The sequence below is a fragment of the Simochromis diagramma genome, unplaced genomic scaffold, assembly GCF_900408965.1.
Source record: "Simochromis diagramma unplaced genomic scaffold, fSimDia1.1 OVJJ01000321.1, whole genome shotgun sequence".
Classification (NCBI taxonomy): domain Eukaryota; kingdom Metazoa; phylum Chordata; class Actinopteri; order Cichliformes; family Cichlidae; genus Simochromis; species Simochromis diagramma.
In genome coordinates this window covers 97,945-170,033 of record NW_024386772.1, presented here as the reverse complement: position 1 = coordinate 170,033, position 72,089 = coordinate 97,945, and the positions used below count along the sequence as shown (strand labels likewise).

The following is a 72,089-nucleotide window of genomic DNA, read 5'->3' as shown; positions in this document are numbered from 1 at the left end:
TGACCTTTAAGATGAGTTGGTTCCCTGACCCACTGCGTAAGGTTAAAAGAGTCAATTAGGGCAAGAAAATCCTTGGCTAGGGGGTCATCAGCACAACAAATATGTATGTTAAAATCTCCAGTGATAAGAGCTTGGTCATAACTTAATAAAAATGAACCTAAGAAGTCAGCAAATTCACAAATAAAAGACCTATTATATTTAGGTGGTCGATAAATCACAGCACATAGAATCGTTGGGGGTCCGGCAAGCTCCAATAGTTGAACCTCAAAACTAGAATAGGTAGTAGAGGGCAGTTGCCGAACTTTAAGTTTGTTTATAAAAACAGAGGCCACGCCTCCACCTCTTCCCGAGGGCCTCGGTGAACTGAAGAATACACAGTCCGGAGGTAGTAGCTCTGAAAAGGAAGAGGACGAATCCAAGTTTCAGTCAATAACAGAGCATCAAACTGAGAGGTGAGGAAGAGGTCATTTAAGATGAAGGTTTTATTCACCAGCGATCTTGCGTTTAATAAAGCCATCTGAGAGATCAGCATCTTATCTCTGCTGGAAGCACGTCTTAACTGGCTTAAATGCCTGTGCCGTACACCATCACTGGGGGACCCAATCCAAACACGAACAGGCAGAGAGACTACCGGAGAAACCGGACAGGCTTGTTTACCGACTGGACAGATCCAGCGATGGTTGAGCAGCCTGAAGGATGATGGATCCCGAGCGGATGGAAGTCGTATAATCCCCACGGTGGTGAGGGAATTAGCTGCAGCTGATGCTTTAAGGTAAGCCTTTAAGCGAACCTGAAACCCACCCCGTTTGCCCCGCTTCCTATAGCGCTTCTTAGGCGGGGAGCAGAGAGGGGAACCGTATGAACCAGTAGAAGAGATGATACGTGGAAAGGTAGCGTCTCCCAAATTCCAGCCTTGATCCAACCTAGCATAGGGGGGGAAACGAAGATTTAATAGAGTATCCCGGTCATAGGTGATTAATGCATAACCATCTGGGTGGCATAGTGCCAGAAAGATAACAAATAATAAACAAATATCAAGGAAAAGAGATCGACAACAGACACGAGGACGGCCTGCCGTACACACTGGTGCTATCTTCATGGAGAGAGGACACGCACTGCTATCATGACAAATTTGGTAAAACAGGCAAGTGCAAAGGTACACCAGCAGTTTCGTTTTAGCATGTACATGTGGCTGTAGCTCAGGAGGTGCAGCACATCATCTGTGGAAAGTTAGCGGTTCAGTCCTTGGCTACTCCAGCTTGCATGCCCTGGGCAAGATATTGAACCCCAGGTTGCTCTCTGATACACCCATAGGAATGAGAATATTAGATAAAACAGTGCTCAGGTGAATGCAACAGGTTTATACACTGCTTTATATTGAGTAAATGAGAAAAGTGCTATGATAACCAGTCGATTTACCAGGTGTGAGAAACCACTTGACCAGTAGGTTTACCAATATTGTTGATCATAGTTTTTTTTTTTTTATATATAGTGCTAAGTCAAGAGTCATCCTTCATGTCTCTATGGTTTGGGAGGAATATAAAAAATATTTAAAGTAGTAAGAAAAAAAAGTAGGGTTACCCAAAACTGAAAAATAATGAATTATACAAAAAAGGCCTTTTTCAGGGAACAAAACCGGTTAACAATTTAAATCTGTTCTGCAGCAATGGAGGTTGATCAGGCCTTGAAAACTGCTGCTACTGATTCCTACAGCTGTTCCAACTTTTCCAACCCCCTCCGTCTGCATAAAAGCAGTGTTGGCACACACTGGTGTTACCAGACCCTCGTGTGCATCAGCTGAACAGTATTGTACTGCTGAAAGTAGTGTGTTGGTACAAAAATGTTGAGAACAAGGCAATTAACAGTGGAAGAGAGACAGATCATCATAACACTTAAAAATGTAGTTCTGTCCTACAGAGAGGCTGCAAAGAAAGTCAAGGTGTCAGTGAGTACAGTTTCCTTCACCATCCAAAGGCTCAGAAACAAACTGTGACAGGAAGAGGTCTGCAGACCCAAAGACACGACTGAACCAGAGGACACGTTTCTGAGAGTTAACAGCTTGTCTGATAGGTGGCTCACAGGACAACAGCTTCGACCTTAATAGTGGTCGTAGTAAGCAAGTCTCAGCTGTGAAGATTCAACTGTGAAGAGAAGACTTCGAGCTGTGGGTTTGACAGGACAAGTTGCAGCATGAAAGCCAGATGTCAGAATAAGACAGAGGTTTGCCTGGACCATGAAACACCGCCACTGGACTACAGAAGACTGGAAAAGGTATTATGGACTGATGAATCATCACACAGGATCTTTGTACGCCGTCGAGTAGGCAAAGGATGGTTCCACAGTGTGTGACATCAACTGCCAGGACTGGAGGAGGACATATGATGGTCTGGGGCTGTTTTGCTGGATTCAGGGTTGGTGAAAATACAGTTTATTAGGCAGAAACAGTTTTTATAAGTCTCACAAGCTTGCAAGGCAATATTTTGTATGACCACATTTATTCTCCAACACAGCTTGAACTCTCTTAGGCTGCCTTCTGTTCCATCCTCTGCCACCCTGCTTCAGTAATGTTGAGGGGAGGCCAAGCCATGACTGATACTGCTATCCTTTTACTGCATCAGCACGTGGGATCACTGTCATGTAGAAATGCTTCCTTATCAAAAGCATTTTGGCGTTCATGATTGGGAAACTGAGTTCCAAACCATCACAGACCTTTAACTTCAGTTTACAGATCATCCACACATTCACACACTGGTGATGGCAAGCTACAGTGTAGCCACAGCCGCCCTGGGGCGCACTGACAGAGGCGAGGCTGCCGGACACTGGCAAGAACAAGATCTGCTGCACAAACTCATTAAAAAGTATTAGTCATTAAGAAGAGAAGAGTGCACCAAAATCCAGCAAGGACATGTCAGTGCACACCTTTTAGCACGACTGTCAAGTTCTTCATTTGTAGTTTTATGGTTTGCAGAAAACGTATTACTGTGTATATCTGATGAATGAAAAATTGCCTCAAACATTTTTGTCAATAACCCTTACCTGTACTGGAAATTATGTCATCACCTGGTTTATGAAAATGTATCTGCAATGACCCTTTACTTCACATACGCTCACTGTTAAATAAAAGCTGTTTTGCTGCGTCTGCTTAATCTTCTGTATAAAGCCGTCCCAGTGGAAATAAACTGGAGAAATAAAATATGATATAAATAGTCCAGGATAACACTGCAGTGTGTAGCTATTGGTTGTTACATCTATATACACAGTGTATATATATAGATGTTTGAGATTATTATCAGCTGTAATCACTAGCATCCTGTTTTCCTTTGTGATTTTCAACAGAATCGTTTTTTAACTCTGTTTTTGTTCTTTGAGAAAAGAAACGAAGGCAGCAGTGTGTCTCCTACAGACTCGAGCTGCTGGAGGTTGTTAGTAGCTATAAAAGAACATTGATTCACCAGCCAGTGCATTACCATCTCAGTGGACATGCTGTCTAGATACAGGTCCACCACGACAAATCAACACTGTAATGTAGTTCTCTGCAGCGGTGTCCGGCTGCTATGAGTCTGGGTCAACAGACGTTTTTTCAGACCTTTGTCAGCTGCATGGTTGCTGATGTTCCCCAAGTGTTCCTGCATTTCCTTTTTATGATGGAGTGATGTCATTAACTTTTCAAAGATGGATTCATTTTACCTCTGTCTGCATCATGTGCTTCCACTTCACTTAGTCATTTCCCGCATTTTCCAAAATGCCTTCTGACAACCTCCAGAGAGGGGATTTAATGTGCTGTGTTCTGCAGTGGGGTGCAGTGGGTTTTGCAATTTAATGACAGAGAGACAAAAACAGGGTTGCAAGTGTCACAGCTTTGAGTGATCTTAAAGTTTCTGTGGCATACTTAACGGACATCAGTGTTTGGCTGCTGCCCTTCCTCCATGCACTGAACATGTGATCAGTGTTGGGCTCATAAACAGTAATTACTACATGTACATGAACACTTTACTCCCAGAAGAAAGTAATACGTTATACTACTCTTCGCATTACTTTTGCATTTCTCCATAAAATGATCTGAAACGCTTTGTCTCATAATTACCATTTAAGAACATAAACCTATGGGCCCCACACACCAACACACATCCCTGTCCCCATGAAGACATACAGCCAATCTTTTTCCGAGTATTTATTTATGAACACAAAGCCAAAAACACAAAACAAGGATGAAAACTAGCACAAAGAGCCACAGTGATTCTACTTTAGACACATAAACAGGTAGAAACGGAGGCTGACTGCTCATCAGTTTGTTACCTGTTAAAGTTCAGGCTCTGGCTGCTGGGGTGAGGTCCACATTCACTCAGATTTAACATCACTCTGGCTTCTTGGCTAGCTTAGAGCTAGCATGCTATCCTGCAGGTGCTTTCAAAGAATCAAAGTTATAGATTAGCGGTACAATACAGTTATTTCTTTCCTGAATGCAGTTTGCACTTTACCATCATGCTCTCATTCTTTTGTGCAATAAAATATAAATAAAATGTCCACACTTTAGATTGTGCCACTATTCTCCTCCAGCACACAAACTAAAATCAGCTGACCCCAAGTGCAAGTGGAACCAATAAGCATAATCAATATCCAAGCAGACTAACAATTCCGAGACCGTTCTCACTCCTGAGGCGTAACATCCCGTCGTTTTGTCACGTTCCGCAGCGTTCCTGAGGAACATGAAAGATGACCTTCTGTGTTGTTATGGTACGTGCCAGGTTATGGATGAAATCCAGTGGAATGACGCTCCCGCAGTAATAGACGTTCCAGCCATGTATTCCAGCCCTAACCCTAACCTTATTCCTAATCTTAACCAGCACTTTAATGACGTTAGCTAGTGTTTTCCCAAGCGATTTTAAGAAAGTGAACGAACATGTGTAGATTGAGTGCAAACGGTTCTCATATGTCCTCATTTTTCTGAGCTCGTCATTTAGGAACGTGATGGGGGCCCGAAAACGTAATATGTTGACTTTTTGTCACCTAGCGTAAGATGTTACGCTTTGGGAGTGAGAACGTGTTGCAGTTCCAAGGAAATGAACTACTGGGAACTGGTCCTCTATAAGAACCGGTTCTTGATTCCTACCTCTAGGCACGTGTCTTGTTTTTGTAGACAAATAATATAAATATGACTCTATGTTAGACATATGTCTGTAAATAACCATTACATCATCACATCATTTCATAAGGATTTTGCAGGTGGGGATTAAATACACTACAGTACATTGTTTGAGTCTTTCGGCTCTTCGGACATACTTCAGTCTGAAAATGTAACTATAATGAATGTGAAGGCAGAGGCGGAATAATATTCAGGACGAGATCTGAAACAGGAGAATAAAGCTTTATAAAAACATTTTAAAATCACATTTCCACCTGCAAAACCAGCAGAGACGACCAACAAATTATGAAACAAGGTTGCAATTTGTGAAACAGAAAGTGACTTTTTGAAACTTTGGAAGCTCAGCAGACATAATGTCTTTAAAGCTAATAGTTATTACTGCTGCTTAGATAACTAATAAAAAAAATGAGCAGTAAATGAGAGTAAAGTAAAAGAAAAGAAAATAATTTCCTCATAATGTTTTGACTAATTTGTTGCCATTAAGACAGAGCATTTAGATGACAGGAAGCAATAAATGAAGTCAATGTTTTGCTCTGTGTTTTTGTAAATGAGATGATTTTGACCCTGCTGTGAAAACATTAATCACAATGTTCTGCTAGAATTTCCTGGATATTATTAAAGTTCCCAGAGCTGTTGCCGGCAAGGTAAAAGCTTTCAAATTCACAAGTTTGCACTCTTGCCCAAACTTTCTTGACACCGCTGACCTTTAAAGGAGACAAAGAAAAGCAGAAACTCCAAAATGGGAAACGCTGTATCATATTACTCGTGTCACCAAATTTAATTTTAAACCGTGCTCTGCCAACTGTAACACAGTGCTGCTGGAGCCTTCCTGTTTTTGTGATAAAAGATTTTCATGAGGGTTTGACAAGCCTTCCTCTGAAGGATTTATGTGTTTTCATTCTCTCTGCCAGGCGGTTCCGCAGGCAACAGCTAATGTCTCTCAATCAACCAACAGTCAGGAGCTAATGGCAGCTATTTTTGTTCTCAAAGACTCATTTAAAAACCCTCAAAGAGCAGCAAATTGCAACAAATGACTAGTGTGGCAGAAACCGACTCTCATCAGCGTTTGTGCTGACTGATAGTTATTTCTCTCCGGAGAGACAAAGATTGCATTAAAAAACTATATCTAGTCAGTTTTTCTCCCCTCTATTATTGTAAGTTATATGTTTTTGATTAGCAGTACACGTGGACGTGACTTTGACTTGAATTTTGACCTATTACCTCCTGATGTGTAAGTTATAATCTGTGACGAGCCCAGTCCAAGTTTTGGAGAAAAGCAAACATGTAAATAGGTGTTTTGATGTAAATAAGTTATTTATTTTTCCCCCTTTGCTTCAATTGCCCAGGAAATTTGAGTAAAAGAAAATGCGTATTTTAAAGGCTTCAGGGTCGGGTATTGATTTAGAGTTCACAAAGTTAATCTCCAACTGATGAGCTGCATAGAGCTAGGTGTTACTAGTGATGGTAAATTCGATTCTTTTTACTGAATCGAGTTTTAATGAGTCACTCACCAAAGTGAATCGGGTTTTTTGAGTCCTTTGAGTCACTGAGTCAGTTGACCAGAGAGTGCAAAAAATTTACATTTTCACTCAAACTTTATTTGTTTCTCTTTTCATGTAAATCCTACTGCTAAGATGAGTGATTGAAAAGGAAAAACAACTATTTTTATAGAGCAAAAAAGAGCAAAGGGAACATTTATTTTATTTATTTTTATTTCATTTTATTAGTATTTTCCTCAAATGTGTCAAATATATATTTTCTCATCTAAATGTCCACTGAGCTGTGAGCCAGGGGGCGGTAATGCTCCTTAACATTGGTTGCCAACCAAGAAGAAGAAGAAACTGTGAGCCAGCGGGAGGGGGTGAGTAACTCAAATGTGCTGTTAGCATGTTAGCAGAGCGATGCTACTGTGAACCAAGGAGCTATTGTCTTGATGTGAGCTTCTACTCAGGGTTTTTTCGTCTAGTTCAGAGCAGAAATGTTTTTGTTAAGAAACTGGCTCTTGTTTTTTTCCACACAATTTTAATTATAAGCTAGATATATTTCTACTAATGAAATTAGTTTGCTAACAGCAACAGGGATGAGTCAGTGAGTCAGTTGGGCTTGTGAATCATGATTCACGAGTCAGTAAAGTGATTCTCGAGTATTGAATGATTCGTTCATGATTCGCACGTCACTAGGTGTTACATGTTCTGACTGTGTAGGATTGCGGTAAGGCTGGGTTCATTACTGATGATGTCTTAGATCTCATAGAGTTTCTGTTCATGAGGCTGTTGGAAAATCAGGAAAAAGTCAGGGATTATGCTTTAGGAATTATTGTTACTGCCAAGTCATGTAAAAGAAAAAAACATGCTTCGTGATGAAATTTAACAAAAGAGGGAAATTTGCAAAGAAAAACTTTTCCTGGCGCTGTTGGTAAATCAAAAACTAAACCCAAGAAATTCCTACGGAGCTCTGCGGTCATCTAATCTACCAGCTATGCTGCCTACACACACTGATACAACAGCAGCAACAATCTCCACACCCCAAAAAAACATTTGTGTGTAAGTGAGCAGCAGTGAAAACGAAGCCTGGCCCAGTTTCCAGGCAGCAGCACCAGTAGCTCATTACACAAAATCAACACCGCTTCAAGCTACGAGTATCAGTACGAGTACAGAGAACAGTATGTGGGAGGCAGACACAGAAAAACATAAAGCTGCTAGCAAGTGTTACAGACCGCACAAAAGCACAGTTTCTGACAGATTATACGCAACTGCAAATGTTGAGATCGCTGCAGCTTGACTGGACTTTGGGAAATGGAGCAGTCAGCAATGATGCCAGGCCGGGCGATGAATGATGCACTGCACTGAACATAAGAATGGGAACCAGCCCTGGTCAGCAGCCTGCACTTACCTGTCTTTGGTATATGAAACAAAAAAGGAAGATATGAGGGCAGTGTGGGCTGTAAGAATGGTGAATCGCAATTTCCCCAGTATCTGTAGATATCAGTACAAGGCTTAGAGTTAGAGTGTGATTTTTAAAGAAAAATCATTGCATACAACTAGTTTCATTACAACTACTGATTATTATTTAGGCTCTTTCTCTCTGTGATTAATATAATATACATGCAATCCATTATCATTATTTAATATTTCTGAGTTAACATCAATAATCTACTTTAAATCATAAACATGTGTATTAGACCCCATTCTTATAAGACTGCTTATAGAAGACCTTCCAGTAATTAACCCTCTGGGGTCCAGGCTATAATTGGCCGTTTCTGACTACTTTTGATTTTACCTGTATATTTCACCTTTAAAATATGTTTTTCTTGCCTTATTTGGTATCATTATTTTCAGCACAACCTCAAATATCTGAAATTTGAGTTATTTTTTCATTTTCAATCAATTTTCCTGTTGACTCCTGGGGGAGCATAGGTCCGCAACAACACCACGCCAACGGACTCTGTTCTGGGCTGCTCTCTTTAGCTGGGTCCACGTCATTCTGACGGCTTTCACTTCGCTCTCGACAGATCTTCTCCACGTCTGTTTGGGTCTCCCCACTTTCCTTTTCCCTTGTGGGTTCTAGTCCAGTGCTTGCCTTGCGACGTTGTCGAGTGGTTTTCGAAGTGTTTGGCCTATCCAGCCCCATTTTCTCTTCTTGATGTCTTGACCGACCGGGTTCTGACTGGTTCTCTTCCACAGGTCTGTGTTTGAGATCTTCTCAGGCCATCTGATGTTGAGGATGTGTCTCAAGCACTTGTTGATGAAAATCTGTATCTTGCTGGTAGTGGTCTTGGTCACCCGCCACGTCTCGGACCCATACAGAAGGACTGCTTTCACATTGCTGTTGAAGATGCAGATCTTGCTGTGCTGAGATAAGGCTTTGGAGTTCCAGATGGGTCGCAGGGTGTTGAACGCAAGCCTTGCTTTGTTGATCCGGCTCCTAACGTCTTCATCTGCGCTGCCGTCGCTGTTGACTATGCTTCCTAGGTAGACGAAGCGGTTGGTTTCCACCAAGTCTTCTCCCTGTAGCTGCAGTGGATGTTCTTGTCGGTTGTTCAACCACATCACCTTCGTTTTTCTGACATTGATCTTCAGGCCGATCTTTTCTGCCTCCTCAGCGAGCTGGGTAAGCTTGGACTGTGCATGTTGCTGCTTATGAGACAGAAGGCTGATGTCGTCTGCAAAATCCAGGTCCTCCAGCTGTTTGGTGAGGGTCCACTGGATACCGGTGTTGCTGCCCTCTGTGGTTCTTCTCATGATCCAGTCCATGACAATCAGGAAGATTGTCGCTGACATCATGCAGCCTTGCCTCACTCCGGTTTTCACTGCAAAGGGGTTGGTCAGTTTTCCATTGTGGATGATCTGGCAGGACGAGGATTCATAAAGCTGTTGGATGATGTTGATGAGCTTCTGCGGGATTCCGTAGTGCTGCATCAGTTTCCACATTGTCTCCCTGTCGACGCTGTCGAAGGCTTTTTCAAAGTCGACGAAGGTTGTGTACAAGGGAGACTGCCATTCGATAGACTGCTCGATGATAATGCGCAGAGTGGCGATGTGGTCTGTACATGATCTGTCTTGTCTAAATCCTGCCTGCTCTGATCTCAGTCTCTTGTCCAATGCTTGCTTAATACTTGCTTCTTTGTGTACAGTGGTGCTGCTGTATCAGCAGTGCCCAATCCATCACAATTATTACACTTATACAATTACAAAACGTGCCTTTAGCGTCGGTGGTTCTTGGTTTGTTCCTGAATATGCTTACCCAGTTTGGGTCTGCTTCCCGATCTCAGCACGGTGGTGACACATATGAAGAACTTGTATGATCTTGGAATCTGAAGTTAAAGCTCTAAGAAACCTTACAAACTTGTAAGGTGAACTTGCAGTTCTCCTTAGATCTTCACTGAGTTGCTTGGACTTTCCCATTGCTCTGATAATTAATCAGTACAGGTATATGCTGTTACACACTGGGAAAGACAAATTATATGAAAGTTTTCACTAGAAACATATTCTGAAAGATCAAAAACTCATTTGAAATGGTTAAGAAACGCACTGAGAGCAGTATTGAAACAGTTCGTTATTCTCCTCGATTTAATAAGTAAATAGATTCACAAACATTACGGTATACACTTAAGTGAGTCCTGGAGAAACAGAGCTACATTGTAGTCAAAGGAGCTTGCAAAGAAAAGTGTCTGGACTTCTTTAAGTTGCTTGAAGACGTTTCACCTCTCATCCGAGAAGCTTCTTCAGTTCTAAGGTCAAATGGTGGGGAGTCCCAGATTTAAACCTAGTGGGAGTATCCCCCCACAGAGGGACAAAAGGACCCCCTGATGATCCTCTAATCGCCTGACTTAAAGAAGTCCAGACGCTTTTCTTTGCAAGCTCCTTTGACTACGATGACCTGGATGACTGAGAACCTTCACAGACATAGAGCTACATTGTGTTGTCCAAGGATGGAAATAATGATGCAACATGAGAGAAAGTGCGGGTTCACCAAAAGGCTGCATTTTTACATTTTAAAGTACAAAGTCCTCAGGGGAGTTCATTGACTAAGTAATTAAGGAGTTTAAATACCGTATAACGTTGGAGAAATAACATTAACTGCCTGGTACCAGTTTGTCTCACACTTTTCATCCTCCTCTTTGCTGCTGTCTTGTTTGGAAGTGAACACTCCATCTCTCAGCGTCTCTTGTTCACACATCTTTTCACACATACTCTTCCTCAGTTCACCCACACATGTGGAGAAGGTGCTCTGACATTTCTATAGCGGTGAGGGTAACACTGCGTTGCTATTGTGTGAAAAGAGGCCAACAGAGTGAAAATATGGCCGAGCACAGCTCCCACACACAGAGTTTCAGTGGGATATCGCGGCCATGACCTTTCTGCTCTTGCACCATGGACAAAACCAGTGGTGGTAAAAGTGCTGCGATGACGAAAGGATGATGAGACACTGAGGGGAAAAAAATCACAAGGTCCCTGACATTGTGTGAATAAAAAATTGTTCTTTCTCACAAAGTACACAATGATCACATATCACTTCAACATTAACGTACTTCTACAATTCACTAACTTTATATAAAGATGATCCCGATTATTATGCAAGGACAGAATTTTTAGCTGTTCTGCTTAAGAGTGTCATCGGCTTTAGTTTAGCATAGCACAATATTATTAAGTAGATGAAATAAATTGCAAATTGTTAACTGGAACAGTAAAATCATAGTGTGCATGTTAATTAGCGGCTAAGTTCAAGGAAAAAAAAATCCAAGTGCAGCTGAAACTTGTATTGAACAGAAAGACGTTGGTCATATGAGAAATAGAGCCATTAGCTGTCATTTGAAAAGCTTAACTGCTAATCTGTTGTGGCTATTTAAAGAAACATCATGGCAAAACAATATACTGGGCCTGAGGATCAGAAGGCATGAGCCATCTCTAATTCCAGGGTGACTTTTATATTTTTACTTAACTTTTCACATTCTTAATGTATTTGTGTAAAAGGAAGAGCTGAAATCTCCAAAAGTTGATTCTGTTCATCTGGACGTAGCGTTTTGTGGGAGAAACGTTTTGTCACTCATCCAAGTGACTTCTTCAGTCATTCCTTCAGAGCTGAAATGTTTACAGCATCATGCAGGTACTTCATGACCAAAGTCATCAACTATGGAGCATTTCTTACCATATCACATGACTACCTGCCTGCCCATCCATCTACGGGATATATACGGGACTTTCCCTTGCATTTCATGGTCCTAAATCATGTTTTAGGAATATGACCTCTAACTCTGTGTTGCATTGAGGGCTTTATGATCAAGAGGGATGCATGTTGGGATGAGTGTAATATTGTCATGGTCCTGGGTCTCTGACCCAGTGTTTTCTAGTGGTGTGCGATACTGCATATTTTGGTATCGATTCGATACCCATAAATACGGGCCAGTATCGCCGATACCAATACCGATACGATACTTTTCAATAAATAAGGTGGATGCCTCATTGAATTGCTAAATCGCAATTAATTTTCATGACCTTAAGTGTTTTTTGTGATGTTTCCTTTGGTATTATTAATTAGTTAAAACCCAGGACATAATTAGGAGAAATAATTTATTTATAATTAAATTATAAAAAATGTATTATTGTGGCAGGTCGCGGTCTGCGATGCCGCTGCAGGTGAGATGGACTCACCTTCACTGCATCTACAATGATGCCTCGCTGGCTTAAAACCTGTGCGCTGCTTGTGCTGTTGTTGTTTTTGGTGTTGATGTGTACAGCTGGCAGCAGGAGGGCTGCAGCTGTTGAATGTAGGCTACTGTTACAGCAACCGTGTGATCACTGTAAGGGTGGACAGCGCGCGGCTCGGGGTGAGCCGGAGGCTGGCGCGCCAGCGGGACCTGCCAAGCTGGAGACGGAGGTCGAGGTGCGCAGGGGTCCTGCCACGCCTGAGGGCGGCATGCTGTCCGCTTCGGCACGCAGGCCGTCTGCCCAGCTGCCTGTGAGCCCCAGCTCACTTCCCTGCCTGCTGCGCCACCACTGCTTGCCATATGGGTGGCCATCAGGCCAGCTCCGGGGCTTCCGCTGGAGGCGTGGGCAACCGCCAGAGTGGACCTTCCCCGTCGCTGGGCTGGGGCATGGGGCGCCGATGGTCCGGGCCGATTCCCTCGCCTGCTCGCGGGGTGGGGTGAAGCGGGCGATGGGGGTATGTGGCAGGGCGTGTTCTGCGATGTCGCTGCAGGTTTGGTGGTGGTGATGTGTACGGCTGCCAGCGGGAGAGCTGCAGCCGTTGAATGTACTGTTACAGCAACCGTGTGATTATTGTAAGAATAAATGATGCTGCGAAGCATGAAAATGCCGTCGAGTCTGCCGTGGTGGCAATCTTTTTTTTTTTTTTTTTATCTTAAGTGCACGCAAACCAGTAAGCAAATTAAAACAAATACTGTTGATAAACTATAATACAAAAATTACAATTAAAATTCTCAACCACAAAAACAAAATATATAATTAATATGTAAGCAACTTAACAACCCCCAAAGTGTCTAAGTCACGTGACGTGTCAGCGCAACACCGAAACATAAGAATGGGGGAGGGGGAGCAAAGTGTGCCTGCTCTCCGCTGACACAGGAGCGGCGAGTCCAGCGATCTGGTTGTTTCGTTTTTGCCGAAAGCACAGCATAGCAAACAAGCAGAACTCAAAGTAAAGAATCGATCTCACCAGGCTAGTATTGATCCGATACCGATGCCGACTTGGGATCGATACTATCGGTATTTGGATCGATCCGCCCACCACTAGCGTTTTCGGTTGTGTACTTTTAGTTTTTTGTACTATGACTGTTGTTTTGGGTTCCCCAGGGTTTAGTTGTGTTCCCTCTGTTTGGTGTCATCCCTGCTTGTGTATCCCCTTTAGTGTAGTAAGGTCTCTGTGTTTAGTCCGCGTCTCTGAGTCTGTGTCATTACGTGTATGTGTTTCCTGTTTTACTTTGAAGGTCTCTGTCTGATGTCAGTGCGTTTTGTTTACGTTTCCCCTGCCTCGTCAGCTGTGATGTCTCCCAGGTGTGTTTCCCTCCTGTTTCCCATCCCCTGATTACTGGTGTGTGTATTTATAGTGTGTGTTCCCTCGTCCTCGTTGCTGGTTCGTCTGTGTTGTTCCCCACCATCTTCCTGTGCATTCTCCCCACGTTGGTCTCCCTGCATCTCTGTTTCATGTCTCACGGTTTCAAGGTTTCAGGTTTGTTTTTGCTTAGCTTTTCCCAGTTTAGGTTACTCTTAGGTTGTGGTTTTCATCCACCTCGTTCCTGTTTGTTTCTCCTTTATGTTAATAAAGCTCGCTCGCTTCCGTAGCAGTCTGCATCTTGGGTCCTTAATAACTCACACACGGCTTGCCCCGGCAATCCGTGACAAATATGTAAATAAACAGAGAATGCAATGATGTGCAAATCACATAACTCCATATTTTATCCACAATAGAACACAGAAAACTTCATTTGTTTAAATTGAGAAAATACACTATTTTAAAAACTATTTTAATATATTCATTTAAAAAAAATGATGAATTGAATTGATCTGAACCTCCAGCAAGTGAGGAATTGACATAGATTCTACAAATTGTAGACACAGTGTTGTGTAGATTGGTGAGCATCTGCCCATCTTTATTTCCTCCTTTCTAAGATGCTCGTGTTATACCCGGTCATGTTACTGAACCTCTATTGGTTAACTCTATGTATCTTTTGATGGCCCTGTCCCAACATTTTTCAAATTCAAAATAAGCTAATGTTTTTTAAATGAAATAAGATGTCTGTAAAAAAAAAAAAAGTCAAATGCTAAAAATAAAATGATACAGTCTAAACATTTGATGTGTTTCAAAGCTTTATTGTGAATAAAACACTGGTTTAAGACAAGTACAAATCGTTGCATTCTGTTTTCTGTTTGCTCTTTTTACATTTTACACAGTGCAAATGTAATCATACTGTAGTTCCCTTTATAATCAAATCTGGTAAATAGTTCTTGTTGAAATCCAATTCTTTAAGTTTTGAACTATTTGAAACACCCAGAAGTTTGTTGCTAAATGAGAACTAACCTATTTTTCTGAAGAGCTCATATTGAGTACTTGATGCAATGCATGAAGGGCCAAACTCAAAGTTTGAGGCAGTTTCACTCCTTTTCACACACACTTGCCTCAACTCCAACCGGTCGCAGCAGATGGCCCCGCCCCTCCCTGAGCCTGGTTGTTCCAGAGGTTTCTTCCTGTTAAAAGGGAGTTTTTCCTTCCCACTGACCTGCTGTGCTTGGTCACAGCAGGTCATATGACTGTTGGGTTTATTTCAATGCAGGATGAAGCACAAAATAATGAATCTGATTTCACCAAGACTTGCATCCTACTTTAGCCTGGAGTGCTTCTGTTTTTGAGTCTTTGAGTGGTTTATTATTAGGGTGTTTTGCACTAATGCAGTTTGTACTGTAAGTGTTTTCATTCCTACATTAAATATATTACCACACTGCTCATAAACATTGATCAGAAAGCAATTTATCTGAATATAAACGTAGCTTCTAGTATTTGGAGTTGAAACCAGAAGCTGAATATTTTTGCGAATGACTCCAGGGTTTCCACCTAACATAGATTATTCTGGACATGAAAGAGGCCAAGAGGGGAAGTTTTGAGCACTGGTCATCTTACACCAGACCACACCTGCCCCCAGGCAGCCATCAATCCTTCCATTGGTACAGAGGCCCAGTTTTCTGTTGCCTGAAGGAAGAGTTGGGGGAGGGATTATCAGCAGCCTGGCGGTTGTAATCTGCTGCTGTAAAGAGAACGTGTATGAAAACTTCACTGAGCCTCCAGCTTTGAAGTACTTGAAGAAATGCTGAATAGAGTGATGTGCTTGGTTTGAATTGTTTTTCTTCAGCTACTGACCCATTTCAACTATAATGGAATAAAAAAATTACAGCAGGATTCTAGTAGTTGACAGACATCCTTAAGTAATCAGCTTTGCTTTTGTTCTAAATGCTTTAAATATAAAACATAATACAGTACAGATAGCAAAATATCAAAATCACAATACAGTGTTTAAGCCTCCAACATCTGGAACTCTGTACAGGTGTCAACATAATGCTTATAGAGTTTTTAATTTTGAAAACCACTATGATATTTGTCTTTAAATGAGGACTAGGCTAAAAGATAAGAAAACAGAAATAAAGCAGAGCGTGCTTAGTGGCAGGCCTTGGCTTTGACTGTCACTCTCATAAGCAGTTTTAATAAGCTAAGATTGATAAGCTCTCATATTACAGCCCACAGGCCTGGGTTTGCCTCTCTCTTTACATTTGCTGTGTGTGTGTGTGTATTTTCAGATTAAGCAAAAACTTCTGCCCAAAGATACTATATGTCATGGTCCTGGGTCGGTGACCTGCGTTTTCTGTTTTGTATTGTTAATCTTTGATTTCTTGATGTCTTTGTTTGTTCCTAGGTTTTGGTTCTGTGTCAGTATCGGGTCTGAGTTTTGTCAGTGTATGTTTCTATGTGTCCCTTTTAGTTCAGTGTCTAGTCTGTGTCTTGTGAATTGTCTCTTGTTTCCTGTTTTACTTTGAAGGTCCCTGTCTTATGTCAGTGTGTTCAGTTTTGCTTCTTAGCTACTTCCGGTGCGGAAACTCCTGTGGGGAGCTTTGTTTCCGATGTCCTATCCGATTATTAAGTGATGACGTGACGAATCCTACTTCCGGGCCTAAAGTAGTCTGCATTTAATATGGCTTTTGTGTTGTTAACATGTTTAATGCTTTGTATTTTCTTCTATTTAATCTCAAAAAGCTCCTAAAAAAAGTCAGTGATCACCGTTGACCTCCCTCGGCTTTTGATACCGCTAATCATTTATTTAAGCTCAGTTTTTAAAACCTTAGGATGTAACTACAGCCCAAGCCCATGCAGCAGTATATGAATGACTAACCTCGTATTGTGGATGGATTATCTCAGTTGTTCTCCTGGCTGAAGTTTGGTCCTTTTACAGCATCCTGCCATGCGATTACATTTGTTCCTGACCACTGAGAACCCTCACGTTAACTTTTATCGAGTGGGAAAAAAGTTAGCTTGTTTATATTATGCTAACATAGCTGTGTCACTAGCGGTCTCGTAGCACATCATTATATACCAGCTAGCCAAACTTCAGTAACCCTACAAACGTCACTGCTGTTTAGTTTTCTGTCTTCATTTATGCTGGAAGTGATAACAGAGCTGTACGTTTTAATTTGTTTCCAAACCGCTGCAGTCAGGACATGCTATATTGTATTTAGATGGAAGCTAGCGAGCTAACTTCCTGCTAACTTCTAACTCCGTTAAATGCCATAAATTCCGTTTTCATGGATGCCTGGATGTTAAACTCAGTTGTTACACCTGGTAGAGCAGAACGCTGATCATTTTATTAAAGATGAAAGACTTAAAACAGTGTTTTAACTCTCAGTAATGCCACAGTGATCATTTGATATATGGACCTGCAGCAGAGTTTAGGCCCAGACACGGATAGTGACGTCAGACTGAACAATCGGATTCGCGCCTGGTTTATGGTCCAAAACAAGTTAAGCAAATGAATGAATCAAGCGGCGATTTACATTTCTATAGATGTCTTGGGCATTTACCCAATATGTAAATGATGTTCATCGACTTGTCGATATTTTTCCCCCGTGCCTCAGAGCAAAAGAGAAAAGGGATTCAAATGTTATATTTCTCAGCTGTCCCTCGTTTATCGCGGGTGTTATGTTCTAAAAATAACCAGCGATAGGTGAAATCAAATAGCCAATTTTATTTTTTGACGGTGCAAAACGTTTCGTGGACATCGTGGACATACAGCACTCCACTTCAGAGTCACACTGCTAACGATCGATGCAGCGATTCTGTACTGTACAGGAGAGACGTCACGGAGGAGATTGTCTGCAGCGATCAGGACGCAGGACACAATGTGATGTAAAAAAGAAAAGCATGCAAACTTGCACTAAAAAAATCTGCGAAACAGCGAGGTGAAAGGTGAACCGCGTTATAGCGAGGGACCACTGTAATTTTGAAGGTGAGTCACAACATACCCTTCATAAATACTAATGTATAGAAACCGTTACCAGCAATCATTCATTTTTTGTGTGGCTTTTTTTTCACGGTTTGTTAACATGCTGTGTAGGTGTGTACTTGACTAGCTGATATCGACATAACAGGGGAAACATCTGTTTTGACTATTGTTCACCTGTAGTTTGAATGCTGAACATTTGCCTGTTTAAATCATAAGACCAGTCATTATACAGAGATGTGCTTCTGAATGTGGACGATGTGTCTTCTGCAAGTGAACGATGTGTCTTCTGATTTTGTAATGCAGTTCTGCTTGTGTTGAGCGATGTAAACAACTGATCGATCTAAACTCTTTAAACGTCAAAATTGATCATTAGATTTTTTATGACACAACAGTGGTGAGTGTTCCCACCTTCTGCTCTTTGTAACTTAACGCAATCTTTCCGTTTTCGAGTTTTGGACATGATTTTGGAGTATATCTTCGCAGTAACGATTGACCGCAAAGTAAAGCTACCGGAAATGTACAACCCTACATCCGGTCTCAAACCAGGAAATTAGAATTTTCTTGTGCACAGGGTCTATTGTCGTATTTGTTGGACTAAGGTGCTCATAAATCTGGGAGTAATCTGTGTCCTAAACTCCCTTTCCTTCAGGTCCCAAAGTCAAACAACACTGCAGCATCACTGAGAGTTAAAAACTGTCTAAATTCTTTCATCTTTAATAAAACGATCAGCATTGCTGCTTTACCAGGTGTAACTATGAAGTTTAACATCCAGGCATCCATGAAAACAGAATTTATTACATTTAACGGAGTTAGAAGTTAGCAGGAAGTTAGCGGAAGTTAGCTCGCTAGTTACCTAAGCATGATATACCATGTTCTGACTGAGAGATTTCTGAAAAAATTCAAACGTACTGCTCTGCTATCACTTCCAACATAAATGAAGACAGAAAACTAAACAGCAGTGATGTTTGTAGGGTTACTGAAGTTGGGCTAGCTGGTATATAATGATTAGGGATGGGTATCGTTTAGGTTTTATCCGATACAAGTACCAAACCGGTACTTCTGAAACGGTGCCGGTGCTTAACCCTTTAAGACCTACCATAGAACCAAGTCCGCCAGAGCTTACTTTATATTTTTACATGCTGTAGTGCCATTTTTGGGAGCATTTCAAGTTGCTATACATCAATACAACTGTTATAGCCCATATTTTAATAATATGTATGCATTAAGTCCATAGTAACTACATTAATTGCAAAAAAGTGCAATAAACTACAAAAAATTAGAAAATCTTTTTTGGTTTTTTTACATATATTTCTACTTGGAGAAATTTAAGAGGCTTATCCCTCAAAACTTTAAATAAAAAAAAGTTGCAAAAAATAGTTTACAACAACAGGAAATTTATTTTGAGTGTCTTCATAGTTTTATTTTTGAGATACACCAATTTTTATATACTGCAGGAAAAAAGAAAAACAATCCTATGATGCAAATTTGCAAAAAAAACAGCATGTGCATCTAAATAAACTATTTCCAGCAGTGCAATTCGAGTTCTAAGCATCCCAGCAACTATTCAGAAAAGCATAAGCATAAGATATAAGTACAACTCCTCCAGTTTCATATACAAAACAAATTATTGCGCTAGCTTATTCGGTTGCAGTGCTACCGGGATTTAAAAATAGTTACGCAAAAAAAGAGCGTGCCCGCTCCGACCGGCTTCAAAGGGTTAAACAGTGCTCAAATCGGTGCTCGAACCGGTGCTTAAAGAATGGAGGACACAAAATTGGTCCAAAAACCTCTCATGGTGAGCTGTTTTTTTTTTTTTTGTAAAAAGATAACAATGTTAGCTTTTTCTGCAGCTATAGGGGATTTATGGTATCACTCTTGGCTGGAAGCAGTGCTTAATCAATGGAAAAAACACAAACTTTGTCCAAAAACCTCTCATGTTCAGCTGTTTTCCACTTTTTCTTTGGTCATTTTAGCCTTTTTGGCCAGGGTGAAGGGAGTATCTGCCATCAAACAAGAAGACAGCCGCATGTAACTACGACGGTGTTTGCTAGTTCACCTTACATGCATTAATGTAATAACGCGGTTAGCGTACTCAACATAAATTACACACGAACAACATTATGCTACTCACGCAGAGAAGAACGGCTGCTGCTGCCATCATCATCCGTCATCATTTCTGCTACACTGGCAGGGCTAGGGGCCAGGACTCTCCTCTTCGGGTTCTTGGGGGATGTTGCTAACTCCGGGTCAGATAACAGGCACCACACTCGCAGTAGATGTGCACGGTGTGAGGTCTCGCAGCAAGCTATCAAATACGGCGCATTTCTTGGCTTTTAACAAAATGCTATACGTCGCCAGGTTCGTCGTCAGATTCAAGGAGTTACCTCCTTTGCACAGTATTGCCTTAAAGCACTTGTTGCAGGCTGCTGAGTTTGCATCTTTTGCTGTGAAGTACAGCCAGACTTTGACCGCTTCGCCTTGGGCATTTTTAATCTGTAGCTCTGCTCTAAAAGAATGTACATACCTGGGCTCGCCTACTATCCTTGGAAACATAAAATGATTGGCTAGAATCTAAAGTGTATGACATCTCAGGAAAAAAAAGCACTGAAATAAAGCATCGAAATGTGCGCTGCTTTTCGGTCTGGTTACTACCGTTTATGTCAGAACCGGTACCCATCCCTAATAATGATGTGCTACGTGGTGGCTAGCGACACAGCTATGTTAGCATAACAGAAACAGTGAAGCTGGAGGATGAACGCTAACTTTTTTCCACTCGATAAAAGTTAACGTGAGGGTTCCCAATGGTTAGAGAAAAATGCAATCGCATGGCAGGACGCTGTAAACGGACCAAACTTCAGTCAGGAGAACAACTGAGATAATCCATCCACAATATGAGTTTAGTCATTAATATACTGCAACAACATGGGAACAGAGCAGCTGTGATAGAATACAGCATTAATGAATCAATGGTACAGAAGTGGAGGAAGCAAGAAGAATGAGTTGAGTAAAGTTTGTTTCGCTTAATGTGCCTTATAATCCCGTGCACCTTATGGTCTGAAAAATACATATTTGACTTTTTTAGTTGTCACACTGCAATTTACTGCTCCAAAGCACCCCTTTTTAACTTCAGTGGATATTATACATGGTTATGCTCAGGATATGTCGGTCCATTTCTACTGGAAATGCCTTTTGGTTAAACTTTCAGCAAGGAATTTGCATTTGCACTGTTAAATTTTTATATAGCTTTAATGCACATAAAAAACAGCTGCTTGTTTAAGTGAAAATATATGGATGGTGTTTTTTTGCGCTACTAAAGTTGTGGAGTTGTATTTTGTCTCGCATCAATTATATCGTCAGTTATATCGTTATCGCAAATTTTCAAATATATATCGTGATAAATATTTTTGGTCATATCGCCCTGCTCTAATTCGTATATAGAATATCTCCATAATCCAGCACAGGTAAAAATGTTGCAGCAACAAGCTGCTTCTTTTTATTAAAAGAAAAACTTATTTAGAAAATAAAAGCCTAGTTTGAACTGTGACTGTGGCACATTTACACCAAGATTGTTAATGTAAATGATAAATAGAAGTGGACCTAATACAGAGCCCTGTGACACTCCTTTGTGCACTGCAACAAATCCAGACCATTAGATTTAATGCACTGAGACCTGAGTTAATTTGAAAACCATCCCTGCTCTCTCAAAGAATCCTGACTGGGGGAGTCTAAGTTTGAAAATCTGGTGATTAGATGTTCAATTCAATTCAATTTCAATTCAATTCAATTCAATTTTATTTTTATAGCGCCAAATCACAACATAAGTCGCCTCAAGGCGCTTCATAGATACAGAGAAAACCCCAACAATCATATGACTCCCTATGAGCAAGCACTTTGGCAACAGTGGGAAGGAAAAACTCCCTTTTAACAGGAAGAAACCTCCGGCAGAACCAGGCTCAGGGAGGGGCGGGGTCATCTGCTGCGACCGGTTGGGGTGAGAGAAGGAAGACAGGATAAAAGACATGCTGTGGAAGAGAGACAGAGGTTAATAACAGATATGATTCAATGCAGAGAGGTCTGTTAATACATAGTGAGTGAGAAAGGTGACTGGAAAGGAAAAACTCAATGCATCATGGGAATCCCCCGGCAGCCTATGTCTATTGCAGCATAGCTAAGGGAGGATTCAGGGTCACCTGGTCCAGCCCTAACTATATGCTTTAGCAAAAAGGAAAGTTTTAAGCCTATTCTTAAAAGCAGAGATAGTGTCTGTCTCCTGAATCCAAACTGGAAGCTGGTTCCACAGAAGAGGGGCCTGAAAACTGAAGGCTCTGCCTCCCATTCTACTTTTAAATACTCTAGGAACAACAAGTAGGCCTGCAGAGCGAGAGCGAAGTGCTCTAATAGGGTGATATGGTACTACAAGGTCATTAAGATAAGATGGGGCCTGATTATTTAAGACCTTGTATGTGAGGAGCAGGATTTTGAATTCAATTCTGGATTTAACAGGAAGCCAATGAAGGGAAGCCAAAACAGGGGAAATATGCTCTCTCTTTCTAGTCCCTGTCAGGACTCTTGCTGCAGCATTTTGGATTAGCTGAAGGCTTTTCAGTGAGTTTTTTGGACATCCTGATAATAATGAATTACAGTAGTCCAGCCTGGAAGTAATAAATGCATGAACTAGTTTTTCAGCGTCACTCTGAGACAGGATATTTCTAATTTTAGAGATGTTGCGCAAATGGAAGAACGCAGTCTTACATATTTGTTTAATATGTGCATTGAAGGACATGTCCTGGTCAAAAATGACTCCAAGGTTCCTCACAGCGTTACTGGAGGCCAAGGTAATGCCATCCAGAGTAAGAATCTGGTTAGATACCATATTTCTAAGCTTTTCAGGGCCGAGTACAATAACCTCAGTTTTATCTGAATTAAGAAGCAGAAAGTTAGCGGCCATCCAGGTCTTTATGTCTTTAAGACATTCCTGCAGTTTAACTAATTGGTGTGTGTTATCTGGCTTCATGGACAGATAGAGCTGGGTGTCATCTGCATAGCAGTGAAAATGTACGTTATGTCTTCTAATGATACTGCCTAAGGGAAGCATGTATAATGTAAACAGAATTGGTCCTAGCACTGAACCCTGTGGAACTCCATAATTAACCTCAGTGTGTGAAGAGGACTCTCCATTTACATGCACAAACTGGAGTCTATTAGATAGATATGATACAAACCACTGCAGTGCAGTACCTGTAATACCTACAGCATGTTCTAATCGCTCTAATAGGATATTATGGTCGACAGTATCGAATGCTGCACTAAGGTCTAGCAGAACAAGCACAGAGATGAGTCCACTGTCAGAGGCCATTTGTGTGTCAAATGCTTTTGTAAATCAATAAAAAGGGATGCACAGTGCTGTTTCTTATCAAGTGCAACAGTCATATCATTTGCAGCTGTGATAGTTATGTGATTTTTCTTAAAGCCTGATTGATATTCTAATAAAATAGCACTGGTGTGTAAAAGCTCCTTTAATTGCTCACACATAAGAATTTCAAGGATTTTGGCTACCACTGACAGATATAACAAACAAAGACAACAAACAAAAGCTGGTTTCCATACTGAGGGAATTTCATTCATATCCAGAGTGAGGTTGAAAAAATCTGTCAGAGGCTCTGCCACCAGATCAGCTGCCAGTTTCAAAAAAGTAAGGATCTAGTAAGTCAGGTCCTGAAGATCTTCTATGATCTAACACTTTAAGAGCTTTACAGACTTCCTCCACAGAGAAAGGAACACAGTTAAATGGCTGACCAGTGTACACCAGAAGGTTTGTGCAGGATTTTATGGAAACTGGATTCAGAGAGTCAAACAAAGAGCGAGAGATATAAAGTGTTTGTTGAAGTACTTCATCATCTCCTTCCTGTCATAAACAGGAACAGAATCCTTAAAAACATAGGTGGGTAGGCCATGGGAGCTTTTACACAGAACTTCTGTGGATTATTTATGTTCTCAGCAATGAGAATAATAATAATCTGATTTAGCTTTCTTAATAAAGGAAGTACATTTGTTTCTTTGTCGTCTGAAAAGAAGCCAATCAGTGGGCTTTGGCAAAAGCCAGGCTACGCTCATGAATGATATCTGCCAGCTCTGGGGAGAACCCGGGATTTTCATGACCTTATATCCTAAATCTCCTTTAATTTGTCATGTTTATTCACATTTTGCATAAAACCATCCATAAAAACTGTCCACGCTAATTCTGCATCAGGGATCAATCCGATTTTCTTCCAATCATAGTTTGACAAATCCTGATGAAATGATTGTTCATTAAAATGTTTAAGAGTCCTTTTAAAAACTATGCGATGTTGTGACTCGGGCGCCTTAGCGTTTCTAATAACAGCAACAACACAGTGGTCGTTGCAAAAGATACCCGAGTATGAACATTTATGAGGAACATTTGGCCAAATCTCAAAAGTCTCTTTGATTGACTTGATTCTGACAAGTAGGTAAATTGACCAGCTACGTAAGACTGATAGAATCAAATAATCTGAAAGTTTGATTTGAAAATAATCTGAGACAGTGTTGAGCCAATCCCAGTTCAAGTCACCAGTTAAAACAAGCTCACTATAGTCTGGACAGGAAATCTTCAAAGAATGCAGAGCCTCTGTAGAGGCAGAAGGTCTACAGCAACGAACAGCTGTTCCAAATGGATCCTGATCGAACTATTGTGACATCACATTTTGACTTAACATAAGCAGCAACACCACCACCTGTCTTAAGCCTATCGGTACGATAGATATTGTATCCAACCATCATCAGATATATTTAGACAACCAAGTTTCAGAAATTAGAACAATATCCACATCCGTCGATTAAACCCAAATCTTGACCAAATCCATCTTAAGATGAACAATCTTCAGCCCAAGTGAGGATTTAAATTCAGATGGTGTCTGAGTACACTGCGGCTCAGGTCCCTAGGTTGCACATTACCAGATAAGAGCAGTAGTAAGACAATCAGCAGTCTCTGCTTTGTAACATTACTTATTGAATTTGACTTTTGAAATGTTAAAAGTAAGCAGAATGTTTCATAACTTGCGAGGTAATCATACAGAGCAACAAGGTTTTGAAGTTGAGGTAAATCTTTGGGTAAATCAGATAATAAATTCATGTCCTGTTCCAAATGAAGTGGAGATCGAACAGGATGTACAGCATCCTGTGGCGCGGCTGCCCCTCTGTTGGTCTTCCTTGGTCTCTTGTGTTCTGGGGGCCTCTGGATGTCTGGAGTTTTGATCTCCTCCATACCTGCTTCATGCCCTGGAGGACGGGGCAGTGCCCCCACCCCACATCCTCTAGCAGATCATTACATGAAGGAACCTTTTAAAAAAAAAAACAAGCGCGTCCATGCTCACAGGTGTACACACGGGTGATCACACACACAAACTACACCCTTTTTGGCTCCTACCTCAAAGCATACTGTGTGCTGTCGATCTTACATGCTGCACAATAATGTTTAATATTTAGTATTTACTGTCATATTCCCATATATCATTGTGATGTTGTTTATTCTATTACTCTCGTTTTCTTTTTTCTTTCTCAACAGGTGATCCAGGTGATCAATATATGCATTTTTTTTCTTTTTTTTTTCTGCCCATTCTGTTGGTTTTTGTTTTTTGCCCTTCTCCCCCGTTCCTCTTCTCAGCTGTTTTTCTTTCCCTCTTTCTTTCTCTCCTTCTTTCCTCCAGTCAAGTCTGTCCCGTATTCAGCAAGTGAAAATAAAATAAACAATAAAAGGTGAATCAAATGGACCATTACGGCAAGGCTGGGATGGTCAATTTGGTAAAGTAAATCCGTTGGGCATCTTTCTTCGCCTTTAGACAACAATTCTGATGGCAAAAGAGCCAAACGGGACGGGCAAAAAAAAAAAAAAAATGTACAGCAGCAATGATACATGTGGACCCAGGGACCATGTCTCACAGACTCAGTGTTAAATGAGACTGTTAGATGTGCTTGTCCTGGAAAAGTTGACTGCCTCAAAGTCCCCACAACCAACAAGAAAAATAAAGTTACAAAAAAAGCCAAAATACACAACAATTGTTGATGCTGAACAGGGCTCGCAAAATTTCAAAATCCCTGGTAGCCCTTCGGGCAGGGACTCTTCAGTTTTTGGTAGCCCAAAATAAATTTAAGTAGCCCGAATAAAAAAGAGAGCAATTTTTTGATTAATGTTTTGTTTCCTGTTTTGTTTCTGTTACATTATCATACATTAAAGTATAAAATTGTAACGGAAACAAAACAATCAAAAAATTGTTGAAACACAAATTACAACATTGTATAAAAATTACAATCATCAACTCAAATACTTGGTTCTAATTGAACAGAAATTTCTATGAACTTGTAAGAACTGTGTAGGACATGAATCAGTCTGTGTCAGATCCTGAATTTGAAATTTCCACTGAAGTCACGGGTCAGAGGCAAGTGGAACCAAGATCGAGGCCATTTGCTTTTTGAAGTTTGCAAAGACTGCTAAATTGTGCCAGTGGTAGTTCACTCTTTGCAACATAGTACGCTGTTTTAAACAGATTTTTCAGGTTTACTTTTAGTATGTTATTTGCAATTGGTGTTTGTTCTGGGAAAGATATTGCAGACTGAGCAATAATGCATTTCTTGCATTTCTCATGGGTTCTAAAGGGGGCCTTTCTTAAAATTACTGGTCCCAGTAACAAAGGCGCTTGTCGATCGAGGGAAAACCAACATCACACCCGGCATTCGCTGTCAAAATAAAAGACGCGCACCAGATAAGAAGTTGCAACGCGCGTTTGCGTCCATATAAAAAGCACTGTTTTTGTCCGCTAGAGTGGGATTTTCACGGCACATTCTGCACCACATCTCTGTGCGTTCATCATTTGTTTGAAGCCAGCTCACCTCCTGCAACCACTTTTCCGAGAATACGCGCTTCTGTTGTGGTTCGGACTCTTTCTGTCATTTCTTTGGAGGTGGAGGAACACCAAAGTAATTGCTTAAAGGAGCTTCTTCGACATCTTTAAGAGTTCTAAACAAATGTCTGTCCTCCTCCAGAAAATCTTATGTACGCAAACACACGTTGCAACTTCTTATCTTGTGCGTGTTTTTTATTTTGACAGTGAATGCGCACCTGCGGACCACTTATGTGCAGCCCTGGTTACTTAGCTCGTCATATTGCAGCCACAGAAATTCTTTTGTCCATGAAACCATAAAGCTGCACTTTCTTTTTGCCTTATAGTCTGATTTGTCATAACTTCTCCGTTTTGTGGTAAGCTTTTCTTTGGCTGTCACTTCTTCACCCTGACCTGTCTTATTTGGCTCAGCAGAACTAAAATATATATCCTGCTGCTTTTACACACGCACTCACATAACGCTCAGCGATTCTCTGCGCGATCAACCTCTCACATGTTTAAGCTTGCTGCGGGAGATTTCACTTGTCATGTTTGCATAGTAAGCTAACGATTAATAAGACGATGTCAGAGGAATTGGTGCACAAATTATCATCACTCACAGATCAGTGCTGTCGCTCTCTATACACAGTTCGCACGATTGCAAAGTGAAAGCAAAAAAACAAGCGCAAATTCAAACGCGATTTCAATATGTCACATACTGACAGTGTTGGGAAGGTTACTTTTAAAATGTATTCCACTACAGATTACAGAATACATGCCCCAAAATGTATTTTGTAACGTATTCCGTTACGTTGCTCAATGAGAGTAACATATTCTGAATACTTTGGATTACTTAATATATTATCATGCTGTTTACAACTACATGATAAATGTACATGATACATTTATTACTATTACTGAAGGTCCGCGGCTCCGAACCTTAGTAAAGAGACCTCTGGCTAATGCGCCGGGTTCCGTGTCGGGCTCTTAGCCGAAAAATAGCTTTACTTTGTTGTCTGGGTCAAGCCTGAGACAGAGAGAGGCGTTGAAAGGCTGCTCCAACTGAACTTATTGTTTTGGAGGAAAACACTTTCTGCTCGATGACAACTGGTAGTTTTCCACTCTCCTTTTTCTCCCTCCTTGCGCTCACAGACACATAGCAGGTATGGCAGTCCATTCTCCCTGCAGCACGGACTACACTGCCCATGAGGCTACATTCTTTAGGGCTATGCCTATAGCGTTCTGCCCATTAGCTTAGCACAACAACAACAAACAGGGCTCTCTCACCCAGGAAACACACAGTCGCAGAGAGAGCGTCACCCTGTAACCATGGCAACCGTAACGCTGCCGCCTGGAACAACAGAACATAGCTGTCAAACCCAAACAGTTCTGACCCGCCACAATATGAAACAGGAAAATACCGCCGTGTAATCCATTTATTTCAGCAAAGTAACTGTATTATAAATACCACGTTTTTAAACGGTAACTGTAACAGAATACAGTTACTCATATTTTGTATTTTAAATACGTAACGGCGGTACATGTATTCCGTTACTCCCCAACACTACATATTGACAGTGGCTCACCGATGCCAATGACATAATTACCCAGCTACATTTCCGAAAGAATGCAAAAGCATTGACATATTTTCCTACGCCCCGGGACGTCGGGCTAGCGATTTTGCGAGCCCTGCTGAATTAAGCAAGCTGGACAAAGCTAGAATGGCAAGTAAGGCTCCAACCAGCAGCTCAGGCCCTGATGTGATGCAGACAACTTCTGCTCGTAGAATATCCCACTTTCCAAATATTTACAGAATAATTTAAATAACCCTTAAAAACCTTGTTGGAAAAAGGCACTAAATTCCATTAAAAGTAGTAAAAAAAAAAAACCCAACAAATTCAAAGCAGACATTCAACAAGAAGACATGCTGCTGCATCAGCATCAGAAGCTGATTCAGTGAAAATGAGGAGCTTACACTCAGAGCACAGAGCTCCACACAGTTTTAGTTTTTATTCTCTCAGCTGCAGTTTGGCTGCAGTACTGTGAGTATCTGACATTAGATAACCCTATAAACCTAATAACCGAATGCGCTTTTAACTCTTGTTAGAATGAGATTTTAACCACTACGGTGCAAAGTTTTTAGATAAAGTACAAGTGATACAATCAGTGCTTTTTCAGTGTTTATTCAGTAGTCAAGGACAGCAATATTTGCATAGTATTTTTATTGACATATAGTGCAGATATGTTTTGGGCAAAAAGATTTTTGAATATTAAAATATGAACATTTTTAATATACAATTGGCAAATTAGCCAATGCCAATGCAAAACGTTATCTGCCTATTAAAAAAAAGAAGATAATCTTCTCACAAACTGGTGTTTGATTTTGAAACAGGAAAAAAGTGGGGAAACAAATGAAAAGACTAATATTTGAATGAAAGCTGAAAGCAAGTAAATACTTTCTATGCTGCCTTATACATTTTACATCAGATAAAAACTTTGTTCGCAAGATTCAGATAATTATTTAATAAAAGCTAGAGATTTTAAATGAGAATAAGAAAGAAAAGTATTTCTTTGTGCCCCTCTCTCCCTGTTAATGCCCTACATGTCAGCTACTTAGAAAAGGATCCTGGTGTTATTTGTCTCTCAGAAACAGTTCATAACTTCCCTTCAACTCATTCATGTCACCTAAAAGGTAAACCTGTTTCTCCATCACCTGTTCAGCTCTGATGATTCAGTAAGGACATCTCCTGGTTTCATCTTCATGTTTCCCTCTCACCACATATCCAAACCAATACCATGACCAGCAGCTTTTACAGCTGTGGCTCCAGCAAACATCAGCTGATACTAGAAATTAATATTACATAAATTCTAACAACAGCTGATCAAGCTTAAACGTGCTGCTGTTGTTTAGCGCGACATCCGCTGGTTTCCTGTTTCTGGCGCAAAGTGGGCGATAAACAAACAAGAGAGAAAAGCCGATCAGCTGATCATTGATCAGATTCATGACTGAAGTAGCAACAGGAGAGAGAGGGGAGAGAATGAGAGAAGAAGAGGCAGCTGTGCAGCGTAAACACACAGAATAAATACAGCTTTGTGTCTTTTTCCATTCTAGCTGAAGTACGGGACAAACTGTTCCTTTTCAGCTTAATACGAAACTCGTATATTTTCTCTGAATGCGGGACGATTCCGTCTTTTTACGGGACGGTTGGCAACTCTACTAACTAACCTTATGAATAAAATAAAGTTCAACATCAGTAACATCATAGCACCCACCCAGCTGTATAGAAAGTCCGTCATGCTAGCTAGTACGCAGTACGAGTTATTGTAACTGACTGTAAAAAGTCAGCACAACAAAAATAAACTCCTCCTAAATTTGGTTTATATCTGACCCAGATAGACTGCAGGTCATAACTTCTTACCTGAAGTTCAGTTCACCTGACACTCGGACTGGTGGCCTCCTCGGGTCTCTGTTCCTCCTGCCTCCCCTTTCCCTCATCCACCTGCTGGCCTCTGTGGAAGCTCCGCCATAGCCACCACCAAACAACTGAGTTATTTTTACACATCGGCCAGCATCTGGCCAATCCACCACCTCTCATTGTTCATGCCGTTACAAAAATAAATAAATAAGTCATCAGCCCACTGGGCAAATGCCCAGTATGCCCGATGGCCAGTCCAGCGATGTCAACCTGCAACCAAATCTGCAGCTCCATACAGCAATGTTACGACCAGTGTTGGTCAAGTTACTTGAAAAAAGTAATCAGTAACTAATTACTGATTACCTCCCCAAAAAAGTAATCCCGTTACTTTACTGATTACTTATTTTCAAAAGTAATTAATTACTTAGTTACTTTTTAAAAACACGATTTACAACCTGAATAGGTGATAAAGCGATAAATCTTTCAGCCCAATTCTACTTTTTCTACATAATCCATCATACAAAATGTAATCAAATGGAAAAGTCTCTTTTTAAAACTTGTTTTATCAGTTTTAATATTTTAACTTTATGCATCAAGCGAAAATTAAATTATATGCACCCTTCTCTGATTTGAATAAATTAGTTTAACATTTAAACCTATTTTCTGCACATTCCAGCACATAAAATAAAATATTTTTTGTGTTTACACTCAGTCTTTCAAATAGATGCAAGTAAAACACAGCAGAAAATAAATAAAGTCAAAGACTCAGCAGTCCTGTTGCTCTATTTTCACCTGTAAAGCAGGAGTGGCGTAGGCTAGGTTTACCCTGGTGCAGGTGTGCCGCAGCGGTCAGTTGAAGAATCCGCGAGTTTCTCTGTGAGTTTCCCATTACGTTGTTGCACACTCGGAGCTTGTTTAGGGGTTTTTTCGCTGTAAAAAATTTTTTTCTTCCCACGCACAATGGACACTAATGTTTTTGTCACTTTTTATGGAATCAAACTCAAAATAAGGTCAGTACTTCCACGCTTTAAACGCTGCACGCTCATACTCTCTCCTGCACTCGATATATGATCCATTGTTGATCTGCACACAGCTGTTGTCACGAACGTCGCACTCGCTTACGTCACTGTCATGAGACATTCTCGCAAAAAAAAAAATCACAGTTTTAGTAACGCAGTAACGCAGCGTTCCTACGGGAAAGTAACGTAATCTAACTACCGTTTTTGCAATAGTAATCCCTTACTTTACTCGTTACGTGAAAAAAGTAATCAGATTACAGTAGTGTGTTACAAGTAACGCGTTACTGCCCATCTCTGGTTACGACTTGGATTATATCTTAAAACTCATAACTCTTATGCGAGCTCCCCCCAGCAGCCTGAAATATTCAACCGTTGCAATAATTCTTTAGGTGTTATTTTTTCCTTGGTATTCTAATTTCACCCAAGTTTACTAAACTCAACAAACTTAATATTACTTTCCAGGACATTTATTCTCAACTCATTTTCTTTCGCCGAAGAATTGTTTTCTGCTGTGCCGTCTTTCGTGTTTGGCTCTCCTTCCTTTGCTAACTTGATGCTCATAGTGCAGAAGCCGATGCTGCATTCACTTACACTCGGATATCTGAGCTTCACTGTGAAAACATAATCGTACATTTGATATTTGATTGTTTTAGCTTTGGGGTGGCACCTAGGGTGGCCAGTCTGGATGGGGGGGTGGCCACACCCGCTGGACACGCCACCCCGCTGGACACGCCACTGTGTCTGTCTGCGTGTGTGTGTGTGTTAACCACATGTCTGTTTGCAGGGACAGGATCCCTTCAGAATTCCTGCCCTTCGTTCCAGAGCACCTGGTAATAAAAATGCTTTAAATGAACAAATATCACTAATTGTTTACTATCTCTCCTTAGTTACTCGATATGATGGTAAAATTAAAAAGCCTTGAGGCGACTGCTGTTGTGATTTGGTGGTATATAAATAAAACTGATCTGAATGAAAGGTTTTGAAAAAGTGTATTTTAAATTGAAGCTTTTCCTGAACATAATAGCATGAACAACCCCAAAACAGCAGCGACACGGTTCAGTGGTTTTATTAATAAAACTGGAGAGTGAGCTGGCAGCCATGTAGGTTAACCAAGGAGTGGATTCTTAAAGACAGAGGAAACAGAGGTAGATGTAAAGACAAGGGAGCCTGACATGCTATAGCTTCTGCTGTAGTAATGGTCTAGCAGAGACTAGGTAGATGAGCCTTATGTCCTTGTCTACTGCATGTGAGTTATTAGCAGGTGTTAGCCAGGTCTATATGGAAGCAGTAAACGGGCATGGTAAATGGCCTGTATTTATATAGCGCTTTACTAGTCCCTAAGGACCCCAAAGCGCTTTACATATCCAGTCATCCACCCATTCACACACACATTCACACACTGGTGATGGCAGCTACATTGTAGTCACAGCCACCCTGGGGCGCACTGACAGAGGCGAGGCTGCCGGACACTGGCGCCACTGGGCCCTCTGACCACCACCAGTAGGCAACGGGTGAAGTGTCTTGCCCAAGGACACAACGACCGAGACAGTCCAAGCCGGGGCTCGAACCGGCAACCTTCCAATTACAAGGCGAACTCCCAACTCTTGAGCCACGATTGCCCCACAATGCATGCCCCTCAGCAGACCGTCAACGTACACCAGCTAGTAATAGAGAGGAAAGAAGATGGCAGTGGAGACGATGATACCTAACCAATTTTGTGTATAAATCTTGCCCAAATGGCAACTGCATAATGAAACTCTCTAAACGATGGCTTCACACGGACTCCAAAGTCGTTTGAGTCATGTGCCATCATTGTGTCTTCTTCTGATTAGAGACGATGTCGATTTTGATGTTACACTGCTAATGTTCTGTCATAATGTTTCTACCTTCCAGGAATATCAATTCTAAGGAATGAGACTGAACACTGGCACAAGTTATCAGTACATACTGTAAAAATGGCCTGATTATCGGTGAAAGCAAAGCAATCAGAGGCAGTTTGCATTTAGCTGTAATAGCTGTAAAACTTATTGGCATGAGGTGCAATTATGGAGCTGTACATAGCAGAGGACAAAAGAATGAAACACCAGCAAAGGGCAGAGTAGGATTACTACAAGAGCAAAGAAATGTTTTTGTTTTGTGAAAAAAAAAAAAGAAGAAAGGGGAGGAGGAAAGATAAAAATAAAGTTGTGTTATTTGTTTGCTTCAGCAGGGTATGATTGTACAATCACTATAATTATCTAGTAGCCAGAATATTATTTCCACACTGAAGCTGAGAATATGCACAGAAATGATACTATCTAACACAGACACCAGCTCACAATTAAGAAATGTCAAACTGAAAAGTGCAGCGATAATTGTATCATATAAAAAAGATTTTTAAGTATTGTACCGTTAAAATTAGCCTTATACTTATTTTTGCTTAAGTTGCTTGTTTTTAGAATGCACATACAGCACAATGTCACAGCAATGTGGATGTAGTGCCGTGTGCTTTCTGCAAGGAAGATATTGCCTTGTCCTCAGGTAACAACCTTACATAAATATCTGGGTTGACAAGCTGCATTTGAATCATAACCACAGCAACAACAGTAAAGATTGTGGTGGAATTGCCAGCTGCAATAAGTCTTTCCTGAGACCAAATTTCCCCCTAACTCATGGTGGCATCAGAAAGTGACCTCATCAGTTAGAAACCATAAAGAAACTCATAAATGCAAAGTCGAATTCAAGGTACGTGAGGATGGATGGAATAAAGACATGCAAGAAGTGAAAAATGGCAACAAAAAAATTTGTAGAATTCGACAGTTTAAACATAAAAACATAAATCTTGCTGCAGTTGTTTCTACAGACAGACCAACAACAAAGCAGAAGTCATTTTGGAGCACATATCAAGCTGCCGCTCTGAATAAACAGAACTCTTACTGTCATGGTCGCTGTGTGGCAGGCAGGATGAGGACCCAAAATGCAAACTCACGGACTCAGGGGATAAACTCAAAATGCAGCTTTATTGCTGACAAAAGATAATAGGAAAACTAAACTGGGAAAACCTAACATAAAGTTCACCAGGAAACACAGGGGGAATCACACACAGCATGAGGGAGAATGCGACACAGAACTGAGGGAGACGCAGACATAAATACACGGAAGGTTAACGAGGGAAGTGGGAGCACACGGGGAACACAGGTGACACTGATAATAATCACGGGACATGGCGGGAGTGAACACAACACTGACGGTAGAGGTGAAACAGGAAGTACAGAGGTTCAGACAGGAGGAGAGAGAGCACGAGTAGAACACCAACATAACGGGCAGGGGAGACACGGAATAAACCACAAAGGGAGACGAGGGCTCCTAAATACACAGAGGGCACACAGATACACAGAGGGGCACACAGGGGGTAAAAGCCATGAAGGGAAAACACTTAGGGAACAACACAACAGGGCAACTCAGGAAACCTGGCCTAAATAGGGAACAAAATACAAACATACAAGAAAACTAAGAATACTGGGCCAACATGGCCCAGGACCATGACAGTACCCCCACCACAAGGGCTGGCTCCCGACAGCCAAAACCCGAGAACCAAGACAAAAACAGAAAACAACCCACCCAGGGCGGGAGGCGGGGGGCCAGGACGGAGGGACCAGAACAGGAAACAAAAACGAACAACAGAAAACACAGGAGCACAAGACCATAGTCCAAACAAAGTTCAGGGGGCCGACCCAGAGCCCACCGGCACAAAAGTTCACGGGTCACACGGTCGGGGGGCCGACCGGGCGGGTGGCACAGGTGACAGAGCTGGTCCGGAGGCCGGCCGCGCGGAAGGCAACGGCGGCGGCGAAGGAGACGACTGAGCAGTTCAGGAGGCCGGCCGCGCGGAAGGCAGCGGCGGCTCTCCAGTGCTGGGGGTGCTGGCCATGGCCCGGTGGGCACAGGACCAGACGAGGCAGGACCAGACGGTGGCGATGCGGGGGCCGGACCAGGCGACGGCGAAGCAGGAGCTGAGGCTGAGGCCGGACCGGGCGGAGCAGAAGGCGATGACGGGGCCGGGCCAGACGAGGGCGAAGACTCTGAGGCTGGGCCAGACGAGGGCGAAGACTCTGAGGCTGAGGCTGGACCAGGCGGAGCTGCAGAGGCTGATGGAGGCTGAACGGGCCCCTCGGACCCTCCAGCGGAGACAAGGAGGCTGAACGGGCCCCTCGGACCCTCCAGCGGAGACAGGAGGCTGAACGGGCCCCTCGGACCCTCCAGCGGAGACAGGAGGCTGAACGGGCCCCTCGGACCCTCCAGCTGACGTGACGCGAAGCGGTGGCGTCGCCGCAGGGTGCCGGATAGGCACACCCGGGAGTCCAACAGCAGATGCAGGACAAACAGTTATGAAGGCCCCTGGCTGGACTAGGAGCTGAGGAGACACAGGCTGCTGAGGCACAAACCCAGAGAGAGAGAGAGCAGGTAAAAAACAGTCTATAGGGCTTAACGTCTTGACACAAGAAACCATGAAGTGGACAGTGGTAGAGACCACCAGTTCTGAGCCAGCAATCATTGGGTTCCCAAAGTCTGCATCAGTCCAAAGTGGCTCAGAGGTTACTGGCCCAGTCTCAGTAATCCTAGGAGAGGTCAACATAAGCTGGTTGGACTTAACCGATGGTAGTGTGCGGCTCAGAGGAGTTGGTTCAACCATACGTAAAACAAGAATTGCCACTCGATCCACAAAAACAAGGCTTAGATCATCAGGAGCTAACTCCTGGAAAAACAGTAAATACACAGGTGTAGACCTAACCAATGGCACCGTGGTAGCATGACTGTGGTGTGTTGGATGGATGTGTTTGTTGGAACCTGCGCCCGCAGTGATCTGTGGCTTCAGAGTGATGACTATATTGAGTGGAGAGACAGATACAGGTAAAACGGTACGTAAGCCATTAACTGAAGCAGGTGACACTTCAGGCTGAGAGTGAGTGGTTACACCATTGTTCAAGGCCAAAATCTTATCCAGTGATGAGTTCACAGAGACAGGAGAAAACGGTGTCACACTAACCCTGATCTCAGCCTCCATCTCCTGAGTGGAGGTAATGGTGCTGGAGCAAAACAGTTCAAAATCACCCTGTGTATGACCTTCAGGAAGACAGAATTTATATTGTGACATTACACAGTCCAGGTTACCATGATCAGCATTTATGTTTTCATCTTGACAGATTAGCGTGAGTTCATGATCGGCATTCACCGTTTTCAGTTCATTAAACACAAGAGTAGCAGGGAAAACAGGATCACTAGTCATGTTACACTTTGATTCCTGATTTGCCGACTCTGCAATATCCTTGCTTACTGTGGCTTCAGAGGGCCCCGGAGGTGAGAAAACACAGTTCTTGAGGTCAGGCTCAGAAACAGATAGCTCAGACTTGGATGGAACCTCAGACATGGTAAAAGACACAAAAGGAAACACCTTCACCTACTTCACTACTCACACTATTAACATGAGAATCAGTGGAAGTCTCTTTCAGTCTATGTGTAGATTTTGTGGTCCCTGCAGGATTGAGTGAAGAAGTCATGATCGACTGAGAAGGACTGTCTCTAGCCTGTGGCTTGGTGAATAGCTCATTGCTAGCCATATCACCGGCTAGGTCTGTAGTTACTTCACATGCCGTCCGCTCAGAGGAAACTTGGGGTGACAGAACAGTTTCACTCACCTCCGAGCGTCGGGCGATGCGGTGGCGACGCGAACGCCGTTTTCTCTTGGCCATGGGCCCCGTAGACGTGGGAGATGGAGGCTCCTGAGGCGTCGCAGCGGCTGAGGAGGCGGTAGTAAGCGGAGTGGCAGGCAGGAGTCCCAGGCAACTCCGGGGGCCCCCAAGGGCTAGCCGTGTCCCGCGGAAAACCTCATCGTAGGGGGGAGCGAGCCATGGCTCCTCTCGTAGCTCTTCCTCCAGTTGCGTGCATACGGCGCGCTGCCGCTCCTCGAGGTCGGAATCCGCGCCCCCCACAGCCACCTCGTGTTGCTCAGTGGAGGGCAGAACGGGCCGTGGCGGTGTGCGACAGCGGCGGGAACGCCGTTTCCTCTTAGAGGCGGCCGTGGGCTCAGCCTGGCCTTCCGTGGCGACCGGCTCCTCGCCCTCAGACCACATCTGTGCCAGGCAGGAAGCAGGAGACGAGTAGCCCGATCACGGCGGCGAGGGTGGGTGGTCGATCTGTGGTGGGACAGCCAGAGTCAGCCTGACTCTGTCTGAATGCACCAAAGTTGCTTTGACGATGGCTGCTGATTTCAACATTTTTCAGAGGCAAAGACTGTCAATTCGCTGCACACAGTGACAATATTTTTGGTCATGCCATAGTGTCCAATCATTGTTTTCCCTACTATGGCTATAGCCAAGTGCAAAATGACCAACTTTAGCCATCACCCAAAAAATAAAAATGAGTTGGAGTCTATTGCTAATTGTCCCAATACTACACCGTAACTATTCATATGCTGTAGCTAGCCAGTGCTAGCTAGCTTCTAGTGGTTACACCTGTTCAACTTTATAGTTTTTGAGGCATGGGAAAAGGTAGGTGTTGGAAAAGCTTTTTTTCCTCCTCATGTTATTAGGAAGTCTTGTCCGGAAAATAATAATCTTCCCAGCATAACAATTTGGAACAAAGCAACATACTAACGTTGACAGAGATAGTTGATAGAGTCACAGTTTCCTGTGTCACGTGAAGATATTTCTCTTCAAAGTTCAAGCTAATATTAGAACCCTTACTGTTTTTATGCCTCCATTGGCCTCCCATTGCCTGATTGTTTCACGCCATTGTATGCTGTTTTGTTGCTGTATTTTTTACAATCTGCGTGCAACTTGCTTTCAGTTTATTAACAGACTTTAGTTTACTCTATTCTTGACTCCAGTAGGACCACTTTAGACTTTAATATTTCTCCCATTGTTCCTTCTCTATTTTCTTGTGCTCCATCTTTTTGATTTTGCCATCCACACGTGGTCTTCTGCTTCTTGTCAATTCCACTATAACGTCTGGTTGGTTTCCAAGCAGCTGCTTGTCTGTCTGGCTTCCCACAGGACCTGTCATTCTCAACCACCTTCAGGAGTTGGGGACTTCTATTCCATATGCAGCACAAATGTTCCTATCTCCCAGCCAGCTGGTTATATATTAGAAAAAAACAAAAACCTTACATCCCCCTGGTAGGTGGTATGTGTGTGTTTCCCTTCAAGCTTGGAAGATCTACTAGAGGCCTGGTAGTTTTGGGCTTCTCCACAGTATCAGTGTGGTCCGTGTTCCTAAGAGACCTCTGAGCTTGTATGATGAGTCTGCTGAAGCTTTTCGGGGTTTAAGGGTTGCAGCGCCTATTAACACTGGGCCTGCTTTGGACTTGTGTGTCTGATAGCAGCTGGGCAGTGTAGTGGCAACATTACCATTTTTAGAACAGTTAGTTAGGGTTTGAATCCTCGCCAGTACATGTAGCCAGTAATGATTCCCAGTCCAAGAACTCCATGCTGCCCAAGCCAATATTAGAACATGAGTTGAAAATAAATAACTAAAACGGTTATTAAGCACACTTTCTGTAATAGTTATAACCTACCAAAAACATGATGAGCACCAATTACATCATTGCATAAGAAATGTGAAGTGTTGCTTTAAAACTTTTAGATTTTAAATAACACAAAGAAGTCAGTGGAATAACATGAAACAGGGTAACTTTAAAGTGTCTCTTGGTATGAATGTCCTTGAATGTCGTTGAATGTCTAGTCTGCGTTATAGTGGTCCATTCTTTTTGAGTATAACATTTAATAGTCTTGGAAGTTAAAACAGAGTTCCTTTATGTAGTCACAATCTTGAAGGACAATGGGGGTCAGGGTACTAAAGTATAATCCAGTTTGTCATTCAAAAACCTTAAACAATGGGATGTCTTTTGTCCCAGTACTAAAGTTGGGATAAGATTTATTCCTATCAGGAAAATGGTTCCTAGGGGAGAAATTCCACCACAGGTAGTGTCAGAAAGTGAAAACTGACGGTTACTTCAGTTGGCAATGATTCGGCCCTCAGTTGACCCCCTGCTGCATTCATGTGTTCAATGTCTTCTTAGCTGAGAATAAAATGAGTTAAATGTGATTGTTGTTTGGTTTTAAGTGGAACCCAGGAGGAGTAACAGTATGGTGATGGCAATAGAACGTAAGAGAAAATCTTGATGATTTTGATGTAAAAAAACAAAACAAAAAAACAACTTACTAACTATGTAAAGTGCCAAAGTTGCCTGTTTTAATGAAGTCGTACTGTAAGCACCAAAGGTTTTTCTTTTATCTAATTTATATTAGTTATCTTCTTTATCTGCATCTCTCAGCTTCTGTCTATATGTACCGCTGTTGTAAAACCTTTCTGAGCTCTTGTCCTCTCAAGTTTCTGTGAATTGACACAGTGCCTTTTCCCAGGAGATTCCACACCCACAGGCATATTGAATTGTGAATATGAAGCTTCAGGTAATTAATCAGTGTTATCATTTCCACCATCACAAAGGTCACATTTCAGGGTTTTTTGTTGTTGTTTTTGTGTTTTTAACTCTAAAAGTTGGATCATTTTGAAGTCTGGATCCAGAACCATGAATGTTTTCATTGTGAGAAATTAAATTATTTCATATTTACAAATATATACCAAATGTAATATAGAAAAAAACTCAGGGAAAATATCAATTCATGTGTCGAGGTCATTTTCAGCTTTTGCTGAAATATGTTATCTATAATTAATACACTTCGTAATTAATGTTAACGCTTTCATATTCAACCAAATCTGCTCAGCTTGTTTAAACTACAATCCTAAGGTCAGATTCAGGCTTTGCCATGTAAACACAAAAGATGCTTGAATGTGCTCCAGATTATAAAAGCATCTGAAAACTGAGGTAATGCATTTTCAAACATTGGCACTGAATTGATTTTAGAGTGAATAAGATCACAGTGTTGCTCATTTTTTCAGTACAATGTGGAAAATATTGTATTCAGGTACTACTCCTGCTGCAGGAGTCTAAACGTGCGTCATCATTCGTGCATGGATAAAACCAAGATGCTGCATTTTTTAGGTTAAGATGCTCAAAGGTCAGGGTTGGGATTAGGGTTTGGTTTGGTACTCTTATGGTTATAAAGCTAGAGTAAGTCTGAATGAAGGTAATGTCCTTCGATGTGTGTGTGTGTGTGTGTGTGTGTGTGTGTGTGTGTGTGTGTGTGTGTGTGTGTGAGTCAGAGAAAGAAAAGTTTAAACAGCCTATATTAATACTTTTTTTTAAAGTGAGGCCTGGATGTTGATCATTGTGAAAAAGAAGCGGCTCTGGGGAACAACTGCTTATTGTTTAAAGGGATTTCCATAATCTAAAGGATGATGATGATGTTGTGGATTAATCTGTGGGGGACTGCTCGAAGCAGCCATTGGAGGGAAAGCACTAAGCCATATTGATCTGGGACGATGAAGGTTACGGCCATCAATCAGGTGGCATGCTGTTCTCTGTTCCTGTGCCAGCAGGAGCATTTAACCAAACCTTGCCTCTACTTTGGCCACAACTCAAGAGTGTTTTCTTTGTACACACTCACTCTGCAGAGGTCTGGGATTACTCTCTGCCTCAGCGGACAGTGTTCATTTGAGCTGCGATTTATTACAGTGACTCTGTGGGTACTCCCAGCCCACAGAGGGGTTACTGTGGTAGGCGACAGATACGGTGCTCCATTCCTCTCCCCAGGTGCTCAGGCTTGTAGCTGGCCCATGGGAAAACTAAGCTGCTAACCCTCTGACTATTACAGGAAAGGACATGGTTCATTGAGTCCCAGAAGGGGAAGTCTTTTGGGACATTTTGAAGGCAACACCAGCTCTTCCTCACAGCCCCTGACCTTCTCCAGTTACAGCTGCTCACAAGTTTCAGTCATCGGATAAAACCTCAAACCATGTGGATCAAGGGAGCAGTCACAGTGCTGGTGCTTACACTGAAAGAAAAATGGACCAAGGGTCATTATAGTCCAGCCGACAGTTCCAATGCAGTTTTAATCAAACAGAATGGCTGTATTGAATCACTTGATAAGGCTGTGAGATTCCCAATCTATATGTAATCACTCACTGCTCTCTCAGGGTTTCTCCCTGACCTTTAAACAGTATGCCTGATAATGCTGGCAGGATTCTTACCCTCATACTCACTGGATTCAAGAGGAATTGTATTTTTCAACTCTTTGTCCTGATAAGCCTTCCCTCGGATCAATTACAGCTTTAGAGCCTCAAAATCAAAAGGTCAAATTTACCAGGACACCAATAATTATTATATGGCAACAAGTTTAAATAATTTTTTTAAGTTCTGGGAACTAATTAGATTTTACAGTGTAATAGACAGATGCGATGATACAGATTTTTGCAGCTGTGTTTAGTATAAAGAGTTGTTCTGGTGCTCAAACACACACATATTGTGAGACAAATCTATGTCATAGCAAATATACAAGCATGTAAATTTGTGTGATAAACTGAAACCATACAATTGCATTATTGTGTTCGTAATCATGGGCCATTGTTCCTTTTCTGTGATTTGAATGCATAGATTTGTATGTTAAACTGAAGCCATATGGCACTGCACTGATGGTTCTAATTACTATGTGGTGTGGATAGAACTCTGCTGCACATTTCACTTTGTAATACCGTTTCAAATTTACCATCAAGATTGTCACTTTATACTAGAAAATTGTACTTCAACTTTGGGTAAATTGTGTTTTATTGTAAATGGCTGAAAAAGAATGTGCATTTTTTATGTGTCCATTTTTGATGGCACTGTGTCTTATACAGTACAGTGGTCCCTCGTTTATTGTGGTAGTTACATCCTAAAAATAACCGCGAAGTAGCCAGCTTTATTTTTTTTTTGCAATGAGTATAGATGTTTTAAGGCTGTAAAAGGTGATGGTTAGCATCTTCTAGCATCTTTGGGTGCTAACGCAGCTGCCTTTGACGGTGCAAAACGTTTTGTCGACATTGTTGTGTTTGTTGGGGAGAAAACTTAGAAACATACAGTACAGCACTTCAGAGTCACGCTGCTAGGATCGAAGATTTATGTAAATGTGACACCAGCTGAACGCATTCTGTACTGGACAGGAGACACGGCATGAGATTGATTGACAATGGTATCCAGCCAATCAGGACGCAGAACACAATGCACTGTAAAAAAAAAAAAAAAACATGGAAAATTGCACAACTTTTGTTTTTAATCAGCAAGGCTGCGAAAGGTGAACCGTGTGGACCACTGTATAGCACTTTTCCAGTACTGAGTACTGAAAGTGCTTTATACAACATGCCTCACTCACTGATTCACTGTTATCTACAGCTAGGTGCTTTCTATCTAACATGCACACTCAGATGAAAGCATCAGAGAGCAACTTGAAGCTCATATCTCACCCAAGGATACCTCAGCATGGAGACTGGAGTAGCCAGCAATCAAGGCATCGACCTTCCAGTTAGTAGATGACGTGCTCTACCTCCTGAGCAACAGCTAGCCCCAGTATTCCATCATTTTTCATGTTTCTTCTCTAATATTCCATAATATACCTAAAATTCATAGTTCATGTGTTTGTAAACCTTTTCACAAGGAAACACCAAGTAAGCCAAAGTGCACCAGTATAAACCCACTGGGAACATGGTCTTTTTTGAGAAAGCACTCTGGTCCCAGTCATGAGAATCCTTCCTCCCTACTGTCACAAAGTCCTTTCATAAACAAGATTAACACATGGACAGACACCTTGGATTAAATCTCAGTGGTTATTTTAATATCCCGTTCTAAGTGAGACCAGATGGGAACCTAATATCCGAGGGTTCAGCCTCCCATTCTCCTTTTGAAGTACTGTAGGTGTTGAAGTAACCCTGCTCTGTTGCTCTGAAGTGCTCCGTTTTTATTTAGAGATATTGTGGGGTCTGATTTGTCAGGACTGTATTTGTTAGAAGGTTTTTAAATGTAATTCTGGATTTAGCGGGCCCCAATGAAAACAAGCTAATGTGGATAAAATCTAATTAAGAAGTGATGAATGAATAGACTGGCTTCAGCATCTCTCTGACATAACATATATTTTATTTTAGCATAACTGTGCAGATAAAGGAAGCCAGTCTTAGAAATGTGTTTAATGATAATGCCATGCTAATGTGGTATAAACTGGTACAAGTGGCCAGTCAGTCAAAGATGTTAAAGATGTGAAAAGCAGAGCACACTGCGCTACAACTCACCTTTTCAGAATTTGAACCTGAATTTCTTGTGGGGACAAATATGAAACACCTCTCCGTGTCCGTGATGCGGGGTGATTATCATGGAAGCATGAAGCGCAAACTGCTCCCTTGGAAAAGTCTTTCACCTGGCAGAGGATCCACCACAGTTATCCTCACACAGGTAGACAGCTCACCCTGTAATGTGTTTGTTAGGCCTTACACCACGGCTCATTACAGCTCACAATTTGTTGATTCGTTTGATCAGATTGTACCCAATGACTCAAACTGCATGCAAACAGAGGCAGCTGTAAGTGTGTGTGCATGTGCTTGTGTTAAAATGTGTGTTTCATGCCTTGTGCATTTCTAGAGGCAGATGGCTAAAGGGAGGTTGATGCAATGCTAGCTTCTGTAGCTGAACATTGGCATGAGCTTTGGGATCACTGGCAGGAGGTTTGCAGAGGTGTTTGGGGAGGTTGTGCCTGTTTGTTTGATTATTGAGTGACAGGGAACTCAGGAGAGACGCGCCTCACTAGTTCGACTGGCGCCTCAGGGCTTCAAGGTCGACAGGATTAGCATTTTAAAACCTCTGCTTCTCAGATTCGAGAGTGGGAGGTGGTGATGGAGTGGGGGAAACCTGTCTGATTCAAAAATTGGATCTACTGCCTACTTTCAGCTCCCCTCCATCTTTTTCTAAATGTGTGGTTTGAAACAGAGTGGAAGTTTACCTGTCTCATTACACCACATCACACAGTGGGAACAGAAAAGCTCCGACTGGCAGGAAGCAGTCCTACAATTACACTGTTTTCCACACACGTTACCAGATTCAAAGACATTTTTAGTCTGTGAGGAAAACAGAACAGAAATGAAACATTCATTTTATATTTCTGTTATGTACAAAACAGTTGTTGAGGCTCCTATTAAACATGGTCAAAGTCTTAAATAATGAGGCAATGCGTGAGCCAAAAGCTCAGACTGGCTGAAGTCCAACCCGTGTTGTTTTTAAAGCTGCTTGAAACAAGCAGCCAATAAGAAGAATATTGATTCATAGCAAGGAGCCCAAAGAAAAATCACAGAGATGCAAAAACACTTTGAACACAGCTGTACATTTCATGGTCGATAACGGGAACTCTGTAATTCCTAACAGTTATTTAAACACCTTGAAATCACCCTGTGATGTCTGAGTCATCATCACTGAACCCTCACTGAACCCTCACTGAACCATCATCATCAACCCTAAACCAAACTCTAAACCTGTTAGATATATCTAATTGATATATCTAACTTTTTTTCTTTGTTCTCTAACATCTTCCACCAAGGGAACCAAGAAAATAATTAATCTAATCGACACTTATCAAAATATTTGCCTCTCCAAAAGTATAGCGTTAGAGTAGGGGAAGTCAGTTAAGCAATCGCATCTTGATTGTTTGATTTTAAAATCGGGTCGTGTGCAGATGCAAAATCATAACTGTGTCATTATTCAAAAACTGTTAATTGTAGAGCATCAAACACCCAATACTGGAGCTACGTAAACAAATGTGTTTTTCCCTTCCTGATCTCCCAGTGTTTTGCATATTTGTCACACTTACATGTTTCAGATCATCAAACAAATTTTAATATTAGCTAAAGATAGCTGAAGTAAATAAAAGTTGAGTTTTTATTTGATTAACCTCCTAGGACCTGGCGTCCACATATGTGGACATCACATTTTGGGTTATTTAGACCAAAATACTCAATTTTGCTCTACAAGGGCCTGAATAATGTCCACTTACGAGGACATTATACTGCTACTGTTCTATCGAAATTTTAAATGAATATCTTCATATGTGGCTCTCATTTTTATTAGAAACAAAAATCAGGTAAAAAGAAATCTGGTAATTCTTTGTTTTTACAATCATTGGGCCCCAATCAGCCCAAATATCAAAGAGAAATCAAAAATGCATGCCGTGGGAGAGTTCAGGTCTTAGGAGGTTAAGGGTGAAATGTTATCCAAACCCACCTGGTGCTGAAATAAGTAATTGATTTTTTTCCCCCTTAATAATAATAAACACACCTCCTTGAGAAACTGCATTGTGTTACTTGTGTTGGCGATCGTGGCTCAAAGAGTTGGCAGTTTGTCTTGTAACCGGAAGGTTGCCGGTTCGCGTCTCGGTCGTTGTGTCCTTGGGCAAGACACTTCACCTACTGCCTACAGAGGGGCCGATGGTGCGATATGGCAGCCTCGCTTCTGTCAGTCTGCCCCAGGGCAGCTGTGACTACAACTGTAGCTGCCTCCACCAGTGTATGAATGTGAGAGTGAATGAATAGTGGAATTGTAAAGCGCTGTGAGAGTCTCAAAAAGCGCTATATAAATGCAATCCATTATTATTATTATCTTTCTCTAATAGTAATGTGTAATTGTGTGCTGCTGCCTAAGCTACAACCCTCAGTGATCCCCTGTGAGTCAGGACTATCGAGATGTATTTTGTCTAATCACAGCGTCTCTGTGGCTTTCAAACCCCAAAACACAAACAGAGTAACATAGTGTACGCTGTTATGTACCAGGAGGGTTGCCATGATTTATACATCAGGGAAACCAAACGACTAAAGGCTAAGCAAATGATAGATGGCCATTGATCAATTGTCATTGATCAGCGGTTGTCGAGTAGTGGTCATGGTCATTAATATGCAGATGGTCAGTTTGCATATTAATGATCAAGAAACTGCCCTCACAGTGCATTGTTAGCCAGTGGTGTTAGTTCCAGTCATTATACAAATGTACTGTTTAAAAGGCTGGACAAAGCTGCAGTCAGCTGAGACTCCTTGGAATTTCATCACCTGGATGATCAAGCATGCATCAAGTTTCACAAACAGACAAAAAAATGAGGAAATCAGAAAGAAGGCAAACACTTTTTATAAAGTGTTTGCCTTTAGAGGAGGAAACTGTGAGACACGGGGAAATGTATTTATTTCCTCCTTTCAGCTCTACCAGAGAGTAACACGTACACATAGAAAAGCACTAAGTTAAAGCTAAAGTTAACTCTGTGGACATAAAGCAGTGAGTAATTTAAGTTGACTTAATTAGTCAACATAAGTTATTATGAATCTCTTCCACACCGTCTTTGTCCTGTCTCTTCCACCTCACCCCAACCTTCTGCAGCAGATGGCCCCGCCCCTCCCTGATCCTGCTTCTGCTGGAGGTTATTTCCTGTTAAAGGAGTTTTTTCTTTCCCACGGTCACCAAGTGCTTGCTCACAGGGGATCATATGATGGCTGGGGTAACTGTTGTTGTGATTTGATGTTATATAAATAAAACTGAAGTGAACTGTATTGAAGTGGATGGCATGAAATTAACAAGTCATAATATTTGCTTGTTTTTTATGGTTTTCTTTGTGTCTGAAACCAGTGGACAGATATATTAACTAACTTCGCTTTAGGCTCGCCACAGCTCTATTTTAGCCCCTGCAGGTTGTCTGGTGTGTAACACACAGTCAAAAATCTATATCACAGTTTTGTGAACACTAAAACCACTTTTTCATCAACTCATAGAAAAAAATATTAACAGTGAAAAACTGTGTTTATTTTCTAGAATAGTTCCCTGACAAAACTACAGCATGTGATGACTTTTATTTATCACGTCTGTGACAATCACAAACAACTCTCAGTATGTTGTGCTTTCGGTTATTGTCATTTTGTGTAAATATCATAGATGGCTGCTTTGATGTCACCCACATGTTTGTGAAGTAAGAATGTTTTAAATATTTTGTTACTCTAAATGAGTGTCGGATCCAATAATTTATTCAGGGGTCAAGTGCAAGTGATGCTTTCCCACAGACTGCTATAGGACCCCAGACCCTTTGTTTTAATGTAACCTGCAGTACTAAAGATCCTGGGAAACATATTTCCTTGCTTAAACTGAATAGTCACTTCTTGCCCTGCAGCCGTAGACTAACTGCTTTGTTCTGTCTGGAGTATGTATCCTTACTCCAACTCAAGTCTGCTTTTTAACTCCACTGAGTGCGATCATCCCTCCATGACTCTTCACCACACATGCTTCACATGAAAAGAAATGTTGACTTTTCTGAAATACAGGGACATTCAACCAAACCTAGGACCTGAATAAGATTTGTAGAGTATTTATGTATAAAAAGGAGCTAAAAAATAAGAATCCAGCAGCTTGAAGTAGTGTCCTTTTACTCTGAGGTTGTTTTTATTCAGCGAACGGTGCCTAAACTCTACTCACAGGTTGTTTCTCAACAGTAAAATGTGGCCTTGAGACAGTGTGTGAGGTGGAGAGAGGTGGCTCAATATGGAGGGAGTGTAGTGTTTTGAATGCCTCAATACAGCATTGATTAAATATGGCATATATGTTAGTCTCTTTATTTGTTTGCTGCAAAACTCAGGGCCATTATTTGAACACCTTTAAACAACAGATGCTACAGATGGAGACAGCTTATTTTATTTTGAGATTAAATTAATTTTGATTATTTATTTTATTCAGCATCCTACAGGTCAGTAAGTGTTTAGGGTAAGAGCTGGGTTAAATAAAGTCTTACAAATGAATTTTGACATTAAAGCTTTTCTGTTGAAGCCTGAACCACACAGGTTAAGGTTCCTAATTGCAGCCCTGTTCGGACCCCTGATGGGTCTCTAACCTGGTGGATGTTAAAGGTAAAGTCACTCGCTGTGTAGGTATGTGATGGCTTTTGGTTTAAAATTTCAGTTTCGTTCCTGTTTCCTCGTCTTTCTTTTCCATACACATTTTTGTTTGCATTGTGTCTCCTGTGCATCCTCTGTCCTCCTGCCCTTTGGCCTTCAAGTCAAGCTCCAACGTCTCAGTTCCTAAAATGCATCTGGAGAACAGGAGGCTCGTTGAAGGAGCTATAATCAAGTATATTAAGTGCATTATTTGCAGAAGTGTTTTCACTTTTAGTACAAAAATAAGCTATGGTGCCCAGCTGGACTATCTAACTTGTTATAAACGACTTCAGTTATTTAAGGCGTGATCGATCCTGCTTGCTGTCCTTCATGGTTTCCTGATGACTTTAACCATCTGATGTATAAATCATCATAGGTGATCACCATAACTGTGACCCTAAATTGTGGCAAAACTAAATATTTGGAAAAGTAAATAGTTTTTGATGTCAGTTAGAATAATTATTATCTTTTGTCCCATAATTTCCAATCAACTTATTAAAAACAAAAGCATTCTTCAGTTAGTTTCAGCGTCAGAGTTGGAGGGCATTCCAGATGAGAGACGATGACTTCAGACAGTATATAGTAAATATACTATATTTAGTATATATATTATATATTTTTTTAAATATATAGTATATATAAAAAATGTATAATGTTATATCGCACCATGATGTTAACTAAAGGTTGGACCTCAATGCAGAAAAACTGTTTATATCCCAAATCATAAAACATAACAGAACTTCAACAAAACAAATTCATGATGCAGTTGTGCCACACCCTATATTTACTTTAACATACAGTGAAAATCTTTCATTTTGTTAAATGCCTTTTGTCTCTGGTATCTTTGGTAGGGGCTACAAAGATGTGAGCAGAGGGGTCAAGGATGTGCAATTATGGGAAAGGGGGCAAACTTCACCTGCCTCTGTTGTTACTATAGTGCAGGTACTTTGTGCCTCAGTTGTTATCACTTTCTGTCTTTATTTGTGCTTCTCCTTACGTTTTTAGATTGTGCTTCCTCTGTCCTCCTGTGACCTGGATTTCACTCTGTGTTGAAAGATGTCTCAGCTCTGAAAATGACAATTGGACAGTGGAGCCCTCATCAGAGGGGCTATAATCAAGAATGCTCAGGTGTATTATTTGTGGTTGTGATTTTACTCTTGACACATAACAGAGACGTGTGTGTGTTTACAAAAAGGTCAGTTTTTTCCCCTGTTGTAGCACATTGTGAATTTGGGTGGGTAGTCATAAATATGGGTGATCATAAAATAGAGCAGTAGTTAAGAGCTTCATGATCTAACTATACCAAGCTTCATATGTTGTTGGCATCACTAGGAAAGAAATTCAAATGACAAAACGAGGGTGAAAAACTCATTTCAGATGCCAACAGGTTTTTTTTATGCCTGCTGAACTCTGTCGGTAGCTTCAGCTGATAGCAGCACCAGACTGCAGGCAACACGTTCTCACTCCCAAAGCGTAACATTTTATGCTAGGTGACAAATCATCAGAAGATTACGTTTCCGGCTACCCAACACCTTCCTAAATGACGACCTCGGAAAAATGAGGAAATATGAGAACCGTCTGGACTCAATCTACACATGTTTGCTCTTTTTCTTCAAATCGCTTGGAAACACGCTATTTAACGTTATTAAAGCCCTGGTTAAGGTCAAGAATAAGGTTATGGTTATGGCTAGGGATAAGGTTAGGTTTAGGGCTGGAATGTCTATTACCGCGGGAGCGTCATTCCATTGGATTTCATCCATAACTCCACGCCTACCATAAGGAAGGTAGGCGTGGGGCGTGACAAAACGTTGGCATGTTACGCCTCGGGAGTGAGAACGGGCTGAAACACATGGGAAATTACCTGGGTTTATACTGTTATGATTTGATAGCTTATTCATTAGCTGTAACTGAAGATATATGTAGCATTGCAAGCTTTGTCATCATATATGGTGGTCTGTCGGCTGGTTTGTCAGTTGTTGAACAAGACACGACACACAGTGTGCAAAACCACTGTGTTACACAGAGCTCTGTTAAAATTTTTGAGTTGGCAAGTTAGATAATTTGTGAAGAAACAGACTGAATTTGCTATTATCACACAAGCAAAGTGTGCGCCACATTATTTCTAAAGGATCTTGTTTTCACGTAACTATTTTAATTCAGACCATTTTCCGTCGTCTCCTTCGAATCCAGAAAACAAACACATTTCACTCACTTTGTGCCCAGAGTGCATCATTTGCATTTGAACACACCGTGTTCATTTCACAGCATTTCATCAGCTCTTGTTACTTTTATTAGTGCAGCTCTAAAGCAGACAGGTATTTGCACACTCTTTTTCCTGCTAACCTGAACTCATCTTGCCCAGATGTATGTACTCATGCTTCAGTATTCCATTACTGATGCTGTATTTAGCAGTACACTTAATGCTTATCACATGTGTCATGTAGGCCTTGAGCAGCTCAGCCCCTTCAGCTTTCCAGCCTCCTAATTCTGGAGGGAGCAGGAAGTGTGGAACCAGTAAAAGAGTCGAATGGTTAATATTTGGACAGTTTAGGTCATCAGGAACACATACTCATGCTGTGGTTGCTGCTCAAGTATGTAAATATGATCGTGGCTCAAGAGTTGGGTGTGCGTCTTGTAATCGGAAGGTTGCTGCTTCAAGCCCCGGCTCAGACAGTCTCGATCGTTGTGTCCTTGGGCAAGACACTTTACCCTACCGCCTACTGGTGATGGCCAGAGGGGCCGATGGCGCAATATGGCAGCCTCGCCTCTGTCAGTCTGCCCCAGGGCAGCTGTGGCTACAACTGTAGCTGCCTCCACCAGTGTATGAATGTGAGAGTGAATGAATAGTGGTATTGTAAAGTGCTTTGAGGGGTCCCGAAAAGCGCTATATAAATGCAACCCATTATTATTATTATTATTATTATTATTATTATTATTATTATTAAATCAGATCAGAAGAGCAAAAGGAATCTGTTAAATGTTGTTGGTGATTGTTTTTTGAGGGTGAGAATTAACTAAAGCTGAAGCTGAACAAAAGTACAGCGGTTTAATTTCAGGGGTGTAAATGACTAATTGAAGAGAACTGAGAGATCTTAAAACGTCTTGGCATATCACATGCATAAGCAAGGAAACGCCCCTGAATATTTCCGATTCTCCACCTCATGAATCGTAACAAGCATCCACATGGGAAGCGATTCGCGCCAATGTGATGACTGGAAGCCAAGAAAAATGTCCAGTCCTTCATGGACAACAAGTCCAGTATTCAATCTCTCTAACAAACCTTCTGACTAATCTGGAAACCCATCAGCTAGTCTGCCAAATGGAAGTGAAACATATAGTAAATAGTGAAATATTGGGCAAGCTTTCTGCAGTTTCCCTTTTAATGTGTGTTTTAACCCAACCACAACATTTCCTCCAACAACATAGGCAGTCAAGTTTCAGTTTGGCAGAATTTTTCCTATTTTCATGGCAAAATGGAGACTGCTCTTCTCAGAACAGAAAATGAACTTTAAAGTGTGATCAGTACATCTATATCAGATAGTTTAGAAAACAAACAAACACACATTTTAAAAAAAACATTTAGAAAATGTATTAAAGTTTATAAAACGTATACATTTGCTTGAATGTCATCGAGTGAAACATGTACTTCATCTCAGCACACAGATTAAAGTCAGTTAGAGATTACAGATACTCCAGGTCTCAAGTGTATAAAGCACAACTGTCCACAAAATCAGTTTCTTCCATTCCAACTTCTTTAACACGATGAAGAGCTGCCTGAGGATTCAGGGAGAGTAAATCAAGGTTCAAGGTTCTTTATTTGTCATATTTGTCACATGCATAGTTATACAAGTATAACACACAGTGAAATGTAGCCTGACACGCTCCTCGACATGTGCAAAAATTGGGGGGTAGAGGAAGAAGATTATATATATATATATATATTAGGGGTGCAACGATACACAAAATTCACGGTTCGGTTCGGTTCGATACTTTGGTGTCACGGTTCGATATTTTTTCGATACAAAAAAATGTTCATGCCTTTTTAATTTGTCATTTATTAAAATTATAAATATATATTTTAACTCAAAAGTACAGTTTTTAAATTTAACCCTAACCCTTGTGCGTGTTTTTTATTTTGACAGCGAATGCGCACCTGGGACCACTTATGTGCAGCCCTGGTTATTTAGCTCATCATATTGCAGCCACAGAAATTCTTTTGTCCATGAAACCATAAAGCTGCACTTTCTTTTTGCCTTATAGTCTGATTTGTCATAACTTCTCCGTTTTGTGGTAAGCTTTTCTTTGGCTGTCACTTCTTCACCCTGACCTGTCTTATTTGGCTCAGCAGAACTGAAATGCTTTTACACGCTCACTCACATAAGCTCAGCGATTCTCTGCGTGATCAACCTCTCACATGTTTAAGCTTGCTGCGGGAGATTTCACTTGTCATGTTTGCATAGTAAGCTAACGATTAATAAGACGATGTCAGAGGAATTGGTGCACAAATTATCATCACTCACAGATCAGTGCTGTCGCTCTCTACACACAGTTCGCACGATTGCAAAGTGAAAGCAAAAAAACAAGCGCAAATTCAAACGCGACTTCAATATGTCACATATTGACAGTGGCTCACCGATGCCAATGACATAATTACCCTGCTACATTTCTGAAAGAATGCAAAAGCATTGACATATATTTTTCCTACAATAGCCCGACGGGCAGGGAAGAGATAGATTTTGGTAGCCCGACTGAAAAAATCGCTAGCTCTGGGACGTCGGGCTAGCGATATTGCAAGCCCTGTATCTGATTGAGGAATCACTCATCTTTGGAAAAGAGAGTTTATTACAGAGAAATGTCTCTTTCCAAAATAAAAGCTATACTATCCGCTTCTTCTGGGCTATATTCTCAGCAGCATAAGGAGAATCATGTGCTAACAGCTGTCTAAATGACTCGGCTAAAGTTAGTAGCATGCTTGTTGTTTTTGTCTTTGCACTAGGATGATGTCGGGTAAATGTGCAGTCATATTCGTTGTGTTCCCACTAGTGCTTTCAGGTTAATCTCGTTGAAATGACCTTAACGCCACAACACGGCAAATCTCCGTTAACGAGCTACCGCCGATCGCTCCGTGCATGGGGCTGGGCTAGACGGCAAACACTTTAACGAGCTAACTGCGCTAACACACTAGTTCACACCAATGTAATTGAGCATTGCATGGCACATCCAACATACTGTTTTACTTTAGTCCATGACTCGCTTACCTTCAGGGTCATACGTCACATGGAAACCAAAATAATTCCAAACGCCAGATCTGAATGAGGGTGGGGGAGGTGCCCTACGCTCTTCCTTCTGACTATGCTGTCTGTGTTGAGCGCTCAGTGGATCTGCGCTCGACAGTGCAGCCTAGGCGGAGTAGTCGAACACAGATTCACTGAGCGCTCAACACAGACAGCATCGTCAGAAGGAAAATTGATAAAATAAATTACAAATGTTGTATTGTTCGATACATATGCGTACCGAACCGAAAGCACTGTATCGAACGGTTCAATATCGATACGAATATCGTTGCACCCCTAATATATATATATATATATATATATACACATAGTATATACATTGGGTGAATGTGCAGTAGTAGCAGCAAGCAGGTGAATTCTGTACATTAATATGAATAGACATCTGACTATTTTACAGAATAGACAATATAAACATATTTAAAATTAAAGGAATTTGGAATGTACATTGTGCCTGGGTTTACAGTGTTTGGAAGAGGGTCCTGTCTCAGTCAATTATAGATGATGTGAGAGGGCGGGTGTGTGTGTGTTTAGGGCCCGGATTGCTTGGGGATAGAAGCTCCTCTTGAGTCTCTCTGTCCTTGCCCGGATGATGCGGAACCTTCTACCAGATTGCAGAATTTGGAACAGTTTGTTGCCAGGATGGGACGGGTCCTTCAGTATCTGCGCTGCTCTAGTCCGGCATCTCCTGGTGTAGGTGTCCTGAAGCGGGGGGAGAGCAATCCTGCAGCAGCATTCTGCTGTACGGATCACTCTCTGGAGAGCTTTTTGGTCCTTCACACAGCTGTACCCAAACCACGATGCCATGTTCTGTGTGAGGATGCTCTCCACAGCACCTGTATAGAAAATCCTGAGGATCTTTGGAGAGACCCTGAACTTCCTCAGTTGTCGTAGGTGATACAGGCGCTGCCTAGCCTTTGGTAAATGGTAAATGGCCTGTATTTGTATAGCGCTTTACTAGTCCCTAAGGACCCCAAAGCGCTTTACACATCCAGTCACCCACCCATTCACACACTAGTGATGGCAGGTACATTGTAGCCACAGCCACCCTGGGGCGCACTGACAGAGGCGAGGCTCAGAGGGCGGACACTGGCGCCACCGGGCCCTCTGACCACCACCAGTAGGCAACGGGTCAAGTGTCTTGACCAAGGACACAACGACCGAGACTGTCGGGGGGCTCGAACCGGCAACCTTCCGATTACAAGGCGAACTCCCAACTCTTGAGCCACGATCGCCCTCCTTATGAGTAGAGCTGCATAATCCTGGAAAAGGCTACAAGACTGAGGAAAAGACTTGTGAGAAGGTGACAGCTGTTGCTGGAATCAATCAGAACTGGAAGAAATATAAAATGATCATCAATGGGCCTCAGCCTGGAGCTCCATGCAAGACCTCTTGGCCAGAGGATGATCATAAAAAAGGTTGTGGATCAGCCCCAAACTACATGGGAAAAGCATATTAATGATCCAAGCCAGCTGAGACCACCGTCACCAGTAGAACCATTGGTACCACACTATGGTACCTATTCGGAACCATGGTAACAGGGTTCTTGCTGATCAGAGCTGGCTTGGCCCTGGCTTATCGGAGAATTAAGAAAGCGGAACCGGCTGTTCAAACCTCCCCAAGGCTGCCCGCTGGGATTGAAACGATGGGACGAGGCACGACTTCTCAGAATGGGCTCACTGAGTGAAGCATGGTTAAGACCTTGGAGAAGCTTACGGCTGCTGTGAATACTCAGAATAACACCTCTGAGCGAAAGTTGGATTACATCGTGGAACAGCTCACCGCAGTCGTGAGTTCTCAGAATCGGCTCTCTGAGCACAAGAATGACAAGACCACGGAGCGCAAGTTTGATAACATCATGGAGAAGCTCTCGGTTCTCCAACGGGAGATTGAGAGACCAGTGTCGGAGTGTTAAAGAACAGCTTTGAAATTCTCATGAGCTCCTCGCATAAAAGAAAAATCAACAACATCAACATCATAATGCGGATATCCCCTCGGCGCCAGCTGTGGGCTCAAGGCTGGAGCCGAACAAAAACTCCCTGATAACGACTGTGTGTTGACTGTTCTTCACACTCTATGCAAGGCCACCTGGGTTGGCTGGTAGACTGGTTACTTAGCCTGGTAGGGCGAAGGACACTGTCTAAGCTGAACTATGGACACGCACACACATACACTTACACTGATAAGCACTCACACATCCCCCCTCCCCTTCCAATGCCTTCGATGCTTGTTGCCTCCTGGGAACACGAGGCGGGTCTGGGACCGCGCTGGAGACACGGCGCAGTGGCAGGATGGCTGCTGTGTTGCCTGGGATTACTCCTCATCCCCTACCCAACCCAGTTGCTGGTCACGTGCTCTATAATGTTGTACTGTGGACATTTATGTGCTTTCTGTGCAGAGGAGTTTTTTGGTTTCTTCTCATGCTGTCCTCCCAGGAGCCCAGCATGAGTAGAGGTCTCTTTTTTTCCTCTTGTACTTTCCCATTGTAGTGTACATTTCAGTGTTTTTTCTGTAATGCAACCGTTCTCTGACTGTATCCCCATGTGATGTCTGTGTTGTGTGTGTATGGTCGGGGGGGGGGGTTCATTCCACTGCAGGGCAACCTGCCACAGCATGTGGTGAATAAAATTTGAACTTGAACTTGCCATAATAACTGAAATCTTGCAGTGTCTGCAAGACGCCTCAAGAACGCACATGTACAGGCCATCTTAGGTTTACGAGTGAACTATCTAAATGATTCAGAGAAGACTTTGAAGAACGTGCTGTGGTCAGTCAAGTTACCTTTCTGATATCAACTCAACACGGTGGAGGAAGACAACACGAAAGTATGACCCAAAGAACAGTTAAGCACAGAGCTGGAAGCTAGAGATGGCACGATAACTCTTTTTTTATGTCCGATACGGATATCAGAAATTTGGATATCTGCCGATACCAATATGAATCCGATATATTGTATTTTTGAATCATTAAAACTGTTTTTTCTAATATCTTGCTGCATTTTGTATTAATTCATACTCAAGTTTAAAAAACAATACAAAACACTAAAGCTATTCTGTTATACCTGTATGCAAAAAATACACTGTCCCCAAAAATATTTAATAGTTCAGCAATACTGATCAATCTAATAAACTTAAACCTGCACCATCCTTCCTATTCTGGTTTTTTAAAGAGTAGATAGCGGAAATATTAAGCAACCTAACTAATAGGGTTGCCAACTCCCAGCAAAAAAAAAAAAAAAAGGGAACCACCCCCCACCTTCCGCCTCGCAATGCTTAATCGACGTAATCAACTTTAATTTAACGCAAATGTAAAAAAAAAAAATGCACAGAAATCAGTTATTTTTCCACAATAATTAAATAGATTCAACATCTTTCTTCAACAGAACTGCAGACTACACAGATGGTTCCCAAAGGAAAAAGTACTATCCGGTCGTTAAGTGATGACGTGACGAATCCTACTTCCGGTCCTAAAGTAGTCTGCGTTTAATATGGCTTTTGTGTTGTTAACATGTTTAATGTTTTGTATTTTCTTCTATTTAATCTCAAAAAGCTCCTAAAACAGTCAGTGATCACTGTTGACCTTCCTCGACTTTTATTACCGCTAATCATTTATTTAAGCTCAGTTTTTAAAACCTTAGGATGTAACTACAGCTCAGCCCATGCAGCAGTATATGAATGACTAACCTCATATTGTGGATGGATTATCTCAGTTGTTCTCCTGGCTGAAGTTTGGTCCTTTTACAGCATCCTGCCATGCGATTACATTTGTTCCTGACCACCGAGAACACTCACGTTAACTTTTATCCAGTGGAAAAAAAGTTAGCTTGTTTATATTATGCTAACATAGCTGTGTCACTAGCGATCACGTAGCACATCATTATATACCAGCTAGCCAAAGTTCAGTAACCCTACAAACGTCACTGATGTTTAGCTTTCTGTCTTCATTTATGTTGGAAGTGATAACAGAGCTGTACGTTTTAATTTGTTTCCAAAACCCCGCAGTCAGGACATGCTATATTGTATTTAGATAGAAGCTAGCGAGCTAACTTCCTGCTAACTTCTAACTCCGTTAAATGTCATAAATTCCGTTTTCATGGATGCCTGGATGTTAAACTCAATTGTTACACCTGGTAGAGCAGAACGCTGATCATTTTATTAAAGATGAAAGACTTTAGACAGTGTTTTAACTCTCAGTAATGCCATAGTGATCGTTTGATATATGGACCTGCAGCGGAGTTTAGGTCCAGACACGGTTAGTGATGTCAGACTTAACGACCGGATAGCTTACTAGGGTATATTAGACTTAACAGTTACTATATACAGTAATGGACTTCTATACAGTTTACATCAGATTAAAACTTTGGGTGTAAGATTCAGATAATTATTTATTAAAAGCTAGACATTTTAAATGAGAATAAGAAAGAAAAGTATTTCTTTGTGCCCCCTTTTCCCTGTTAATGCCCTATCGGCCCCCCTGGCTAAACTTTGCTAGATCCGCCCCTGCACAGTTACCAGCCATCAGCTACGTAGAAAACGATCCTGGTGTAGAAAGTAATATTAAATAAATTCTAACAACAGCTTATCAAGGTTAAACATGCTGCTGCTGTTCAGCCACTGGTTTCCTCTTTCTGGTGCAAAGTGGGCAATAAACAAACAAGAGAGACGGACTCGCGACAGAAAAGCCGATCAGCTGATCATTGATCAGTTTCATGACTGAAGTAGCAGCAGGAGAGGCAGGGGGAGAGAAGAGGCAGTCGCAACATATATCGGTTGTTAAGCTTAAGGTGGGAATGCTAAACAAACATTCAGAGATGAACTTACACACCTGCTTTACTTCTCTCTGGGATAACTTTCTCTGAGATGAAATGCCAGTTTGGCAGCGCGTAGCGAGGATCCAAATGCTCAACCAGACCACCGACAGGTCTGGCACGCCACAGCCGCTCTATCATGAGATGCACACTGCTCCGACATGCTAAGGTTATGAGCTGAGTCACGCCATGTCGCAAGTTTTGTGAGGCGCTTTTGTGATATTGAATGGATCGGATTATATTTTTAAATTTCTCTCAGATATCCGATCCAGTAATTTAGGTCAGTAGCAGACCGATACCGATACGTAATATCGGATTGGTCCATCTCTACTGGAAACATTATGCTTGGGCCTATTTTTCTGTTAAGGGTACAGGTAGTGCATTGAGGGGCCGATTTGTGGGCCCATGTACCGTACAATCTGGGACAAGGGCCTTCAGCCAGAAGGAAGAAGATAGACAGCTTATGGAGTGGTCCAGTAGTGTCCAGACCTCAGTCCTGTAGAGAGAAGAGAAGAATGGGCCAAAATTGCTCCTGCGACATGTGCAAACCTTGTTTGTTACAGTGTGTAAATCAATCTACTGGCACTACATACCAGCAGACTGCAGATTCCAGTCAACTCAATATTGTTTTCTTATGCCTTGGCTGCTGTCGGACAAACAACACTGCTGAACATAGGTGTCCATGTCCATGTTACAAGTCGATGTGTCAGAGAAGTTCACATCTGTCAAATGACAGCGTTACAGAGGCGTTAACTGGTGTTACTGAAACTTTGTGTGGATCTAACATTGTTGGACCGAGACACTTAGCGAAGAAACTCTGATACAATGTGAGAATGTACTTAAGCTGTTTACATAGGGATAATATTGGTTATTTGTCTGTTACGTTCAATTAACATCTGTATTTTCTCATATACATGCAAATCATTTCGGTCAAACAGACACACTTACAGTGCAGTAATATTGCTATCACCGTAGTTATCTCAGGTTAATAAATGGTGGGTCTGACTGGCTGCAATAACAAGATGCAAAAGTTTTGATAATCTATCTGTCCATCTTGCAAAGCTACATAGGCTTCAGTTTTGTTCTTATTTATGGTTTTATTTCAGCAATTCCACAAGTAGAAATATTATATATCACTATATTATAGTGTGGCAGGGTGTGTGTGTGTGTGGGGGGGGTACAGCGGGTTCAAAGGGCAGTGCCAGGGGAGGCTGGCAGTCATCGTCTACTCATGCCGCCACCAAGACCTGGAAGAGGAGGAGGAGCTGAGAATGGACAGCTACAAGTGTGCAAACACAGTCACTCAACCATGTGAGTCAGTCGACAACAACAGCCTGGAAAGGCAAACTTGTAATTAAGAAGTGCGATCTCTGAAAGTATTTGTGTCGTACTGAATGACATCGAGTTGTGTTACACACACATATACATATATATATATATATATATATATATATATATATATTAGGGGTGCAACGATATTCGTATCGATATTGAACCGTTCGATACAGTGCTTTCGGTTCGGTACGCATATGTATCGAACAATACAACATTTGTAATTTATTTTATCAATTTTCCTTCTGACGATGCTGTCTGTGTTGAGCGCTCAGTGAATCTGTGTTCGACTACTCCGCCTAGGCTGCACTGTCGAGCGCAGATCCACTGAGCGCTCAACACAGACAGCATAGTCAGAAGGAAGAGCGCAGGGCAAGCTAGCGAGACAGAAGTTAAGCTCTCCTTGCATGTTGCAAGGAGAGCTTAACTCCTCCCCCCTCATTCAGATCTGGCGTTTGGAATTATTTTGGTTTTCATGTGACGTATGACCCTGAAGGTAAGCGAGTCATGGACTAAAGTAAAACAGTATGTTGGATGTGCCATGCAATGCTCAATTACATGGGTGGGAACTAGTGTGTTAGCGCAGTTAGCTCGTTAACGTGTTGGCCGTCTAGCCCCATGCACGGGGCGATCAGGGGTAGTTCGTTAACGGAGATTTGCCGTGTTGTGGCGTTAAGGTCATTTCAACGAGATTAACCTGAAAGCACTAGTGGGAACACAACGAATATGACTGCACATTTACGCCGACATCATCCTAGTGCAAAGACAAGTGGAAGCAGACAAAAACAACAAGCATGCATGCTACAAACTTTACCCGAGTCATTTAGACAGCCGTTAACACATGATTCTCCTTATGGGGACCTGATATGTTTAATATTGTGGCGAGCTCAGACAAGGAGGAGACGGAGGTGTCGTTTGGTCTTGCTTCCCGTGAGCTAGCCAGGGAGCACAGCCGTTTATTGACATCTGCATAAGAACACTGCCGCTAGCTAACTGCTCAGCGCGGCAACCGCATAGCAACAACAACAACAACACACAGGGCGCCCTCTGACCCCGGAAGGACACACCGTCGCAGCGAGAGGGCGTCACCCGTCACTATGGCAACATAAACAAAACATAACTGTACAAACAGAACCCCAAACAGCCCTGACCCGCTACATAGCCCCCACCTAAGGGGTCAGTCGTCCCTGACGACCCCATTACCCCACACAAAGTCCTGCAAATGTCCAGGTGCCTTCTTTTGGCGCACCGGCCGGTCGCCACCGGCGGGGGAAAGTCACTCGGGTCAGAACATGGGGTGCCACCATCATCCCACTTCTGACACCAATGTGGCGAGCTCAGACAAGGAGGAGACGGAAGTGTCGTTTGGTCTTGCTTCCCGTGAGCTAGCCAGGGAGCACAGCCGTTTATTGACATCTACAGAAGAACACTGCCGCTAGCTAACTGCTCAGCGCGGCAACCGCACAGCAACAACAACAACAACACACAGGGCGCCCTCTGACCCCGGAAGGACACACCGTCACAGCGAGAGGGCGTTACCCGTCACTATGGCAACATAAACAAAACATAACTGTACAAACAGAACCCCGAACAGCCCTGACCCGCTACAATATGCTGCTGAGAATATAGCCCAGAAGAAGCGTATAGTATTGCTTTTATTTTGGAAAGAGCCATTTCTCTGTAATAAACTCTCTTTTCCAAAGATGAGTGATTCCTCAATCAGATACAGGGCTTGCAAAATCGCTAGCCCGACGTCCCGGGGCTAGCGATTTTTCCAGTCGGGCTACCAAAATCTATCTCTGCCCTGCCCGTCGGGCTATTGTAGGAAGGAAAAATATATGTCAATGCTTTTGCATTCTTTCAGAAATGTAGCTGGGTAATTATGTCATTGGCATCGGTGAGCCACTGTCAATATGTGACATCGTCTTATCAATCGTTAGCTTACTATGCAAACATGACAATATTATACTTTAATGTATAATATTGTAAAGGAAACAAAACAGGAAACAAAACGTCAATCAAAAAATTGCTCTCTTTTTTTATTCGGGCTACTTACATTTATTTTGGGCTACCAAAAACTGAAGAGTCCCTGCCCGAAGGGCTACCAGGGATTTTGAAATTTTGAGAGCCCTGAGAGATATTTATTTTTTTTAATTACTTTTGTTTCAGCAACATTAAATTTAAAAACTGTACTTTTGAGTTAAAATATATATTTATAATTTTAATAAATGACAAATTAAAAAGGCATGAACATTTTTTTTGTATCGAAAAAATATCGAACCGTGACACCAAAATATCGAACCGAACCATGAATTTTGTGTATCGTTGCACCCCTAATATATATATTAGGGCGGTCAATCCTTCAAGTTCGGGTCCTCTACCAGAGGCCTGGGAGCTTGAGGGTCCTTCGCAGTATCTTAGCTGTTCCTAGGACTGCGCTCTTCTGGACAGAGATCTCCGATGTTGTTCCCGGGATCTGCTGGAGCCACTCGCCTAGCTTGGGAGTCACTGCACCTAGTGCTCTGATTACCACTGGGACCACCTTCACCTTCACCCTCCACATCTTCTCGAGCTCTTCTCTGAGCCCTTGGTATTTCTCGAGCTTCTCGTGTTCCTTCTTCCTGATGTTGCTGTCATTCGGAACCGCTAGATCGATCACTACGGCTGTCTTCTCATGTTTGTCTAGCACCACTATGTCCGGTTGGTTAGCCACCACCATTTTGTCCGTCTGTATCTGGAAGTCCCACAGGATCTTAGCCCGGTCATTCTCCACCACCCTTGGGGGTGTCTCCCATTTTGACCTCGGAACTTCCAGGCCATATTCGGCACAGATGTTCCTGTATACTATGCCGGCCACTTGGTTATGGCGTTCCTTAGAACTGAAGAATGAACATGGAACGCGATATATATATATATTAGGGGTGCAACGATACACAAAATTCACGGGTCGGTTCGGTTCGATACTTTGGTGTCACGGTTCGATATTTTTTCGATACAAAAAAATGTTCATGCCTTTTTAATTTGTCATTTATTAAAATTATAAATATATATTTTAACTCAAAAGTACAGTTTTTAAATTTAACCCTAACCCTTGTGCGTGTTTTTTATTTTGACAGCGAATGCGCACCTGCGGACCACTTATGTGCAGCCCTGGTTATTTAGCTCGTCATATTGTAGCCACAGAAATTCTTTTGTCCATGAAACCATAAAGCTGCACTTTCTTTTTGCCTTATAGTCTGATTTGTCATAACTTCTCCGTTTTGTGGTAAGCTTTTCTTTGGCTGTCACTTCTTCACCCTGACCTGTCTTATTTGGCTCAGCAGAACTAAAATATATATCCTGCTGCTTTTACACATGCACTCACATAAGCTCAGCGATTGTCTGCGCGATCAACCTCTCACATGTTTAAGCTTGCTGCGGGAGATTTCACTTGTCATGTTTGCATAGTAAGCTAACGATTAATAAGACGATGTCAGAGGAATTGGTGCACAAATTATCATCACTTACAGATCAGTGCTGTCGCTCTCTATACACAGTTCGCACGATTGCAAAGTGAAAGCAAAAAAACAAGCGCAAATTCAAACGCGATTTCAATATGTCACATATTGACAGTGGCTCACCGATGCCAATGACATAATTACCCAGCTACATTTCTGAAAGAATGCAAAAGCATTGACATATATTTTTCCTTCCTATAATAGCCCGACGGGCAGGGAAGAGATAGATTTTGGTAGCCCGACTGAAAAAATCGCTAGCCCCAGGACGTCGGGCTAGCGATATTGCAAGCCCTGTATCTGATTGAGGAATCACTCATCTTTGGAAAAGAGAGTTTATTACAGAGAAATGTCTCTTTCCAAAATAAAAGCTATACTATCCGCTTCTTCTGGGCTATATTCTCAGCAGCATAAGGAGAATCATGTGCTAACAGCTGTCTAAATGACTCGGCTAAAGTTAGTAGCATGCTTGCTTGTTTTTGTCTGCTTCCACTTGTCTTTGCACTAGGATGGTGTCGGCGTAAATGTGCAGTCATATTCGTTGTGTTCCCGCTAGTGCTTTCAGGTTAATCTCGTTGAAATGACCTTAACGCCACAACACGGCAAATCTCCGTTAACGAGCTACCGCTGATCGCCCCGTGCATGGGGCTAGACGGCCAACACGTTAACGAGCTAACTGCGCTAACACACTAGTTCCCACCCATGTAATTGAGCATTGCATGGCACATCCAACATACTGTTTTACTTTAGTCCATGACTCGCTTACCTTCAGGGTCATACGTCACATGAAAACCAAAATAATTCCAAACGCCAGATCTGAATGAGGGGGGAGGAGGTCCATGTTGCAAGGAGAGCTTAACTTCTGTCTTGTTAGCTTGCCCTGCGCTCTTCCTTCTGACTATGCTGTCTGTGTTGAGCGCTCAGTGGATCTGCGCTCGACAGTGCAGCCTAGGCGGAGTAGTCGAACGCAGATTCACTGAGCGCTCAACACAGACAGCATCGTCAGAAGGAAAGTTGATAAAATAAATTACAAATGTTGTATTGTTCGATACATATGCGTACCGAACCGAAAGCACTGTATCGAACGGTTCAATATCGATACGAATACCGTTGCACCCCTAATATATATATATATATATATATATATATATATATATTTATTTATTAAGTGTAATATTTAAAATACACGTTGCATCATTTGAAATGCCAAAACAATGAGACTTTCACTGTGCTTTACCAAATTTTCATTTTATGACCGTAAACCCAGGAAAAGCGTGTATATAGAATAATATCAGTGGTCATCAGCGGCACGGAAAAGGAGGATTTGGTGGAGACTGGTACAGGGTGCTGGCAGGAGCTGGTGAAGAAGACACTGTGTGTGCTGTGAAAATGTTCTTCTAATATCTGCTGGAATAATAGCTTCCAGGGTTTAATTTGTGAAATGTAGGCTTGGCCCCATGATAGCTGCCTGATCATTATTCTTCCTCCTACAGGACAAAAACCCAAAAAAAGCATTAAACATAAGCTTTAACTTTTGTATTACTACATGATGTTTGTGATTCCACACATGGCACACAGGGCCTGTGCTGGATGTACTTCACTGCTGATCATCAGTGTACAAACAGGCCCTTTGTTCACCAGCAGGCTTCCTTAGGAGATGTGCATTACTCATGCCTGCAGCTTCTCCACGATGGCCCCATGCTGTCAGCCTGTGGCAAGTAAAAACAGAATCCCCTGCTTATTACTTTTGTGCTGGCAAAAGACATCCAGCCTCTGTCTGTTAATGAATGTTATAGGAGCCTGCTGCAACCCCCACAATACCCAAGTGGCAAGACGTGATATTCTGGATGAAGCGGGGGAGGAGGAGAAAATAGTACCAGGTGAAGATGAAAGTGAGTACGAGCGAGTTGGACAAAGATGTAGCAGATCACAGGGAGCTGTGAGCATACAACACGAGAGAATTATTGGTCCTGCAGACCTGCCTCCATGTCCGAGGGACTATTTTTTAGGAAAGCATCCAGTTTGCACTACAGTTACATTTGATTTCATTTATATAGCACCAGATCACAAAAACTGTTGCCTGAAGGTGCTTTATACTGCAGGGTAAACAGGAGCTTCTAAAGAAAAAAAAGAAAAGCATCTGGACTTTTTTAAGTTGCTTGAAGACGTTTCACCTCTCATCCGAGAAGCTTCTTCAGTTCTAAGGTCAAATGGCAGAGAATCCCAGATTTAAACCCAGTGGGGGTATCCCCCCAAAGAGGGACAAAAGGACCCCCTGATGATCCCGTGATGATCCTCTAATCACCTGAGCCAAGGTGTGAAAGCGGGTGTGGGTCCCAATCAGCCAGGGTTTCGGGTGAGCTCATTGTGAAACCTGGCCCCACCCTATTATGTGATTTCCTGAGGTCAGATGGCCCAGGGTGTGAGTGGGCGTTAAGGCGTCTGGGGAGGGAACTCAAAACTGGATTATAGATGGCAGACAGTTGGTGATACCCCCACTGGGTTTAAATCTGGGACTCTCTGCCATTTGACCTTAGAACTGAAGAAGCTTCTCTGATGAGAGGTGAAACTTCTTCAAGCAACTTAAAGAAGTCCAGACGCTTTTCTTTCCAAGCTCCTTAGACTACGATGACCTGGATGACTGAGAACCTTCACAGACACCCTACAAAATCATTAACCCCTAACATGAGCCCTTATGTTATGTTCAGCAGAAATATATTACCTTCTCTTATTATTACCCTCAACATCCGTCAGCTTGTTGAGGGTTAAGTGGCCTAACCAGGCCATAAGTATAGGATATGTTTGGCATCCCCAAATGGAAGTCTTGTGAATTGTAAGGAAAAAATGTTATGTTGAACATGATTAGAAATGTACAATCATATAGTATTTATTGTATTTTAACATGAGGCTAAAATACAACAATACATTACACAATCTTAACTGGTGACCTGGTAGATGCTGTAAGATAAATATTTACATTACTGCCACTAATAAAATAGGCATTGGCTGCATGGTTGTACACTCCAGTTTGTTTGCTTGCTAAGAAAAATATTCCTTTTTGTGTTGATTGTATATTTATATTCACTTTTTTGTTTTTGCAGGCTGAAAATATAAATAATAAGCAGCTATCAAAATGATTTGCCTATTTTTCTTTTTACTTTAGATACAACCGCTAAGGTAGAAACAGCCCACACAGGGGGAAAAAGTTGCTTAAAGATGTTTATTTATAAAAGCTTTTTCAGATACAGATAAATACCCACTCTCTCTCTCTTTCTCTTACTATCCTCTTCCCTCCAGTTTTCCCTTTTTTTTCTGCTCTTTAACAGACCAGAGAGTGTAAGGGTGAGGTGAAGAGAAAGTCGAGTCTTCTGAGTAACAAAGGTCTCTTTTAGCCTGGCTACATGGTAATGTACGCTGATCCAGAGCAGATTATATTCTATTCCATTTTATTATTGACTTAAACACTAACAGCACCAAAAGCCCACTGAGTGGAAAGGACACTAGTATATGTACATACAGTTTGTGTAAATGAAGAGTCAAATAACATCACGCTTTTATGAATAGCTTAGAGTTAACGAATGTTGATAACCACCGTTCTGATGCTGGGGTTTTTGTTGAGTCAGCTAATGGAAAGCGTGATCATGTCGTACGTCCTTCATAGTACATCCCTCAAGGACAGTCTGGCTTGCTGTCCAGGAAAAGCTTTTAAGCAATTTTAGGAAAGCTTTCTCGCTGAAGTAACTCAAAACAAAGAAACTGTACAATTAACTTGAAGTTGGTGTTAAAAGTTGGTCTTCCCTTTGGCCCACTTGGCCGTTATTACAAGGCCTGAAGTGGTAGAAAAGTCCCTCTGCAGAACAACAAACTGACATACAAACTGCCCAAATGTGACTCCCCAGACATACAGCAATGATACAAACACTGAAAATCAATACTGACTCAAATCTAGTCTTTAAGAGGTTTTGCCTGATGATAGAAAGATTCCTGTTGGCAGTGCGGCCTGTTCAGTGAAGAACAGGTTGCTGCAGTTATCCATCAATCAAACTAATGTGAAAATGTTAGTTTAATAAATAAAGATATAGCCATAACGACAGCTAAGTCTTTACAACAGGGAATAAAGGAAAGTCTCCGACTGGTTATGAGGGCAGCACTTCGGTAAAACATCAAAGTAAACAAAAAAAAAACATGCAATTATAAACCTCAATTCATCCTTAAGCTCAACTCAATATTCTTTGTCTCAACCGTCTCTGTTTAATTTGAAAATAGTTTTAAACTCTACTTTAATACTTTCTTTATTCATACTAATTAATGTTAGAAAGGTAATCAACTTATCTCTAATGTCAGACCAGCTCCCAGCAGAACAGCATCTCCACAAAAAACAGATGTGACTAAGACAGACTTTAATTAACAGGTTTACAACATTTAAGAGCTTTAATAAGTTGATCAGATTGTCAGTAAAGACTTTACATTCATCAGGTGAACTAGCATTAAAGTAAATTTAATGTATTTTGATTTGGGCACCCACAGTCCAAATTAATAAATACATAACTGCTCTTTACTGAGTTGAGCTAAATCAGCTTATTGATAGCTTATATCAGATGGAGTGTTTTGTATTGTTTGTTATTTTTCACTTCAGCTGACTGATGTCAGTTTTCTTGAACAGACCCACCTTCACAGCGTTAAAGAGAGTTAAAGTGAGTCCACAGTGACACAGTTTTTGTGATTCTGCATCTGCACATCATCACAGTGGATTTCTAAAGAAACAAACCAAACATTAGTGACTGTCAAACCAAGGATCAATGCCCACCCCAGACCCTTTCTGGTTCCCCCCGCAGCCCTCCACCTCCGCAGCACTTCCTTCTCTCTCTCCTGTTTCAGACCTTTGACCCCGCGCGACCCTTCCTGTTCACATTCGCTCACGCACTGTAAATAAAGTCGCTGTTAACCCCGAGCACTCCAGTGTTTTGTCTGCTTTCGGGTCCATTTCCGTGCCGCCTGTGGCAATACGATCTGGCCTGACACGGACCCATCAGTGGCACACAAGCAAACATGTTGTCCTCTTTTTGTGACATTCATGCAGCGTTTTTCTCTTGTGATGTCCCGTGCCCCTCCACCCGCAGCTGCTTCAGCGGTGAAGCAGCCACCGCCTTTCTGTCCCTTTCTGAGAGGTTTTTTATGTTCTGACCCATCGAAGTCTGCCCTTATGATGTTTTCCTGGCTGAGTTAAAAAAGGCTTTCGCTCATCCCGTTTCTGAATTCTCCATGAGAGCAACTGTAGTCTTGCCAAATTTGTATTTTTGCAAGCAAAAAATGACATGATGAAGGACCACCTCGCTGAAATATCTGGCGTCTAAAAAGATTTAATTTGCTTCGGCAGTTGAAATTACAAGTTACTGCGCTGGACCTCGATGTGAGATCTACTTCACACCAAGAACGACCCTGATTCAGGCTGTACAGTTTTTATACTGCGACAGTAACAAGTATTATTATAGCTATCATCTTCTGGAAGCAACGTGGCAGTCCTGCTGTCTCCCTACGAGTCCTCTCTCCGTTCACATCCGCTCACTCCCAACTTCGTTACCTCTTCCCTTTTCCTGGAATGACAAAGACAGACACGAAAACACCTCCCTGCCTGGCCTTGATTATTTTAATATTATCCCACTACTGATTGTACAGCTCTAGTTCGGGACACCCTGTTCAGACTCCCTTTGGCCCAGAGAATATCCTTCCAACAATTATCAGTGTGAGCATGTAGCAAAAGGGACCCTCAAGCACTCTACATCCATCCTCAATATTTCAGTCCAGACATACTGCTTGACGAGGCTTTTGACCCTCAAAACACGGAGCACCAACGAGTTTATGAGCACATTGGGTTGTGTATATATAAAAAAAAACAAAACCTTTATTAATACTTTTCAACCCTAACACTGCCTCATTCAAGGGAGTGCTCCATATAGACAACCAACTGAAGGAGAGAGAAGCAGAGAACAGAGCTAGAAATACACAGTCACTTGTTTAGTCCACAGAAGCAGAAGTAGCCTTCTCAAAACTGAAGACTCTGTTCACATCTGCGCCAGTGTTGGTTCACTCTGACACCAGATTCCTTTTTTGTGGTGAAGGTGGAGGCTTTGGACACTGGGGTTGAAGCTGTCCTTTTTCCAGCGCTCTGGACCCCAAGGGGTGCTTTCTTTTTCCTACGTTTATCTCCTGCAGAACGCAATGTAACGATATCAGTGATTGAGAGCTACAACCTATCAAATTAGTGCTGGAGGAACGGTGCCATTGGTTAGAGGGAATGGAATGGATTTACTACTTGGACTAACCACAGAAACCTCATCTGCTTCTGTCCAGCTAAAAGGTTAAATGCACGCCAAGCTCTTTGGTCATTATTCTTCAGTTGGTTTTTCTTTAATCTTTCCTATCGCCCAGGGTCTAGGAATGTTAAGCCAGATGCCCTCTCTGAACAGTTCTCACAAGACTCAGATCAGTCCACCCCTGAGCACATTCTGCCAGCCACTTGCTCCATCGGAACTCTTACCTGGGACATTGAAACCACGATCCAAACCAGAAGACCTTGATCCGGGTACCGGGCCTCCTGATCGGCGTTACATGCTGGTCACTGTCATCCATTGGGGCCATACGGCATGCTATACCTGCCATCCGGGGGAAAGTCAAACTCTCCTCTTGATCATCCTGGTGGGACATGTTGGAGAGAGATGTGAGGGGTCTGACAGGGGGCCACAATTCATCTCTCAAACATAGATACAATTCTGTTCTTCCCTAGGAGGCAAAGTATGTCTCAGCTCTGGTTACCATCCTCAAAATGGGGAAACCGAATGGCTGAACCAGAAGCTTGAGGCTGCTCCTCACCTCCTCAGCTACAGGTCAGTCCCTGATTGAAGCTTCTCTGGGAAATCACCCCCGCACCCCCAAGCAGGCCTGGAACCAGACCAGGCTCTGTTCAGGACAGCACCTCAGAACAAAAGGTACGCAGACTGTATTTGCACCTTGGTACTAGATTACTCGGCAGGACAGAAGGTAGGGCTGGCTGCCCGGGACGTTCCGCTCAAGGCTCTCAACCGGAAACTGTCTCCCCGTTATACTGGGCCTTATGAAACTGACTTTGTTCTCAGCCCCACATCAGTGAGCGTCCTTCCACTCTTCGCATTCACCCTACTATCCACGTGTCCCAAGTCAAATTAGTCCATTCTAGTCCTTTTCACTACTTTCTTTGCTTTTTCCCAACAGGCTTACATGGACACATGGTGTACCCATCAAAATATAGTCCCACCCCTGCTTGAATGGATCCTTAGCAGGGCTGAATATACACGTACCGACAGGCTATTAATAACCAATTGTATCACAGGTCAAATGTGGCCTGCGGGCCGCACATTTGATACCCCTGGTCTAGACAGACCACCATACTCCCCACAACTCCAACTAAGAGGTTTGAACTTAGTTGCTGTGAGATTGCAGTGTGTTACGACCCTGCACTTGGACCTAAACACTGCACTTGGACCTAAGACCAGTCAGACTCATTTTCTTTTTTCTGACTACTGGAGTACAATAAAGCTTGCTGATCACACACTACACAGCAAAATCGCCAGTGTTAAATTGACACTGTGAGTGTTAAATTTAACACTAGAAAAGTGTCTATATGTGTCCACTCTTTTGAGTGTTAAATTAACACTTTTCGAAGTGTTATATTTTTAACAACGAGCTAGTGTTATTTTAACACTGCACAGAGTTAAAAATTAACACTGAGTAACACTGCCCAGTGTCAAAAATATTCTACACTGGTGTTAAGTGTTAAAAATCAACACCGAATAGTGTTGGTGGTACTTTACACTAGCCCTGGTGTTAATAAATTCAACTCTGAATAGTGTTAATTTTCTAACACTAACACTAGTGTCAGTCAAATCATTAATACCACCAGATTACAATAAACTCCCATTAATCTCTGATATCTCTACTGCTACAATTAACCCCCAACATCTACCCATTACAAAGAAATACAAGACATTAACGTTCCAAAATACTTTGTATTCAGATACACCACAAGTAAACAAGTCATACAAAATTACAGTATGGGACAATGTACATTTTGTCATCAGTGCCATTTGAAAATTGCCTATCATAAGGTCTATAGTACACCAGATCATCTACAGAGATCAGTGCAAAGACATCTAATCCATCCTCAATAACAAATGCATTTAAGTGATCATTGAAATATACTGTTGAGACCTTACAAGTTAGAAGATAAGCATTGAAATCTCTAACAATTATACTGACAATCTTACTGAACAAAGGCATCTCATTTTCAACACCAGAACAAACCAACTTGTTTAGTTTTTTTTTCTGGAAACTGCTACAAAGTTCACTGTTTCGAAACATAGATGAAAGGGATCCCATGATAGGAACGTACATGAATTTATCATTGACAGGAACTTGCCTGTATGTCCCTGTTGTTCTATCTTTGCGTACATCAAAACGCACACCAAGAACATGCTCTATGGGTTCAACTATTTTCCATTTTTGCTCAAAATATCTTATCCTTTTAGATTCTGTGTTAAGACATGAAAATGGATTTTCAAGCTGATCAAAGCAATCCTCAACTTTTTCTAAGGTTTCTCTTGATGTATCAGTTGACAAACAGTCGACAACAGATTTTTTTGCATGTGCATGGATGTCATTAACCAGTTCCTCCAATGAACCAACTAAACACTGCACAGTACTTTCAGGAACTCCTGATGATTGTACTTGAGCAATAACAGAGCTGCACATGTTCAGTATTTGCCTTTTTTCAACTGGAACCGGTGTAGTTATTGTCATGGGATGAGCCACATTTACAGGCTGTGAAACAGAGGTTCCATCGTTAGGTACAGGCTCAAAATTGTTGATGACCTCAGAGTGAACGCAGTCTCCATGTGCTCGGAATAAGTGCCGCTTGTAACCAGAGTACGTGTGAAAGATAAATGAACATCCAGGCTCTCCACAGGTCAAACGTAAAAACTTTCCTGGGTACAAACCATGCTGGAACTTCAAATGTCTAAATAACACTGAGCAACTTGTGTGGTGTATCTTGCAAATGTAACAGATGAACATTTCCAGTCAAAGTGCTGAATAGTGGATATCTTTAAACCGTACAGTGAAGACTTCCTCTTGTTTCATTGACCCGAGGACTGTCCTTCACGCTGCCAACATCAATGCCATACACTTGATGGTCTGGATGAATGTGTAGAAGTTGTCCAATGCCTTATCAAAGGACACGGCAAATTAAAAAATGTGCCTTGAAAAGTTTTGCCTTGTCAAAACCTGCATCTCCCATCTGTGTCACACAGGG

General features: G+C 41.9%; 2 long non-coding RNA genes across 2 annotated transcripts in view; one reads left to right on the top strand and one right to left on the bottom strand.

The window, feature by feature from the left end:
* Positions 1-18,092: 18,092 nt before the first annotated feature.
* LOC120739365 lies at positions 18,093-34,766 on the top strand. The gene is made up of 3 exons (XR_005697186.1): positions 18,093-18,224; positions 19,446-19,447; positions 34,755-34,766. It is a non-coding gene; the product is annotated as an uncharacterized LOC120739365 (long non-coding RNA).
* Positions 34,767-71,088: 36,322 nt separating this feature from the next.
* The window catches only part of LOC120739356, a 2,070-nt gene continuing 1,069 nt past the window's right edge, over positions 71,089-72,089 (bottom strand). Inside the window, exon 3 of the long non-coding RNA XR_005697183.1 lies at positions 71,089-72,089. This exon is cut by the window's right edge and continues 133 nt beyond it. This is a non-coding gene — a long non-coding RNA (uncharacterized LOC120739356).